Genomic DNA, 72,089 nt, shown 5'->3' on the forward strand with positions numbered 1-72,089 from the left:
TTGGCTACAACTTTTTACATTTTAATATGAATAAAGGCAGTTACCTTCTCTTATTACTCTTGATATTGTGACATGTGTGTTATGACCATGGTAAACCTCGCGCTACTCTGGTTTTGCAACGCATGGGCTGTAAGGATCTTGTCGAGGTCTTATCTCTCGTACGATGGTGGTTCCATATGTTGGTAATGTGGATTAAAATATGATGATATCAAATCATGTATAAATAACGTCATTAGATAGTTTAATTGAAAAATATTTTTTCGCTCACAAATGTAGGGGATTTAGGATTGTAATACCAATCTAATCTTGGTATTGTGACTTGAGGACAGTGGGATGCACGATCTAGTTTGTTTTATTTGAGTTGATATGTCCCACGTGTACAAAGCTTGAGTGCCTGCGTATCAAGTGTCATACGCAGCCAGAGTATCATATAACTCCTCGCCTTTATAGCTGCCTTCATTCCGATCTCCCGAGAGAGAGTGAGAGAGAGAGACATACCACCAACTGGATCTCTATGGCGCATTGTTCTAGAGAGAAGAAACCCTGCATTCGTTGGGTGGAGAGATATTTCAATGACTGCCTCTGCAATCTAAGCGATGAAATCTCTTTTGGGTTTGGGCTCACTAGCCTTCTGTGTTGGGCTGTGGCTGAAATCCCTCAAATCATCACCAACTTCCACTCCAAATCCAGCAATGGCGTCTCACTCGCTTTCTTGATGACTTGGGTTGTTGGGTCCGTACCATCTTCCTCCATAGTAGCTCTCACCACAGACCTCTCTGCCTTGCTTTCTCTATCATTTTTCATTTCCAGAACCTTCCCATTTTCATTTTTTTTTCTTCTGATTTTTAATTAATCGAGATTTCTGCTTCTTCATACGCAGTGACATTTTCAATCTAGTGGGTTGCCTGCTCGAACCAGTTACGGTAAGTTGATCCCACGGCACACGTTAGCAAAACCCTATGCCTTGTTGCTAACCTGCGCCTTGGAGTCTCTCGGAAATGCGCGCATTTTAGCTCGTGCCTCTCATCTCCGCGTAATTTCTTACCTTTTATGTGCATCTCCTTCGGGAGTGGATTAGGTGTTACCCACCTTAGGGTTCGTTTGGATGCTGTAATTTTTTTTAGGTGAAGTGTTCTGTTTGGCTTTTAAGTGGTAATATATTTACAGGTAAATAAATTGTGTGTTTGGTTAGCAGGTAAAGTATGTAAAGTATTTACAGTGAATAAAGTAGGTACGAACCCTAATAGAGCATTAAAGTATGCAATCTAAAATATTTTAATGGTGGACGTCTCATCCTTTCCTCACGTCGTCATTTGATAATGGATGGGCTGTTTTATATAGCTACATGAGAGCATCAAAGAAAATTATACATGACAGTAGACCCACAAATCATGAGTGCATATTATTCCATGTATTCTAACATGTATAATGCCTTTTTAGCTATAAAGACTCTACGTAGGTGCAGCCTGGAAAACCTTTGCGGGAAAATACATGCATCCAAACAACTCCTGTAATCAGATTACTTGTAATCCTTTTATAATAAGGACTTTGCAGGTACGCAAACAACAACGACATCCATACATTTCCTGAACTCATTTTAGGATGTGATTTCAAAACTTAGGCATATCCAAATCTCAAGCGGACCACGCCATTAGAAACAGCAGTCAATCACCCTTAAAAACTTTGAGGGCTGATTCTTGTTTTTTCCCTTCATCCTGGGATGTTTGACCCTATCAATAGGTTGGCTGGCAAATAAACATTGCGTTGGGCCCTAAAAAGATTTTAATGGTGGGCGTTCGATCACCGCGGTTTCCCATGGTGTGGTCCACCTGTGATTTGGGATGCTTAATTTTTTGACAGTCCTAAAATGGGCTGTAAAAACGGATGGATGGCGTGGATATACAACACATCGTCAAGGTGGTCCCCACGGTACTAACACGTAATCCACTCCCATCTCCTGCATCCCCCCTGGAGCCATCGGCGCACGTTAGCGAAACCGCATAATTGTCCGCTAAACTGCGCCGTGAAGTTTCGCAGAGCTGCGCATTTTACCACGAGCCTCTCATATTTACGCCGTTTTTCCTCTTTTATACTGATAATCTTTTGGCGGGTGGAATGGATGCAGCTGCCGACTCAGTTCTACACAGCTCTGGTAGACTCTTTCTTCTTTTATATATATATATATATTTTTTTTTTATTTATTTCTGCATCTTTTACCTTAAATTTATGGAATTACGTAAATGCCCCTCGATAAAATGAGCGGTCCTTCTTTTTCTTTTTTTTTTTGTTTTTATTTAAAGATAAAGTGAAGTCTGGCTGCACTAGAGTGGCAGGGATAGTTTGGTAATTTTGATTGATATTCATATTCGGTCCTTGTCCAGACTCTAAACAGAGAACTGTATATGCTGGTGTATTTTTCAGCTATATACCACTACGACAGTGGTGCTGATGCTGCAGACCGTATACTACGATCACTTCTGTAGATGGTGGAAATGCAGGAGCGGTGAAGTTAAGTCAGCGGTATGTTTTTTTTTTTTTTTTTTGTTGTACATTTTTCCAAGTAACTTCCTATCTTTTACACGTGCGGTTCATAATAGCCTTAGGACACATGAAAAGTTCAATCATCGATTTGGACCCTTCATTGGGTGGTTGCCGTTCTTCAAGAACCACCGTTAACAAAACGCATTTCTCAGGTGATTCTAACCAGCAAAATGTTGGCCTTAATATCTGTGTCCGTCAGTTTTGTTGGTTTGATGGGATGGCTATCACTTAGGCTGTCAATGGGCCGGGCGTAGAGTAGGTCATGGCCCGGATTTTTAACTGCTTTGTGCAGGTGAGGCAGAGGAGGACGTGAGGTCCAGCCCCGTCTTCTCGGGTCCGAATCCACGGAACTTCCCGGGACTCCTCGAATCCACGAGAAAAAGAACAAGAAAATATAAAATAAATTTTATAAAATTAAAAAACTTCATAATTTATTGATAAATGAAATAAACGACTTCAGGTACCTTTAAATGGAGATACCAAGCAATAAGAGAGAAATTAGAAGCAAACTATAACTAAAACTTCTAGAATTCGCAATTTACTATAAATAGTAAACTTATTATTTATAGAAGGTGGTGATATCTTTTAGTGCGCAAGGTTTTCGGCAAAAAATAGTGTCATATTTGGCTGCACAAGCTGTTCTCCTAATCTAAGCACATCTCGCTTTGGGCGCAACTCCTAAAATCCAATGGAAGAAGAGTTATAATTCAAACTAAAACTTATTATTTATAGTAAAAATGGAATTAAAATAGAGAAACGAAAATGAGCATTGATCTGGTGGTATTTCACAAATCCGGCTTGCGCAACCTGGGGTAGCAGAGTTGGGTGGCTAAAGTAGCTCGTTTTATCCCAAATCATATATTTTACACCCGATAACTTGTTCCGGATTGCAAGATACGCCCGATTTAAGGTCTGACGGTCCGGATCACTTTGGTCATTGACCGGGCCTTTTCTGATCCATCTTTTGCCCATGAAACTGTCCGCACCCGCTCTACATCAGCAGACCCTATTCAAAGTTCTGATTTTTGAGGCCTAAGCCTGGCCCATTGACACCCCTGGTTATCACCATGTGGAATGATTTTTTGAGTCATTAGCTAGTTTGGTATTGACAAATGAATGGTTATTGTTTGGCTCAAATTCAGTCATGTTTTTTGTGAGTGTTTGCTGAGCGTGTCAAAGTCAAATGTGCAGCTTAAATTGAACAGAAAGCTTATAACTCAGGTGCTGAAATAGATTGTGAAACTGAGTTCATTGTGAAACAACCAGCTCTCCAGCCACACCGATCTTAAAAGAGTAGATCTTACTTGCAGTCTAGTGGTGTGTGATCTTGGACGAAGGATAAAAGAATAACTAATCTAATTGCCCCATATTGCCTGTAACAGCAGTGTGTTGGCTAATCTAAAGGCCTACATATTGCAATCTAGATTGTGTTGTGTTGGCATGGCCTCTGGGCTTTTCACTCTTGGGCTTTATTTATAGAATTAATGGCTGCTGCAGAAATGCTTATATATAGTTGCTTCTGCCTTTTAAAGAACCGTGGCCTTTTATGTTTTGCTATGTGTATAAATGCTTGCTGCCAAATGGCTGATTGCGTGGGCTTTGTAGAGGGTGCGTTTGGCTGCACCAAAGATCATGATATTTGGGGCAACCAAACGCAACTTAAAGCCCGACATCAGACCTTGTGTAGGTTACTTAGGGGGTGTACCTACAGCCAACGTCCATAGGCGTAGAACCCCATTTTTGGCATTGATAACAAAAAACTGGAAGATGCAAACTTGGGTGGGCCAAACCATAGAGAATGGTGTAAAATCATAACTCAGAACTCCGAAGTCATCATGTTATGCCCCATCTGAGTTTTGAAATAGCCAAACTTTTAGTTAATCACTCATGTTGATGAGTTGCATCAGAAGAATGGTTTGGATGACATATAAAAACCACGGCGAGCCCACAAATAATTATCGTTGGGTGTCCTTGCCTCAACTCTTCCTTATGGTGTGGCCCACCCGAGTTTTTAATTGGCATGATTTTTTATTTCCACGGTGAATTTGAGGCAGTGAACCTGATGGACGGGGTGGATCTCATGCTTGCGTCACACAGGTGCTGACGGCTAACCCCCTTCTGGATGTAGGTTGCAGATACGACAAAATCTAACAAACCCAATCCACGGGATCCAAGCGTCCCCATACCAACTTCCAAGGCCAAAGTGGTTCATCGGAATGGCGTGTATTACACGTAAGTAAAGAACCATAGATTGGTGATCCAGGCCGTTGGTTTGATGGGCCCCATTTGAATGTGGACCATTACTGCATGGGAGGGTTGTAATCTACCAATGTGGAAGCTTTTCCATCCTTCCAATGTCCACAATGGTGCAATGAAATCAGCGGTTTACCACCAAGTTATGGACCCAACTGTTATCTCGGCCGTTCATCTGATGGGCCCCACAGTGCATGATGACGTGCTGAAAAATCCCACTGACTAGAGATTACCACCGTCCATACTCTAGTGGGATTCACTCTGTAGATGGCCCGCGGTTGAAAATAACACCGAGTGGGTAATCCTGGTTATTTGTATCTCCTTCTGAATCCTAGTCCATCGTATGTGATTTTCAATCCAGGGCCATCCACGTTACTGATAGACGGTCTGGATCCACCACGTGGTTTCTCATTAATGCAGTGACGATTGTACTTATGGTGTGTTGACAGGTCAGCAAGATCATTGGCCAGAAGTGGAACTCCACCAATTGGATCTTATCTAGCGATTCCGAGAAGTGGGCCCTCAGCTGTGGGCCTTCAAGACTCATCTTCCGACGAAGAGAGCTATCCAACTCGTTCAAAGCCTTCTAGCCAGCCCAACAGAATTCCACGTCTGGTAAGCACCCTTGTAATGGACCATGTGGCAACCATTTGAACCGTGCAACTAGCTGGGTTCGGGCTTCTCTTTGATGTGTTTGTATGGCATCTAACTCATTCAGAGTCTCCCCACCCTAAAAACAGGACACCCCAAAGATCAGGCTGATTCTACTATCAGGTGGTCCGCCACATGAATTTAGAGGTTTTTAGGTGGTGGTTTTATTTTTTAATTTGATGAGGCCCACCTGATGAGCTGATCGGCCTGATTTCAGGGCATCCCATTCTCATGGTGGGACAACTCTACTGGACGAGTTAGATTCCATACTTACACCAAGGCGGGCGGGTCCCAGTCTCAGCAGTCCCACTGTTTTCTAATCTATACAAATAGTCGAGCGTGGGACCTCTTTTACCATACCAATAACATATGATATATATATATATATATATATATATATATCCAGCCCTGTCATTGCACTGTTAGTTATGGTCCTGTTAGGTTGTCAGGAAATTTGGACAGCCTAATGTAAGTAATCTGAGTTGTCCATTGGGTCCAACATAGACTTCAAGGGCCAGTATACAAAAAAAGAGGAGAAAAAAAAAACACTTACTAGACGATTCAATTCTCACGGAAGTGGGCCTCTTCTTTTATATCCATCCGTTCTCCAAATCATGGATGGGATGATTAGGTTTGTATGTATGATGGTAATTCTCTGAACCCATAAGCAATCTATAATGCAATACATTCCAACAAATAGAGGAATGAAATAGAGCCATTTGACCTACTTCTATACAAATTATCTTGACTTTTTATAGGCCATCAATCAGATGGTTAGAATTGTCTGATCGAAGTGAAGTTTGGATGGTAACCATTGAAACGAATATTGGAACTAATCAACAGTCCAGATCAATCAATCACACTATCAAAATATCTACAGTACTCTGATACAATTGGATCATTGGTCCATATGAATATTGCTGATCCTGTGCTTTTGTTTTCACATTTTTATCATATAAAACATGCACTAAACAGGATTAAAACATGTTAACAGGCTGGTTATGGAACATTCATCGTTAGTTCTGCCAACTTGCCATTCCAAAGCAAAGCTCTGATGGAAGCATACATGGGATTATCTGGGAGGAGATTACTGCAAGTATGATTACTCTTAATAACAGTTATGGTGTTTCAAATTCATGATATTTTTTTAACTTTTCACTGCATGTTTTATTCAGGAGAACGGGATCAGGAGCAATGCATACGGTAGCTGGATGGGATGGATAATGGCTGCGATATACGTGGGTGGTCTTGTTCCTCAGATATGCTTAAATGTAAGTATTTTTTAGGACTACAATAATGAAATATTTAGTTTTAAGGCACTCATATGTGAGGATTGACAGCTTTATTAATTAACTATTATTATCGTTGTTGTTGTTATTGTTGTTGTTGTTGTTATTATTATTATTAGGTTTCTAACTAATTTGAGTGGTGTTTGTGGAGCAGATTAAAAGAGGGAGTGTGGAGGTAATACTCTTGTTCATAAAACATTTTTTTATTGTGGGATGACATACAACCATGGCATGCTAAGCTTACCATGCTACACCGTTTTTCCCACAAATGTGTCACACGCGTAAGACATTTGGGTGTGCAAAAGGTGATCACCTACTGTAGAGATCAGCTCAACAAGAATCAAGCCAATCCACTCAATAGGTGGACCAGAGTATCAAAATTAACGGCCGGTTGATTATTTGCCCAATGCACTAGTATGTCCCACCTGATGAGTGGATTTTCTTGCTAGGCGATCTTCACAATGGGGCCAACCTTTGCATGGCTCAGATGTTTGTGACACAGTTGCTATGGTTGTATGTGATGATTCCATTTTCTTATGAAGTGCATGTTTTAAAATTAAGGTTCCTGTCTTGATATTGTGTAGGGCTTGAATCCTTTCATGTTCATCTTCGGCCTCTTAGCTAATGCAACCTATGTGGGAAGGTTCTCTCTCTCTCTCTCTCTCTCTCTCTCTCTCTCTTCTCCCTTCTCCTCTCCTCTTCTCTTCTCTCTCTCTTAATACAGTAAGTTGATATTAATGCAGCATTGTTGTGAGAAGCATGGAATGGGAAAGGATAAAACCAAACATGCCATGGTTGCTGGATAGTATATTTTGTGTGGGTCTCGATTTATTTGTATCCTTTATTTCCATCATCTTCCTTTTGAATCCCCTTAAATACCTCACCCAAGCACACGTGTGGGATTCGAGCTTTCCATAAGGTGGTCACACAGTCGGCCCAAAAATCTGTCTGCTTCACTCAGGTGTGCTACAATGTAGAAACTGTACTGGCAGCTAAAACAAATCTTTCTAGCCATCCATTTGTTTTATAAAATGTGGCCCACCGAAGATCTTAAACAGCCTGATCTTTACCCCAGGAGGTCTAAATAGTGTGGCCCACCTGGGGAGTTAAACGGCTTGGTCTTTATGCTAGAATGTCCAAACAGTAAAGTACGTTAGAAGATTCAAGCAGTGTGGCCCACCTGATAGAAAGCTCTTATATTGCACGTGTGGAATATTATGATGGGTGCACACGTTCGTGTATTTAGCAAACGTCTCTTATGAATGTAGCATCTTAACAAAACTGTTTGTAGATCCTCGTACAGTTCATGTACTATAGATACAGGCAAAGGAGCAAAACAGGCAATGGAGAGGAGTATGAAGATTACGAGGAAGCCAAACAACCGCTTGTATCTTAAGATGTATAAGCTTGGAGTACTACACTCTAAAGCCCTTTTGAAGGTGGGTATTGTATCTGTTTATTACGTAATTAGTTTATATAAATGGGCCATCTTAGCATCGTCACCGTTGGATAATTAATCGGCTTCTAATGCAATTTTATGTGGAATTTGTAGCGATTGTTGCATCAGCTAAGTTTTTCACCATCTTTTAACATTAAGAGTCCGGTTCCTCTATATGCTAAGCATTTTCTATGATTTTTCTGTGGGCCCCACCAAGATTTAGGGATCACATCCACTCTGTCTATGAGGTTCGCCTCTTCGAGTTCACCCAATACAAAACACAATTTGGGTCAAGCCACCCGGAAAAGTAGGGATGGGGATGCTCACCCGCCCACCGTTAAAACCTTCTAGATTGCGTGTGGGGCCCACCATGTTTTATATATGCCATGCATCCAATCCATTCATAGGAATTCAGCCCACCAGGATGAATGATTAACAGACCCAAAATCAACCATTCCAAAACTAGGTGGGCTACAAGCCTACACCAACTCACCAAGTGATTTTTTTATTTCAGGTCTTAGGCGAAGTTTACATGGTGTGGCCCACCTGAGTTTTTTTTATCATGCACACATCATGGTGGGGCACTTCCACACATAATTAATTGTGGAATAAGCTTATTTAAGAAAAGGTGCAGAGGAAGCGAGCTAACAAACAAACCATTGTATTGGATTGATGGTCGCTTATTCGGATTGTATATGAATGGTTGATCATTCTCTTGTTTCTTCCGTCCATTTTAATATACTATATCCATTTGAATATACTATATCGAAGGGCTAGGAATGTAGCATGATATTTTTTCTGTGTAATGGTTCATCTACGTTTGGACCAGCTACATGGGACACCCGGACACCCCAGCTTTATAGTACATGTATAGGTATGATTGACGGATTAGGACTGCTACTTTGGTGGGTCATCAGGTCAGTCCATTCATCAGATGGTCCACAGTTTGTGAACAAGGCCGCCCATTTACACGACGAGCCAACATGGCATAAAGTGCTAAATCTAAAGAATCCATTTAGTAGTTCTTATTGTCCAGATGGCTGAGGACAAAAAATAATAATTCCGGTAAGTCTACTCATCAAACTGTCCACAGCTTGGGAAACAAATGGGTGCATGAGAAACTTAAACAAGTTCTTGTACCAGTGATGCCTGGAATCCCTCGGTTTCTTGGCCAGGGCAACCGTAAAGTCTATGCCGCTCGGGAAACATATCAGATCATCAGCAAATGTGACCTACTATTCAATATTACTTATCTTCAGGGGGTTTGGATGAATTATTCTAGGGAAGCTACTTATTCCTTTTGAGTTGCTTATTTTGGTTTCTACTTATTCAACATATGAATATATTTTATAAACAATATATTTATCAACCAAAAGTTAAAAGAGTATGGTTGGTTTCCAACATCAAATAAGTATTTATCCCTCGTCATGAGTACTTATCCCACATGTTTATTAGATTCACTCTTGATATTGAATGGGTGAGTTGATTGGTTTTCAACTAATCCCATGACCATCTTACACGCTCAAAATTCAATTTAGACCATTTAGCTGGTGGGTGCACATATAGTTAGCAAAGCTCTGGTTTAAAGTACTCTGTTTTTTTTTTTTTTTTTTTTTTTTAAAAAAAAAAACATTCTTGTATATCATTGCTGCTGATCCTGTAGATATTAATGGTACTCGTGAACCCGTTTATGGGTCTCTACTCTATGGAAACAGTATTATCTCCGATGTCATTATTCTAACTTCTGTAGCTGTAGGTTTGCATTTTTACTCAATATGGGAAGTAGCATCTGTTGATGAATGGTCATACAATGGTGGTCCTTATGAGCTAATTGTTCTACACTTGTTACTAGGTGTAGCTTGTTGCATGGGTCGTGAGTGGGAACTTAGTTTCCAATTGGGTATGCGCCCTTGGATTGCTGTTGACTAAATTTTAAAACTCCCAATGCTTAGGAAGATAGGCCCCAACCTCTTACATGTGCTCCGCCCCTTACATCATTAAATCCTGGCCGTTAAATATAAAAGATTATGCACATTTTTAGACATTTATTGCCCTTCATCGTGGTTATATGTTCTTGTGAGTTAAATGGTAAATTAATGTCTGAGGAAGACATTTAACATGTACGGATATAGCCATATAACGTTTGTCGTGGGTGGACAAAGACCCAAAATCATCACCTGGGAAAACAAGCATTTCTCACGCACACTTAATAACACATGTGGCATATGCACGGGATGAGGCTATTCATGGATATGAAACTTACTACCATCGTACGATGCCCAAAATTCAATCAAATCCCAGCCCTTGACTCTTTAAAGTCACCGTGTCTATGATATTTTGCTAGGCATTCTTGTTCAAAGGGTAGTTTTATAATTAGCAAAAGCTGATCTACCTAAATATAATAATCCTTGACAAAAATTGAAAATTCTTTTTGAAAAGATACCAAAATGTAATTATCATATTAAATGAGTAGTAGTTTATAAAAAGAAATTTTACAAAACAAACTACCGATTTAAAATAGAATTTACGTTTGAGTACCACGGTGACGTTTACGTAAAACACACCCTAGCACAAGGTGCCTCACTCCATGTTAGCTCAAGGACCAAAAATCAACTCGATTCATGATTTAAATTGATAACACAATGGTAAATGATGTACAGGACAATCCTCACCCTCCCATTGAATCATGGGTGAGCCTAGTATTTGAGCTTTTTATCAAAAATTTTGGTGTGGCTTCTAATGGTTGGAATGGATTTTATATAATCATCATGGTGGTTCCGTATAAACTCGATGTTGGATATCTCTTTCAACTGTTTCCTTTCATGTGGCTCGCATAAGACAAAGGTCAACTCGGTTTTTAATCCCTTGGCCTAATGTGGAATTATCCATTAAATGATTGGAGTGGATTTCACATACAAACCTAAGTCAACCCTAGAAAATTCAAATTGGCAAAACAAATGCAAGTTTACTATAAATGGAACTTTCCATCGCCGCACGTTTTCTTCTAATTATGCTTAGTGGATCCGGATTCATAGTTAAAACAGGTTGATTGGTTGGAATCAAGATATTTACAATTTAAGGATGGTTGTCATCCACAGGTTTCACGTCATATGCAATTTTCGTATAGTAGTAGGTGGAACTTTCATGAGATCAGCTCCATCCATCAGGTACGTTGCCTGGTTGTTACATTGTAACTCAAAAATCCTGACCATCCACAACTCAGGTAAGTCACAACCTAGGAAAAAGTGACGATGAGACACTCGCTGCTAATTTTGCATAGGTCCCACCGTCGTATTTCTATGTCATCCAGTCCATTGAACTGATGTTCCTCATCAGGGTGAAAGAATTACTTAAAATTCACAGTATTCTAAAATTAAGATGGTCCATACCACATGAATTTGAAGGTTTTTAGGTATAATTTTGTGGGTAGTCCTCCTGAGTATCGAACCATCCCATTTTAGGGGGGTCAAGGTTGAAGGGTGATGTACCTCATGAACGGTGTGGATTTCATGCATGTTAAGTCGTTTCCCCCGGGAAAGGGACCACGGTAGGTAGCCCATCTGCAAAGAATAATCATTCTACATTGCACTCATATTGCGTTGAAGGAATAAAGTCCCACTACTGATATTTTGAAAAGTTTCAGTGTTCTTTTTTCTTTCCTTCATCATATCAATAGCTTTTTATTTCATTAAGGACCGTATTAGAGTGTCCAACACCATCAAATGAACAGATCCGTTCGTCATTTCATGTACTTAAGACATCTGAGCCGTTAACAAGGTAGATATCACGACCTGACCATTGGATTCCCCACAAATTTGATACAAATTTTGGTTAATGCCAGGGGTTTAAGTTTTGTATTGTCCAAGTGCAAATTGATGAGTGGGTCCCACCAAAATGGTGAAGATCATAGTTCTTGAGTGAGATCCAATGGTTGGATTATCTTCAAATCTAATCTACGCTTTAGACACGGCATGATCTTTACCAGAACAATCTCTTTTAGCTTGTTTACCGACCATAGCAGTCTCTTTGAGCTGCTTGGCTTCTGTATTCTATATTATTTGTATAAGATTTAAGTTCATGCAATGGATGTATCTCATTTCAGGGGATGTTGAGTTATGTGCCCCCATTCAAGTTAAGCTACTGGGAGTCCACCTAGATTTCCGTGGGAAATTTACCACATGATCCTAAAAATGAGCCAGATTCAAAACTTAAGTGGACCATGCTACAAGAAACAGTGGGGATGAAAATACCCGGGTTGAAACCATCTCAGGACCACCATTATATTTATATGCCGTCCAAACAATTTATAAGGCCATTCTAACTTAAAACAAGTATATCAAGCTTATCCAAAACTTTTGTGGCCCTCAAAAGGTTTTGATGGTGGTGCTAATGTTTCCTCTATGGTGGCCCACTTGAGTTTTGAATGTAGCTTATATATATATATATATATATATATATATATATATATATATATATATATATAAAATCAAGTTCTAACATGAGCAAAAGAAAGTGATTTATCACGGGCTTGGATTTCTCACAGACATCATGGTGACTCCATGTGACTGCCCACAACAGGAACTTTATGGGGATTGCAACTATCAATTAGTTGCATTTGGACTCTGGGGATCACAAACCCCACCAATCTGCTTACCTTCATGAAAATAAATAGCCAAGATCAAGTCAAGAAAACTAAAATAATAAACTTGAATAATCCATTCGAAGTCATACACTCATACAAGGTGGACCACACCAAGACATACATTATAAGATTTCTTCGTAACAGCCTTCTTTTTGTATCTTGTCTTCATCCGGGTGAATTAGATAGACTTGACAACCGGTTTGATAGAAAGATAAAGATGATGTTGGCATCTTATCCCCATTAATTGTACCATGTGGTGTGACTGATTTCAGTTGTGGGTGTAGCAGATTTTGGTGAAAGAACCTGATAGACGGAATGGATTCTACATACACAATATGGTGGGGCCCATGGTCTTGGTACACGTGCCCCAGCTTGTATATATAGGATCATTTCTCTTGTGAGAGATGTGGCAGAGTACAGCTTCATGACCATGCACTCGTAAATGGCAGGTCTGTCACATTTTAACTCAAATGAATGAACTGTTGGACCCACTGTCACCAAAATCACAGACCACTGGACGCTTGTTGTTGAAAGAAGACCACTGGAATTTTCATTTTAACCGTCCAGTAATTTTACACGAGTCAGTGTTTTATCCACACCGTCTGTACATTTTCTCAGATCATTTTATGGTATGAGCCCAAACATAAATCATATCCAAAACTCAAGTGGACCACACCAACCTGCTCAAAAACACATACAACATGGTGGGCCCACAGAGTCCTGCCGGTGGTGGCACGGTCACCACGCAATCCGCAACCAATTTCGATTTTCGACAGATTAGTGTCGCATGCAAAAGTGCCCGTCTATCATCCCATCACGCTTTCCAGGTTTTTGTCGTCCAGAAACAATTTCCAGTGGTGACCTCTCAGTCTTACTCGCGCGAGTAGCCCTCCCCAAACGAACTACATCCGTTGGATATTGATCGTCGATACTACTAGATACATTGAATCCGGACGTATCCTCGTCTCTCCAATAGAAACGTCTAGATTCAACGCACTTCCATTTATGGGATGGGCATGTTTGTGACCGTCGGATCTCTCATCTATGTTCCTACGGTTCATTCTTTCATATAGATATAAAATCTCGTACGAGGATTGCATACTGACCCTGCCAGTACCTGGTCGGTGCTCCGTGGGCTCCACCCTGATGTATGTGTATTAGCCCAAAAACGAGGCAGATTTAGATCTCAGGTGGGCCATACAACAGTAAAACAGCAGTGATTGAGTACAACTACCGTTAAAAATTTCCTAGCGCCCACGTAATGTTTATTTTACATCCGACCAGTTGATTAAGCCCAAAATCCTGGATGAAGGAATAATACAAATATCAGCTTCATCCAAAACTTTAGTAGTCTTTAATGGTGGTCATTCAATCACCACTGTTTCCTGTGTTGTGGTCCACCTGAGATTTTGATCTTCCTCAATTAGGCTTATGAGCTATAATGATCCGGAAAATGGATGGACGGCGTGGATAAAACACATACATCATGGTTGGGCCCACAGCGCACGGACCAGTAGTGACGCGATACCGTCAGGGTCCGTATACAATCCGCGTCCGAAAATCTCAGCCATGTTGTCATCCTTATCACCACGTACAAGAACCGACAACGCGGTACTACTATGTGGCTGATTCTTCCAACACGTGGCACCCGCAGAACGGTTGATCTAAGGCGTGCCCAGTATTAAGGCTGGCCACAGCAGTGACGCAGACGCCGTTTTTGTCGTATCCTTGTGGGAGGTTGAGGTCGCCGCGTGCATCTCGTTCTCAAGCGAGCGGTCGACACGTGCCGATAAGGTGGCTTTCTACGGCAACGAGAAGCCACACACATTACATCTCGTGCCACGTCAACTACCGACCCGCAGGGGACGTCCAAGTGCCGGAATTAAGGAGAAGCGGACACTGATGGCTAAAAATATCTCCTCTTTGTTTTTATTAATAGCCGTTCTTTTTTGGGGTCATTTATTTGACTGTCCACACTAATTCAATCCCAGTGCTAGTTATGCTCTTAACTATACATGTGATGACCCACCAGAACAACGGTTTAGATCATCATATTCTGGCCACCTGTACTCTGAGAAGGGAAACGGATTGGCTACTCCCCCTGCCACCCGCCAATGGCTGCTGGTCGGTCCTCGGTGGGCCCCGCCATGATATATGTGTTTTATCCATGCCGTACATCTATTTTTATAGATCATTTTATAGCATGAGACCAAAAACTAGGTATATCCCAATCTCAATTGGACCGCATTAAAGGAAACAGTGTTGAATGAACATCAACCAGTAAAAACTTTTTGGGGGCCATAAAAGTTTTGGATCAAGCTGATCTTTGTTTTTTTCCCTTCATCTGGGTTTGTATGACCTAATCAACAGATTGGATGTCATATAAATAGTACAGTTGGCCTTAGGAGGATTTTAATGGTGGATATCCAATCACTATTGGTTTCCTGTGGTGTGGTCCACATGAGATTTATATTCCTCTCATTTTTGTTATCATGCCTTAAAATGATATGTAAAAATGTATAAAACACATGCATCATGGTGCAGCCCATAGGAAACCAACCACCAGCCACAGGGCTAGTGGAAGGGGGAGTAGCCAATCCGTTTCATGTGAGAAGAGTAGGTGTGTATACGAACCAAGCTAGCTCGACTCGACTCGAAAAAGCTCGATTCGACTCGGTTCGAAGCTGAGTTCGAGCCGAGTCGAGTTGATTTTTTGAGCTTAAAAATGAGTTCGAGCAGGCCCTAGCTTGACTCGACTCGAATCGAATCCAGCTCAAAGTGGGACCCAAACATCTTTTACAGCACCGGCATCGGTAGTGGAGCGATCACTCCCGAATCCGAGTCAAAGGTCACTACAGGTATGTAGGGGCCCGATGGTAAATAGATTGAAAGATAAGGTGTATTGTCGGTGGTGAAATTACCTGAAACCCCATAAGCTAATAAATAAAGGCAGAGAGATGCTGCAGTGGCCGCACCTGCCTTTTGTGAATTCTCTAGAGCCGCACTGCATTCTTCTACTCTCTCTCTTTCTCTCACTCTTTCTCTCACTCACTGCTGCTTGTTGTTAGGGGTATACATTGAACTGGTAGAACTGTGAAACTGGACCGGAACCAACCAAACAGTCCGGTTTTGTTCGGTTCTAGAGTGCACCGGTTCCGGTTCCGGTTCCGGTTCCAAAAATTAAAGAACTGTTTAGTTCGGTTTGGTTCCAGTTTGGGGGTATGTAGAATTGAACCGAACCGTGATCCAAACTTGGAACTGAACCGTGGAACCGAACCTAGAACCGTGAGTTTATAATATATTTTATTTGTATATTTGACTCATGATTTATGGTTTACAATGTACCATTTACTTGTTTTTGTAAATGTATTTTTTATACCATATACAATATCTAAACCATTCATCAAGTGGATCACAACACGAATGGATATGGGCTAAATTATAAAATAGAACATGTCATTGGGCCGGATTATAAAAAGCCCAGAACCGTGGAACCGTTCCGGAACCGAACCAGTTTTTATGGTCCGATTCTAGGGTGCTAACGGTCCGGTTCTGGTTCCAAAAATCCTAGAATCGAAAGGAACGGTTCGTTCCGGTTTCACCCCAGAACCGGACCAAACCGAACCGTGTGCACCCCTACTTGCTGTGGTAAAAGAAAAAAGAAAAAGATCCTTCTTCTAGTCTCTATTGCTTCATTCTAACTCGGATCAAACCAGTTTGGTGACTCGGTTACTTTGCCACTGATGTTGCTCACCAACAGTTTGATAAAATGACTCAACGAAATGTAGTTGTTTAATACCTTTTTTAAAAAAATTATTATTTTAGTTTTTATGTTACTTAGAAGATGTTTGATAAAACACTATAAAATCATTGCCTTTGTTTGTAAAACAGTGCTATTTTAAAGTTGCAGTTCATGAATTTATGGAAATGCCTCAATGGTGAACTCAGCCTGAGCTGACCCGAGCCGCTGATCGAACCGAGCTGAGCAGGCCAGCTAAGCTCGAGGACTGAGCCGAGCTGAGCCAAGCTTGAGCTGAGGTCAGCCACCGTTCGAGTCAAGTGGGAGCTTAGGCCAGCTCGACTCGACTGGATGTACACCCCTACAGAATAGCGATGCTTAGCGTTTTTATACAGTGCACGCTACGTATGGGCATTCCTCGTTCTTAAGGACGTGGATTGCGACCTACCCCAGGCAAGGCTCTGTGGGGCCCACTGTGTTGTAAGTGTTTTATCCACGCAGTTAAACGCTTTTTTCTAATAATTTTAATATTTGAACCGAAAAATGAGGCAGGCCCAAGTCTTCAGTGGACCACAAAGTGGGAATTGAACGTCCACCGTTAAAAACTTCTTGGGAGCTGGAGAAGTTTTGGATCAAGCTAATATTTGTGTTTTCACTTCATCCACGTCTACATGACCTTATGAATAGATTGTACGGTAAAAAAATCACGTTGGCCCTTAGAAAGGTTTCAACAGTGGTTGTCATTATCAGTGCAGCTTCCTTGGTGTGGCCACTTAAGCCTTAGACCTGCCTCGTTTTTTATCAAATATCCTTTGGTGTGGCCACTTAAGCCTTAGACCTGCCTCGTTTTTTATCAAATATATTAAAATTATCGAAAAAAAAGCATTTAACGGCATGGATAAAACACTTACAACACGGTGGGCCCCACAGAGCCCTGCCCGGACCGATTAGGTTCCCGGCGGGGGTAGGACGCAATCCGCGTCCCTCTTCTTAAAGAGGTTAGAGGTATGACGACATTTCGTACTGTGCGTGGGGTTATGACGACATTCCGTACAGTGGGAAGGGTAGATTTGTCATTTCGTCGACCAATTTATTTTTATGTCTGCCGCGACGAAGCTTACAGCGTTTATTGCCTTCCGCTAGGGCCGCATGCTGAGAAGGATGGAAGATTCGTACAGTCGAAATTCTTGTTAGTGCTACAAATAATCTATTTTTATTAGTGATCCTAACCTCCGATTTTATTGTTGGATTAGTGCCGTTGAAAATATTAATTACAACGTTTTATATTCACCTATAGGTATTGGTGGTCGAAATATACAATATGATTCTTATCTTAGCTTTTATGGAATATATTCCACAAAATAGACGGTTGTGATTATCAGAAAACTCATCATGTGGTCTCCAGTTGGCGAGGATACACTGGATTTTAATTGGCGACAGTGGGTAAAGGAACTCTTATCTTCCTTATTAAACCGGATTTTTACTACGATTGGCCCATGGTGCGACCTAATAATGGTTTTAGCCTCCCGTTAATAAACTTTATTTTTATTTTTGGCTGGAAGCACTTTTTGGCATTTCTTTCAAGACAGAAATACTCTTCTACATGCACCCCCGCTTCAAGTGCCAGGAGTCGAAAAGTCCTTTTCAAAATAAAAGTGCAGGCTGGCCCATTTCTTAGTTGATTTGATGTATTTATTTTAATCCGACAACCATGTGATGCAAAAGAGTATATTTTTTATTTTTCTTATGAAGCTCTCTATGACTCACAATGGCATTAACTTGTTAGTTAATTTTGAATCGTTTCTTCCAGTGTGGTCCATCTATAATTATTTTGTCTTTAACCTTAAATCAATAACATGAGATTAAAACTCATTTTGTTTTAATGGGTTGAATTTGCTTCATGACAAGTCAATAACCCCCCCATAAGATATTTAATGGGATCTTATAGTGTGGCCTGCTGCAAGAAGGCCATTAGGCCTTTTCTTTTCCTTTTTCTTTTTTTTTAAAGAAGGAGATCACCTAAGCATCAAAGGTTTCACGATGGTTGGTAGTTATATAGAGTTACACCACACTTTTTAGAAAACTACAATAATCTCGAGCAAAGCTCCAACTAAACTCAATATAGTCTTTAGGTAAAAAATTAGTTTAAAAAAAATAAAAAATTCATCCACTTTTCTACATATAAGCTATGACAATTAAAAGTAAGTTTAAGTTAGGATAATAGTAATTTTTTTTATTGATAATTATTAATGGTGAGAGTTTGTGAAAGGAATTGTGTGATAGTCTCTATTTAAAGTTTTTTGTTTTTTGGTTAAGTGTAAATGGTTGGAATTTGTGAAAGAGAATGGGCTATGATAGTTCCCTTTATAGTTTTATTTTTCATTGGGTATGAATGGTGGGAGTTTGTAAAGTTAATAAATTTTTTAATAAATGATTGTTGTAGTTAAAAAATATTAAAATAAAAAAAATATTGTAATGGATAAATGTTGAAATGAAAGAATGTTATAATGAAAGAATGTTATAATGAATGATTATTGTTGTACGGATTGTTCACATCACTATATGGATCGCTGATATTCACTTTGGACCATTGATACTTACAGTGGATCACTAATACTCACTGTATATCGTTGACATTTATCGTGGATCATCGATATTCATTGTGGGTCATCGGTAATCATTGTGGATCGTCAATATTCATTGTGGATTGACAACACTGATAATCACTACCTCGGAAAAATAATTCAAGTATATGGCTCTAAGAAGAAGGAATGAAGACATCACTGATAAACCAGACCAGAGGAAACAATTATAAGAGAAATGCCACCATTATCTCTATTTAGTGGGGTTATATAGATCTCAAATCAAGATGAAATTAACATATTTCAATGTTCTATGATGTCTTTAATAAAATTAATGGATCATATCTTTTAAGGAGTGAGTCCAATCATGATTTAATGAGAATCACAATCCCACATATAAAAAAAAAGCTTTTCAACTATGCTACAATATATATACTACCATACACATACACGGGAGCAGCTGACATACCAGCATATTTATCTTAAAATTAAAAAAATAAAATTTAAAGGAAGGCCAAAACTTTAATTACCCCGTGCCATGATGATATTGTCAGTAATTCAATTCTAGTAGGTGAGACATACAAATCATCAATCCATTCCATTGATCAGTTTCTTCCACGAACTGAACTGGTCAAACAAGCAATCAGATTATAGGATCTTTGATGCCAATCTTGTCTCGCTTCCCAAAATATGGACAGTTGCTATGTCTCTTTTCTTAATCGCTCATTTTCATTCTAAGAATATTGAGAAATCAGTATTGCATTATGAATGAGATTCTTAGTCTATAGTTCAATGGTCTAAATTACTAAACCATGGCCTCACCCATTCGATTTGGATGTCTGAGTACACCACTCACAGCCTTGAGTGGCAGATCTTCTATGCCAAGATCGTACCATCGACAGCGGATCCTACGAAACACATAAAGGCGTTAAAGACGCGGTCCATCCAGCGGCCACCTGATTTCATTTTGGATGTCTCGCAAGTCACACGCATTTTGGAGCTATCAAATAATCTAAACCATCCATTTTCTTAGCCCTATTATCAGTGTGAACATTTCAACAGAGCAAATTCAAATATAGGTTTCCAAAGAAAATACTGACGGTGAAAAGTCAACAAAGAAAGAAAGAAAGAAAGAAAAAAGAAAAAAAAGCAGCCAGATTTTTTGGTAACGGCCAATGCAATGGATATCCTAAAAGATTAACCATCTTGATTTTTCGTCCGGGGCGATGTGTTGTTTCGATCCAGTGATGCATAGCAAGCGTTTAAGATTCGAGCTTTTTACATCAGATGGTTTAGATCTTCTGGCCTAAAAATCAGGCCATCTCTCAGTTCATCACTGTCACATTCCATAAAACAATTGGACGGCTAAAATAAGTATATAATATCAAGGGCCACTCAACAACCCATCTTCATCGTTCATCCTCCTCCATTTATCACGAAAGACTTTTTATTATTATTATTATTTTTAACACATGCACCCACCACAAACCCATGCATGCCTTAGTGAGATTTCACTACCTATGGGTTTCAACAATAATAATAATAATAATAATAATAATAATTATTATTATTATTATTATAATAAAACAACAGTAGGTTTGATCTGAACCGTATTCTATCCGATTTGATTCGATTTTCTTGACTAATTCGGACTCAGTTCAGATAGCAAGGAATCAGATCGGATTAAGTTAGCTCTGCTGAACTCGGTCCCCAATCGGATAGACTTCGGGTCAAGTACTTAAAAAAATCATTGGTCCCCGATCGAATTGAGTTGGAGTCAAGTACTTGAGCAAAACACCGTCGCCGGACTAGATGCCCACCTCTAAATTGATAACCCATTTGAATGAAATGGACTGGAATTTGATGCAGACACGTGTTTCGTTTGGGCGCGTATGACTGCGAGTGGAATCAGCAAACCTCAGCATCATAACCTCTTTATTTTGGAGCTCTACTACCCAAACACACACCTCTCTACTCGCACTTCCACCCGGGCCCACTTAATAGACATCTCTAAAATACAGAACTTGCAAGGGACGGTTATCTGGTAGTTCACAGGTGCGCGGATTCTACAGTGAGGCGCTAATCGAGACCGGATTAGGTGAGACCTCGGAATCACCAAAGACGGTGGGTGCGGTCCTTACCATGGGGCCCACCTTGATGTATGTACTTTGTATCCACGCCATCCATCCATTTAAAAAAAATCATTTTATGGAATTATGGGAAAAATGAACTAGATCCAATTATCAGGTGGACCATATTGAAGGAAACATTGGTGATTAACGCCCTACAATTGAAAACATCTTAGGGTCTGTTTGGGCAGTGGGATTAGAAGGGATTAGGTGGGATTGAACAAAACACCGTCGCCGGACTAGATGCCCACCTCTAAATTGATAACCCATTTGAATGAAATGGACCGGAATTTGATGCAGACACGTGTTTCGTTAGGGCGCGTATGACTGCGAGTGGAATCAGCAAACCTCAGCATCATAACCTCTTTGTTTTGGAGCTCTACAACCCAAACACACACCTCTCTACTCGCACTTCCACCCGGGCCCACTTAATAGACATCTCTAAAATACAGAACTTGCAAGGGACGGTTATCTGGTAGTTCACAGGTGCGCGGATTCTACAGTGAGGCGCTAATCGAGAGCGGATTAGGTGAGACCCCGGAATCACCAAAGACGGTGGGTGCGGTCCTTACCATGGGGCCCACCTTGATGTATGTATTCTGTATCCACGCCATCCATCCATTTAAAAAAAATCATTTTATGGAATTATGGGAAAAATGAACTAGATCCAATTATCAGGTGGACCATATTGAAGGAAACATTGGTGATTAACGCCCTACAATTGAAAACATCTTAGGGAGCACATTAATGTTTCCGTAGTGTTTATTTTCATCCAATCCGTTGATAAAGTCACATAATCCTGGATGAAGTGTAAAAACAAATATAAGATTGATCCAAAACTTCTGTGGCCCATTAATGGTCAATCAACACTGTTTCTTATGGTATGATCCCTGATGATTGGATATTCTTAATTTTTAGGATAATTCCCTAAAATGATCTGAAGACTCGGATGGATGGAATGGATGTAGGATACATACATCAAGGAGGGCCCCACGGTAAGGGGCGTACCGTCTTGGTTGAGTCCGGGGTCTCATTTGATCTGCCCCGCGCTGATATCTGTGTTTTTCGATGATAAATAGAGTTTCAACGGTGGACTCATTATGCCTACTCTTTCTAGTGGTGTGGTCTACGTGGGCTTTGGATATTCTTTAATTTTAGACTCATATCTTAAAATGAGCTCTAAAAACGGATGTACCGTGTGGATAAAACACATACATTACAGTGGGCCCCACAGAGTCTTCACACCACCATAAAGGTAGTAAGCGCCTCACTACACAATACGCGTTCTTCCGCCAGATGATGTCCAAGGTAGGTCCCACCTGATACACAGTAGGATGATCTACATGCACGCTAAGTCAGCACGTGTCGTCGCGTGTGGAGTGGTGCGTGTGAAGTAGCAAACCTCGATTTTAAGAACTGAGTTGGAATATGGAGTTTTATCCGTTTACAATCTCATTAGTACCACGTAGAATATATCACCATGTAATCATGCCTCATTGATGATCCTGAACCTTGCTGTGGCGAGGTGCCACCGCACCCTCTCAAGAGTCCGGAATATACCCTACATTCCTTCATTTTATCGCTTCAGATTTTAAATTCTGGCATATTCTCCTGTCCTCATAATAAAATTCGTACAGCATCTCTGCTGTGATACTCTGTCAGTTTGCTATGGATGATACGCAAGCATTTGAAAATTGCTTAAAAATTACACAAGTGGCACACAAGTAATCAAATTAAAAAGTTCATATATATATATATATATATATATATATGGGAAGATTCGAATCCTTTATAGTTCCGAGGATCAACATCTTTTTAGTTTGATCAGACGCAAAAACACCCGAAATAATAAACACTACCGTAGAGAGCGACATCCGAGCCTCTGAGCCGAGGGAACGACATCTGAGTCGAGGGCTTGTCCTCGTCCTTATCTTCATTTGAGGAAGGACTTTCGAGCCGAGGGCTTAGACTCGTCCTCATCCTCATCTTTCTCCGAAGAGGTGATGTCCCGAGCTAAAGCCGAAGCGAGATGCGGACACAATATGCGCCAAACTAGGAAACTACCTTAAGGAGACACTATTGAGCGTCTCGCCCGCAGATACACACGATACCTTACACGATCTCCGGATTACGGGCCGTATCTCCACGATCATATAATCTCGATGATTGAGCAAATTGTGCCGAGATTAACGGGCCCAGATCATCTGACGGTCAGGTATAAATGCAATGAGACCTCATTGCTACAGGTAGGCAACATCTCACACCCTCCCTCTACAATTTACTTAGACCCAGATTTCCTTGACCTGACTTAGGCATCGGAGGGTTCCCCGGCTTAGTCAAGGTCTCCTTTACTTACTCTTTGTACAAAACGAGGGCTCGCTGTGAGTTCATTGTGCCGAGTGGAGGGTGGCCCAAACTTTGTCTTCAACTATATATATATATATATATATATATATATATATATCAGGAACCAAAAGTTAAGCTTAGTTGATTATCTGACCACGGGGTGTAGGAAATTTATTGGACGGTTAAAATGAAAAATACCTCTCCACTAACCAATCTAATCTCGGTATTGTGACTTGGGGACAATGGGATGGACGATCTAGTCTTTTTTATTTGAGTCGATATGTCCTACGTGTACAAAACCTGAGTGCCTGCGTATCAAGTGTCATACGCAGCCAGAGTATCATAGAACTCGTTGCCTTTAAAATCACCTTCATTCCGACCTCCGAACAGAGAGAGAGAGAGAGGGAGAGGGAGCCATAACGCCAACCAGATCTTTATGGCGCATTGTTCTAGAGAGAAGAAACCCTGTATCCGTTGGGTAGAGAGATATTTCAAGGATTGTCTATGCAATCTAAGCGATGAAATCTCTTTTGGGTTTGGGCTCATTAGCCTTGTCTGTTGGGGTGTGGCTGAAATCCCTCAAATTATCACTAACTTCCATTCCAAATCCGGCCATGGCGTCTCTCTCGCCTTCTTGATGACTTGGGTTGTTGGGTTCGTACCATCTTCCTCCATTGTAGCTCTCACCACAGAGCTCTCTGGCTTGCTTTCTCTAGCAGTTTTTTATTTTATTTTATTTCCAGAAGCTTGCCATTTTCATTTTATCTGGGTTTTGAATCGAGATTTCTGGTTCTTCATACGCAGTGACGTTTTCAATCTAATGGGCTGCCTACTCGAACCAGCTACGGTAAGCGTATGAGCTCCACGGCGCACGCTAGCAAAACCCTATGTATGGCTGCAAACGTGCGCCGTCGAGTCTTGTATTTTATCTCGTTCCTCTCATCTTTGCGTCATTTCTGAGCGGACTATAAGTATTACCCGGGTAACACCTACCCTTACTGTGGGGCCCATCTTGATAATAAGTTGTATATCTACGCCGTCCATTCAGTTTTCCATTCCATTTTAGGATGTATTCTCTAAAATTAAGCAAATAGAAATCTCAGGTGGACCACAACACAAGAAACAATGGTGATTGAACGTCCACCATTAAAAACTTCTGGGGTCCACTATATATATATATAATTTATTTATTTTCCACCCAACAGGTTGCTAAGGTAAAAAAGGCCTTGATGAAGGTAACATGCAAAGATAAGCTTGATCCAAAACTTTTGTGACCTAAAAAAGATTTTAATGACCGTTCACTAGTACTTTTTTCAATGGTATGGTCCACTAAAGATTTGGATCTACTTAAGTTTTTCAATAACATACTAAAATAAACTTAAAAAACGGATGGGTGGTGTGGATACACAATACATTCATCTGTGTGGGGTCCCACATGGTAAGGGTAACACTCACTAAGGTGCTACCCGGATAACACTTTAGCGGGTGTTACTAGAGCTAGGCATCAGACGAAGTCGGCTTGGATTTGGCCCAACTCGACTAGGTTTGGATTTTACATGGTCTAACCTGAACTTGGACCGATCCGGGACTGAGTCTGAGTCAGCTGACTCCGTCCGACCCGAACATGTATTGATCTAAACTGATTCAAGTCCGACTCGGTTAGGAAAACCGAGTCGGATCGGATTGTACAAGGTTGGGCATCCTACTTTCATAGTGGAAAACGTACACAAACTCAAAACTCATCACTCATTCGGAAGAAAGTAATAATAATAATACTAATAAATAAAAAGAGAGAACCTACGTCCATTCTTTTGATAGATACACCCATTTTCTACATCTGAAAATTCAGTTACTAAATTAGGTGACACTATCTTGCCGAATGTAGAAAAGGGTGCATATATCAAAAGGAAGGGTGTAAATATTTTTAAAAATAAAATAAAATAAAAGATCGCTCTCTTTATCGATCAAATGGTGGTGATTCATGCTCCCGCACGTGGCACTGATGTACGGTTATCAGACCATCCAAATTGTGGGTCTCATTTTGAATAGGGCATATTTCAAATTGATGGTTAAAAGTAAATAGTGAGTGGTCCATGTCGAACGAAGATATTAGACGGTTGATACTACTTTCACAGTTGAATTTTTCGGTTATGCTCCATCCACAACTGGGTCAGCAATTTGGATGGTCTGGATTGACGTAAAGACATGAAAAAATAACATAGTAGAAAAGGGGGGAAAGGGATGAAGAAGAAGAATCTAAAATAGAGTCGACGAATTCTCCATTGATGAAGAGTTGTGAACTTGATTTCTGGAAGTTTGAATCTATTTTCTCCTTCTCTGCATTTGGTCGCCATTCTCTCTCTCTCTCTCTCTCTCTCTCTCTCTCTGGCGGGAGAGTTTTGGGGAAAAAAAGAGCTAGGGTAAAAAGAGGGTTAGGTTTGAGTGAAAAAATGGTATTTATAGAATATCCAATGTCGCTCCGGGTCGAGTCTATTCGGGTCGGTTCGGACCCATTCGGTCTGGGTATTCGGATCGGATCTGTCTGAATACAGTACTATCCGAACCCGACTTGAAATAATATCAGATCTGGACAATCAAAATCGATCAGGCCCGATCTATACCATCGGTTCTATTCGAAATGGTACTGAGTTGGGTCTATTCAGGTCGGATCCACTGGATCAGGCCCAAGTTGCCCACTTCTAGGTGTTACCCCTACATTATGGTCCTTAATGAATGTGTTATATATCCATTCCGTTCATCTTTTTTTAAAGATCAATTTATGACGTGATACGAAAAATTATGCAGATCCAAATATCTAATGGACCACAACTAGAAACAGTGGTGAAAGATCACTATGAACTTTTTGTGGGCCACAAAAGTTATGAATCAAGCAGTTCTTTATATTTTCCCTCCATCTAGGTATTTTTAACCTTCTCAAGACTTTGATGGAAAATAAAAATTACGGTGGGCCTGCGAAGTTTTTAATGGTAGGCATTCAATCACCACTGTTTTGCTGTGGTATGGTCCACCTGTAATTTAGATCTGCTTAAGTTTTTGGACCACGTCCTAAAATGGGACAGGAAAACGGATAGACGGCGTGGATATATGAAAAATCATCAAGGTGGCCCCCACAAAGGTGTAAACCGGGTAACACCTAATCTGCTCTGGGTCATTAGCGCCCTTTAGCGAAATTGCATGCTGGTTGCTAAAACTACGCTGTGGAGATCCGCGGAGCTGCGCATTTTAGCACGAGCCTCTCATATTTACACCGTTTTTGCCCTTTTATACTGATAATCATTTGGTGGGTGGATTGGATGTAGCTGCCAACTCAGTTCTACACCGCTCTGGTATTACCCCTTTTCTTCTTATACTAATTGTATTTATTTATTTCAGCATCTTTATCTTGTATTTATGGAATTACGTAAATGCCCCTTGATAAACTACACTGGAGTGGTAAGGGGATATTTTGGTAATTTTGCTTGATATTATCCTCTTTTACTCTAAACAGCAAACTGTATGTGCTGGTGTATTTTCAGCTATACACCACTACGACAGTGGTGTTGGTGCTGCAGACCGTATACTACGATTACATCCGTCGATGGTGGAAATGCAGGCGTGTTGACGTTGAGTCAGTGGTATGTTATTTTTTTGACATTTTTCAGGACGACTGATATCTTTCGGTGCATATTTAAAAGCCACATAATATTAAAGTTCTTTAAAATAAACGGTTAGATTTTAAGCCAGGAATTCCACAAGGCAGGTGGATCCCGGCCGCAAGAAGGGGAATCCAGCCTGACACAATTTTCGGCGATTGGCCCAACACCTTCACATGCAGCAAACGTGTTAACCTTGCAAGCGTGGGATATCTGAGCAATGGATAAGGTGGCCTTCATGCCGGTCCACTCCTCAGGTCTGCCATCCCTTGTATGAAAAAATGGACCATTCCAGGAACTCGATAACGGTCCACTTATGCACACGTGTCCCACATTACAATGCACCAGCTTGATTTATGCGTGTGCCGGTGCACCTTATGCAGCTCTTGTAGGTCCCACGTTCTTGTCAAGTTGGCACGTGTGCCACGTATAGAGTTACCTGTTGAGATGGGCGGGCCATCTACGGTATCAACGAATTGGATCATTGAACCATGGGATCCACTTGCACATGGAGAAAACCTGGGCATTTGCATGGGGGTGCGTTTGGCTGCATCAAAGATCATGATATCTGGTGCAACCAAACGTAACCTAGAGCAGACAGCATACCTTATGTAGGTACTTAGGGGTTTACCTACAGAAAATGTAGGGGACTGCGATCCATCCCATCCACAGGCGTAGAGACCCAATTTTGTACATTCATCCCAGAAATCTGAAAGATGCAAAACTCAGGTGGGCCACACTATAGAGACTGACTGGTGTAAAATCATAGCTGAAAACTCTGAATTCATCATGTTAAGCCACTTTTGGTTTGATCATTCTTCTTGATGAGGTGCATCAGATGAATGGTTCGGATGGAATATACAAACGACGGTGATCCCACACAAGATTACCACGGGTGTCTATAGTTCAACGTTTTCCTATGGTGTGGCCCACCTGAGTCTTGAATTGGAGTGATTATTGGTCTACATGGTGAATATGAGGCAGTGAACCTGATGGACGGGGTGGATCTCATGCTTTCGTCCCACAAAGCTGACACCCAAATGATTTCGTCTAAAATGGTAATAACGTTGTGAAGTAAGGTTGCTTTTGTATGCAGGTTGCAGATACGACAAAATCTAACAAACCAAAGTCACGTGATCAAAGCATGCCCATACCAACCTCGGCTCGAGTATCTCATCGAAATGACGTGTATTACACGTAAGTAAGGAGAGACCATAAATCGGTGATCGAGGCGGTTGATTTGATGGGCCCCTTTTCGAATTGGGTATTCCCTGAAAATCAAGCCAGATTGAATGATTCCACCAGTTTGATTGTCGGGATGTTTTTCTTTGAATGTGGACCATTTATTAATGGGAGGGTTGTGATTGGAAGCGGATTGGCTGGTGTACCACACACCACCGATCTGGCTGATGTGTTGACGTCACCAAGTTCTGTGGGTCCCATCATTAGGTATGTGTTATATCCTAACCGTCCTTTCATTTGGCGACCTCGTCCTAAGGCTTTGACCTAAAAAATAAGACAGATACAAACATCAAGTGGACCACAATGCAAAAAGCTGTGGGGGATTGAACGTCTACCATTGAAACCCTCTCAGGGTCACAGAAGTTTTGGATTGATATGATATTTGTTTTTTCTCTTCATCTAGGTCTGTGTGACCTTATGAACAGATTGGATGGAAAATAAACACTATTGCGGGCCCTACGAATGTTTTAACGGTAAGAATCATTATCTCCACTGCTAATTCTGGTGTGGTCCACTTAAGCTTTGGATATGAATCGTTTTTGGTAACACGCTCTAAAATGATATCACAAAACGGATGAACGGTGTGGATATAATAAATACATCATTTTGAGGCCATGTAACTTTGATCTCCTTTGAACCGTTCGTACAACTCGGAGCTGCAACGCTCGTCTGCGCACGACACGTACCCACATCAGCCATATCGCTGGTGTGCGGTAGACCAGCCAATCCGCTTCCGTTGTGATCTACCTATGTGGAAACTTTTCCATCCTTCCGTTGTCTACAATGGTGCAATCAAATCAGCAGCGATTTACCACGAAATCTATGGACCCAACTGTTATCCAGTCCGTTCATATGATGGGCCCCACAGTAGATTGGAACATGATGAAAAATCCCACTAATTAGAAATTACCACCGTCCATCCACTAGTGGGGTCTTCTCTGTTGATGGTCCGCGGTTGAAAATAACAACAAGAGAGTAATCCTAGCCATTTGTTTCTCATTTTGAATCTAATCCATCATGTGTGATTTTCAATCGAGGGCCATCATGTTACTGATGGACGGTCTGGATCTACTACCCAACACCGCGTGTTAGGAAATGAGTAAAACCATCTAGTTAATGCTGTGATGATCGTGCTTCTGGTGTGTTGACAGGTCAGCAAGATCAATGGCCAACAGTGGAACTCCAACCGTTGGATCTTATCTTGTAATTCCGAGAAGTGGGCCCTCAGCTGTGGGCCTTCATGATTCATCTTCCGATGAAGAGAGCTTTCCAACTCATTCAAGACCTTCTAGCCATCCCATCAGAATTCCACGTCAGGTAAGCACACTTGCCAATGGTGCCACAAGGGTTCGCGGAGATTAAAGGCCCTGCGCACGCTGCGCACGTTAATGGCCCAAGTGATAAAATTGATAACGTGATCCGCTAAGGTCCACGTCTTCGTGAAAATGACACTTAGCGGGTCCAATGATCTAGTTTTGAAAAGTTTTACAATTATTAGGGAGAAAAAAAAACCTTGTAAAAATCTTTCTATAGGCATGTGTTTTTTGAAATTATAGGAAAAACATTCATATTTCACATGAATTTCAATTAATACCGATTTGCAAATCATCCTACATCAATGCAAATTACCCTCTACCAATGCATTTCAAATACACGCTGCAAAACACATTCATGTAAATCATGGATTCAAATGAATTATGAGCATATGCTATTAAATACAATTGATTATTTCGATTCACATGAATTTTATGATAATTGTCAATACATATCAAATTCATGCATCCAAATGACTATTAAGAATGAAAAATAAGATCATAAAAATGATTGAGGAACTACAAGCTTTAGAAAATGGTGCAACTAACTATGTCTGGGCCCACTATGAGTTGTTTGTGTGGAACCTAACCAATACAAGGTCTCTCCACGAAAATTTAGACACCCCAAATATCAATTTTGCTATAAGGTGGTCCACCTGAATTTATAAGTTTTTAGGTGGTTGTCCATTGTTTTATTTAACATGGCCCCATGGGTTGCACTCCATGCATACAACAAGGTAAGCCTCAAACACAGCTAGTCACACGGTTTCTAATCACCGACTAGTTGAGGGCGAGACCTGCCAAGTCCAGCGGGTCCATATGGTCCTGTCACGTCTTTAATGAGACCAATAACATAAAAATAAATAAATAAACCCAGCCCTCTTATTGCACTGTAAGTTATGGTCCTGTTAGTTGAGTCAGGAAATTTGGACAGCCTGATGTGTAAGCAATCTGAGCTGTCCATTAGGTCCATCACAGACTTGAAGGGCTAGGATACAAAAAAAAACACTCGTTGGATTATTCAATCCTCACGGAAGTGGGCCTTCTCTTTTATATCCATCCGTTCTCCAAACCATGGATGGGATGATTAGGTTTGCAAATGAAATAGCCATTTGACCTACTTCTATACAAATGATCTTGACCTTTTATAGGCAATCAATCAGATGGTTAGAATTATCTGATCGACACAAAGTTTGGATGGTAACCCTTGAAACGAATATTGGAACTAATCAACAATCCAGATCAATCAATCACACTATCAAAATATCTATAGTACTCTCATACAATTGGATCATTGGTCCATATGAATTTCTGATCCTGTGCCTTTTGTTTTCACATTTCAATAATCTAAAACATGCACTAAACAGGATTAAAACATGTTAACAGGCTGGTTATGGAACATTCATCGTTTGTTCTGCCAACTTGCCATTCCAAAGCAAAGCTCTGATGGAAGCATACATGGGATTATCTGGGAGGAGATTACTGCAAGTATGATTACTCTTAATAACGGTTATGGTGTTTCTGATTCATGGTATCTTGATTATTATTATTCTTATTATTATTATTATTATCAACTTTTCACTGCATTTTTTAAAAAAAAATAAATTTAGGAGCATGGGATCGAAAGTAATGCGTTCGGGATCTGGCTGGGATGGATGATGGCAGCGATATACATGGGCGGTCGTGTTCCTCAGATATGGTTAAATGTAAGCATGTTTTAAAGACTATAATAATGAAATATTTCGTTTAAGACAGTGATTAGGGTATTCACACCTCTACTTGACTCATCGGAGTTGACTTGAACTCAGTTGAGTCTGATACGGGTCAGCACTGTGAATGAGGCGGTCCGACTCACTGAGTCTTTAAAACCATGCTTATACTTGTAGAATATCACTATTATGGTGCAGACATGGTTTCCTTTTGTTTTCTAAGTTATCGTAATGAGAAATGTTCAAGTCCTCGCAGTTGACTATAAATTATAGTGCTCCAAGCTGCCTTGGGACACTTTACATAATCTAATCCTTGACCTAGACTTTTCAGTCCTTACAGCTCACATTTCATGGGCTAGCATGCAAGTATCGTCATGATTTGACAAATGTCAACCATTTGATCAATGGCTATTAATATGAACGGTGAAGACCATTTAAGGAAAATAGGCGATTCCAACCATTAAAAAAGGTCAAATCAAGGATGTATTGAATCATCAGACCAGTGTGATTTTTGCTGGTGAATCCATGAAATGTGCAGTGTGAGAAATGAATGGTCTAGATCAATGGATTGAACTAAGAGTCCCAGTGCAACTAGGAGCACGGTAGCATTTTTCTATTATTGTTGTTGTTGTTGTTGTGGTTGTGGTTTGGTCTCTAATTAATTTGATTGGTGTTTGTGGAGCAGATTAAAAGAGGGAATGTGGAGGTAATGCTCCTTATCCAAGCATGCTATGGTTGTATGTGATGATTCTAGTGCATTTATTTTTTATTTTTTATTTTATTTTTTGCTTTTTAGTTTAAGGTCCCTGTCTTGATATTTTGTAGGGCTTGAATCCTCTCATGTTCATCTTTGCTCTAATAGCTAATGTAACCTATGTGGGAAGGTTCTCTCTCTCTCTCTCTCTCTCTCTCTCTCTCTCTCTCTCTCTCTCTCTCTCTCTCTCTCATACAGTAAGTTGATATTAATGCAGCATTCTTGTGAGAAGCATGGAATGGGAAAGGATAAAACCAAACATGCCATGGTTGCTGGATGCCATAGTTTGTGTGGCTCTCGATTTATTTGTATCCTTTGATCTACATCTCTCTTTTGAATCCCACCTCACCCAAGCACACATGCAATATGGTGCATATGTGCGAGATCCAAGCTTTCCATCAGGGGGAGTTATACGGCCTGCTCTTTACGCTGGAATGTCGAAAACAGTGTGCCCCACCTCAGCAGTTAATGGGCATTGCCTTTACGTTAGAAGATCTGATCAGTGTGGCCCACCTGATGGAAAGTTGTTATATTTCACATGTGTGCAATTTTATGACGTGGGCTTAACAAACGTCTCTTATGAGAATGGAGAATCTTAACAAAACTCTTTGTAGATCATCGTACAGTTCATTTACTACAGATTCATGCAAAGGAGCAAAACAGCCCATGGAGAGGAGTACGGAGACTACATGGAAGTCAAACAATCGCTTGGATCTTAAGACGTATAAGATTAGAGTACAACCCTCAAAAGCCTCTTCTCAAGGTGTGTTGTATATGTATTATTACTTAGTTTATGTAATTGGGCCATCTTAGCATCGTCACCGTTGGATGATTAATCAGCTTTTAATTGTAAATTTATATTGAATTTGTAGCAATTGTTGCATAGCTAACTTGGTGTGTTTGGATGCACGATTTTCATCATATTGTATTGTATTGAGGCACTTAAAACATTGTCTGGTGGTATTGGATGGAAGTTGGCCATGATGAAGGTTTCGATGGGTAGCTGTTTAGATCGTCCATTTTAAGAGGTAATTGATGGCGCGTGGACTTCTTTGGATAGTCATGGATGGAATGTGACTGAATTTTATTGGCATATGTTTATGGGGGTCTCCAAAAAATTGACACAGATTTCCTGCAAAAGCTTGCACTGGGATTGTAAGTGGGGCCCACGGTGATGTTTGAGACAAATCCATCATGTCCGTCCATTTTGCGATATCATCTAACTATATAGGACATGCAATATAAAAACGAGCATCGTTGAAAACTCAAGTGGGCCACACAAGAGGTTCGATTTGGTCCGCCTTGATGTTTATATGCCATAGTAACAGTTTATAAGGTCATACCCACAGGGATGAAGAGTGAAAAAACAAGAAGGTTAGCCTGAAACAAAACTTTTTATAGCCATAGGAATGTTTCAATAGTGGTCATTGAAGCCCCACCGTTTCCTCTTGAGTGGCCCTCTTGAGTTTTAGATCCGCCTCATCTGTGAAAGGCTTTCATAGGAAATCTGTGTCTCGATAAATATGAGCTTGAGTAAACGCTGCAACTATAGTGCAAATGTGGATTGTCATACCAAAGTGGCTATAAGTGTGTTGTCCATGTGGTTCATCCATTTTAGCAGATCATTTTATGAGATAAACAATATGAACATGTGAGACTCAAGAGTGCATCGACGCGTGAAATCATGGAGCAATTTGACATTACAAACAGTCTGATGGTCGAATAAACATCATGGTAGACCCTACGAATGAAGCAACAATATTGGCGTCTTGATCACGGACATTCTTGGTTGCGTCCCACTTGAGCATTGGATCTGCCTACCATTTTGATTCCTCTCTTAAAAATATCAGTCATAATGGATGGAAGGTGTGGATATAACATATAGATCATGGAGTGAGGGGACCCTCAATGTAGGGCTTACCTTGATGCATGCAATGTATTATAACAAGTCATGAAAATACTAAATTTCCCTCCAGTGCAAGGGTGGCAATATGTATATGTATATGGCCCAAATGCCTTTGGTCGGTCAGCTAGCTAAATTTCCCAAGCGTTATATGCAATATCATATGTAATTGGCAGAGAAAACCCCCGTTTCGTTTAGGGTTATGTTCCTCCACTTCTTCTGCTGGTAGCAACCCAACCCCCTCAGTTGATTGAACAGCTTCTGACATTGCTGCTACAGAAGATTGGGGAATGAAACATAATACCGATGGATTTGTGCTTCAAGTTTTGGTCATATAAAAGGGTCTTTGGAAATGCATATCAAAGGTTGTGCACAATTCTCATGATGGTACCCTATTTCCGTCACTCGAGATTATGGCCATGTTTTCAAGTCCATACAACATTCTCCCATACAAGTTCATTTCATTCGAAGCTTATCGAACTTCCTTTTGTTTCATTTGAAGCTTATCCAAACACTTTAAAAAAAACCATCCTTTTTGCATAAGCTCGAGATCATGTATGTGGGCAAGAATTGAGTAATGACATATGTTCCATTAGTACAAGACTCTGATAAGAAGTTAGGGGCACTATACTTTGTAACTTTTAGTTCTGTTGTTCTTTACAGAATTGCATTTAGAAAGTTTTGTTGGTAGAAGCTTTGAAATTGAGTTTGGCAAACTAGATTATGACATCAGAAGTAAGGGGCACTTTACTTTGTAACTTTTACCTTCCTTTGTTGACCAGGATTTCACCCTACATTTGAATTTGAAAAAAAAAAAGAAAAAAAAAGAAAAGAAATGAAAAGTATTAATAAGGATGATTAGATTTTTTTTTTAAATACATGATAAGGTTTGTAAAATGTGGTAAAATGGTGAAAAACGGATGTCTAGATACGTTTGGTACCATGTGTATTCCCAGGGGAATGCTTCGTAGTGCATTTTTGATATAATACATTCCATTTTGATCTTCTGAATTGTAGGTTAAACAAGAGGCAGATGCAACTCTGAAAGTTTAGATACTACATGGTCTCAGAAGCTCACATCATCTAACATGAGAGATGGTGGAAGACCCCATGGCGAAAGATGACTGAGAGGTTGTTGGCACTACTTAGATAAGTGAATAGCGTATGGGTCATGGAAGGCTCGTGCTTGTTGTTATACATTCAAAAAGTTATTTTAGGAGAAAATACCTTACTAGTCGATGTGAGAAAACAGCCACACATGAAGATGAATAGTCTCATGGTACGACACCAAAATTCCTATTTAGGAACGGTTTAAAAGCGTTCCTAAACGGTTTTAAACCGTTCCTAAATTGACTAGTTCACATCGTCTAAAATTAGGGACTGTTGAAAGCCGTCGCAAATTTTCAATTTCAACTCCATTTTTATTTTTGGGAATGGTATTTAAACCATCCCTAATTTTTGCTAAATTATTTTAGAAATAGATGTTGCACATACAAATCCATTCTATTATCTAGATAATAAATACCTATGAATATCACAATGTAACTAGGGAAAAAAAAAAAAAAAAAACAGAAAAAAGTGATTGAATGCATACTCTTACCGAACAAATAGAATAAAGAGCAGAACATACTGCAAAATAGACAATGACTAATGCAAAAGTCCACCTGCAGATCAATTATCAATAAAGTAGGAGAAGATCCTTATCTACAAAGCATCTGACATTGAATTTAGTTCCATTTCATATAAAAATAAAAGAAATAAATACATATATAACCGTACCTAAACAAAAAATATGGCCGTTTCTAATTAGCGATTTTGGTATAGTGGTAATTAACTCGGTCTCCATTGAATTTTTGATTTTACAATCATCATCATCATCTCATCTCCGCTATTATGGGCTGGCTATTACAATAATACTTATATTTTAGGAAAAAGAAACATAGCAATTGAGAGCAAGAACCTACTATCAACTAATAATAGTGTTTTTGTTCAAAAACCTTAAATTAAATCTTGGAAGTTATAATATGTTTAATTGTCTCCTAATGCAAGAAAACAAAAGGGAACAAAGTATGTGCAGTCAACCTGGAATTGATGTTAATTTGGAATGCCTTTTTAGTAACAAAGATCAATGAGAATGAAGGAATAAAGCATGAATTGAATGTTCAAGTAATGTCACAAAACAAGAGAATAGAACAATGTGACTTACCCAAAAAATGATAACAGTGCAAACCCACAAGAATACTTTCTTTTGCAACACGATGAGAGAGAGAGAGAGGAGTTGCGAGATCTTGAGAGAGGAAAAGCAGATGGGAGCCGAAATAGAGAGAGAATATGATGGGTATTTTTTTATTATTTTTTTAAACATTTGGTATGGTGAAAGACTATTTCAGATCAGGAATGGTTTAGGCCGTTCCTGAACCAAAATCCTAACTGTTCCAAAATGAAGATTTTGGTGTAGTGCCTTGTGGATAAAACCTAGAAGATTTTAAGTTTATCAACGCAACCGGTTTGAAACAATGAACAAAATTTTAAGAATGTAGAAGTAAAATGACAATAATTGAAAATTTCAAGTTACATAAGAGATTTTAGAAAGAAATATGAAGAGAAAAAGATGAATTTTTGGATATAGCTGACTAAAAGGAATAGAACCTAGAAGGAAAGGATATTTTTGTTCATTTTTTTTTAAAAATAAATAAATTTAGAAATGGAAACTAACATTTTGAAATTGTAGTTAAACTGATGGGTTAAAAGTGAAGTCTACATGCATAAACTTCTCTTGGAAATTAACAAGGAAGATGTCCCCATGTGCCTTTTTCATCTGGACGTATTTTGTTTTGCACCATCTTTTAACATGAAGAGCCTGGTTCCTCCGTATGCTAAGGTTATTCTACGAATTTTCGTGTGGGTCCCACTATGATGTAGGGATCACATCCACTCTATTGACAATTGGGTCACGGCACTCTGAACGGTAGGATGGGGACACTCCATCCCCCACCATTAAAACCTTCTAAATTGTGTGTAGGGCCTGCCAAATTCTGTGTCATCCAATCCATTCATGAAATTCCATCCCCCGGGATGAATGGACCCAGCGAAAATCAGGCCATTTCAAAACTAAGGTGGGCTACAAACCTACACCATGTGATTTTTGGGCTCAATAGACATCATGAGGGTTTGCACAAGATGGGGTCTAACCTTATTCAACAAAAGGTGCAGAGGAACCGGCCTAACACAAACCAATCTATTGGATTGATATCGGTCGCTTTTTCCAATTGGATATGAATCGTTGATCATTTTATTTTTTCTTCTGTCCATTTTAATATGATGTATCAGAGGGCTAGGACTGTCCCATGATGTGTTTTCTGTGTAATGGCCCATATTCGTTTGGGCTCACACACCCCAACTTTATAGGAGATGTACTGGTATGATGCACGGTTTGGAACTGCTATCCTGGTGGTGTATCAGGTCAGTCCTACCTGATTTACACGACGTACTAGCATGGCATAAAGTGGAAAAGCATCCATCGAGTAAACTCATTTTGAAGATGTCTGGGAAAAATAAAAATAAAAAATCAGGTAGGTCCACTCATCAAACTGTCCACACACTGGGAAACGAACGGATGACGAGAAGCATAGTCAAATACTTGTACCAATGATGCGTGGAATGCCTCAGTTTCTTGTGCAGGGCGACTTTAAAGTGTGCCCCACTCAATAGACAGATGGGATCATCCACGTACAAATGTGACCCCCAATTGGATATCATCTGTCCTTTAACTGGCACCAATTTGATATTGATTATTGGTTGGATGGTCACCTTACTTTAGGGATCTGGTCAATCAACTGCAAAGCCGCCTGTGATCTTTATATATATATAATGGATGGTTTCCCACAATTGAAAATCTCTCCGTTAGAATCCAAAATGATTGTACTTGATAACTATCTATCATCTTACATGAAAATTGTTGGGGGAACCACGAAAGCATACTTAGATAAATCTAGGATAGCAATCCAAAAGCACCAAGTAAAAGGGAGAAGAAAACAGAGATTTAATGTGGAAAAACCATCGCAGGAAAAAACCACGGCACAAAGTGACAGATGAATGCTATAAAAGTAGAATTATAAAGTATAGAGCTTACATGATTTGAACAACCTCGAATCTCACCTTACTATAACCCTTTGCAACCCAATGACGATTTACAAACCCTTATAATACTTCAATACTGTCCCAATTTTGATTGCTCTCCAATATATAGCATTTGGAGGAAGCACAATCGAAATATGAAACAAAATCCTGCAAATATGCCACTCTGTGTAAATCTGCACGATCAGTTTGATGTCATCGAACATTCTTCAATGTCATCAAAATTTATTCTTCGATGTCATCGAACTAACATCTAACCTATCCAGATGAAAATTCTCGATTGCATTAAGCCATGTTCGATATCATTGAAGGTGCAATCAAACACCCTTCAATGACATCGAAAAAAAATGGCCAGATAGGTCAGTGGCTAATTGAAGAAAATTTGAAAAATTTCGATAGGATCAAGCACTGTTTAATGTCATCGAATGTGAAATCAAACAATCTGTCAATGGCATTGATAGGCCTAGAACGGACTCAATTTAAGACATTTATTACAACAATCTCCGCCATATCTTCAATCATCAAACTTTTAACTATTTGTCCTCTTCACTTATCTCTGCCTCGCATCATAGCTTTAGTATTGCTTCTCATGCACCCGTCTTCCTTTTACGCTATCACCAAGCGTAAAAGGAATCACTTTGGTGAGCATGTCCGCCAGATTCATGTTGGTGTGAATCTTATCCACAGTTACGCCTCCTTTCTCAAGCACCCGTCAGATAAAGTGGTGACGAACGTCAATGTGTTTAGTATGTGAGTAATAAACAGAATTTTTAATCAAATTGATAACGTTCTTGCTATCACAGTTAACCGGCACGGCCTCCTGTTGAAGCCCTGACTGATTTTTCATGCCTCTCAACCAAATACCTTCCTTAAACGCTTCTTTCACTGTCATATACTCAGTTTCTGTTGTGGAAAGAGTCACCACAGACTTAAGCTTTGATATCTAACTAATTGCTCCACTCACTAGTATAAATGAGTAACCTAAAGTAGACTTTCTAAAATTCACACTGCCTGCATAGTCTGAATCCACATACTGTACCAATTTTGCTAATGTCTTCTTAAAAGTTAAGACTTAGTGTCATGTACCTTGAATGTATTAAAGTAGTCATCTTACAACTTCCCAATGTTACTTGCTGTGGTTTGACATTTATCTACTCACAACACCGATTGCCTGTGAAATATCCGGTCTCATATAAACCATGTCATATATTAAACTGCTAAAGACATTCGAATAGGATACATGAGACAACCTGCTTTTTCTCATTTGTTTTGGGACATTATTATGAGGAAAGCTTCAAGTAAGTTGCACGGGGAACGCTCACTAGCTTTGTCTGGTCCATCCCATACTTGATCAACACCTTCTCAAGGTATTCTACCTGAGATAACCAAAGTATGCTTCTTTTCTTATCTCTATGAATATCTATGTCAAAAACCTTCTTTGCAGGCCCCAGATCTTTAATCTCGAATATCCCTGATAACTGAGTCTTCAATATGTCAATTTCAGACATATCATGACTGATGATCAACATATCATCAACATACAATATTAGAATGATGAATTTGTCATCTCTCAGTGTCTTATAATAGGCCAATGTTCTACAGACCGAGCTTAATCCTTGATCGTGGCTGAAGTCGATCTTCGAGGCTAAGACCCAGGTAAGTACCCATGGTCATTCCTTGATTGTAATAGTGAAATGTTAAATAAATAACTGAAATCATTGCTGATGGTTAGTGCTCGTGTCAGTTGCAAAAGTCGTGTTTGGTAATCGAGATTGAGCTCTTTACTCGACATTCTCTTCCAAGCTACCTGCTTTCTCTATCTTATTTCGGTTGTTTGGTCAGTCCAATTTTACCCATAATAGGTATGATCTCTCATCTAAGTGGGACACACATGATGAATGGGCTAGATGTCTAAATCACATCTATCTAAGCCCTATATACAATCATAAAAGTTTCAAAGGGTAGGCATCTACTCTCAACTATTTTCTACGACGTGGCGCACCTAAGTCATATATCAACCTAATATTAAAGCTTATGGTTCACCATAGAAAGGTGCTTCTGATTTATGGGATAGACATTTGTCACACGACACAGCGGTGCCTAAATGGCTCAACCTCATGGGGAGCTACCCTGTAGTTGAACCATAAGTGCCATTTTCCATATATATAAATCCATCACATTAGCAAATGGTAAGCTGACATTGACATCACTGTTGGAGAAATTAAACACTTCCACCAATTTTCTCATATAATGAATTAAAGTGCTTTCCTTTTGCGTTTTTTGTTCAATTTTATCATTTAACTATAAAATGACATGTTGGATGGAAAATTAGTTTCCAACCATATAAGCTTAAAAAAATAAAATAAAATAAAATAAGAGAAGATTTTCCTGACTTGCTGAAGAAAGCAAATCGGATTTTCTTTTTTATTTATGTAATTTAAATAAAGTAAATGTCATATCAAATAGAAAAAAAAATGGTTTGCCGACTTTTGGAGAACATCCAAATGAGTCCAAACAACCACTATTTAGATTGTGGGACGAACTAATTTATGGACGGAAAAAACTAAATAAAAAATAAAATAAAATATCTCTTTCTTCAAAAATCTTTTATATATTTGAGAAGGCCCCTTTGTCACCATCCAATTGGGCTAGCTCATCAGCAATGGACCCACAAGTTGGACGAACCACAGACTATACACGTTTAGGATAAAGAAGTCACCACCATTTAAAAAGTGGTAGTTAAATTATTTGTATAGGTCTGTCCTACGTGTAAAATCTAAGGCTAAGAAGAATCTAAGTTTAGTTTATTCATCTTAGTTATTTCCGTCTTTTGTTGAATGTCACAATGACTGTTTGTTAGGATTGTGTAACAAGAAAACGGTTTTCATTGGTAGACCGTATCTTACAACTGGACACAGCCGTGTGGAGCCCACCGCGATGTCCCTGTGAAATCTGCTCCGTCCATTTATGAGTGCCTAAAAATGAGGTAGATAGAAGCCCAAATGGGCCCCACCACAGGAAACAGCAAAGATGGAAACTCCCCACCTTTGAAACCTCCCAGGGGTTCACCGTGGTATTTATATGCCATCCAACCCGTTCATAAGATGATTCCCCCAGGATGAAGGGTTAAGAAAAAAACACACAAACAAACATCAGCCTGATCGAAAACTTGTGGGTTTCAATGGTGAGCATTTCTATCTCCATTGTTTCTTATGATGTGGACCACTTAGATCTTGTATCTACCTCATTTTTAGGATGATATTGTAACATGAGGTGATGACACTGATGAACGGAGTGGATTTTACACAGACGTCAAGCTGGGCCTCACAAGGCTTTGCGTTGCGGGCACTAGGTGCAACGCAGGAAAGTCGCGTCCGTTTTCCATTGTTTGGACTCCCGATTGTATTCGGGAGCATGGAATATGTGTATGATGATCCGAACCAGGCATCATGTGGGCACAGTCATTGATTGACCCTAACCAAATTTCCTAAGATTGAACTATCTTAAACGTCCAGTAAATGGGCCTTTACTCAATGGAAGCCGTTGCTGATTTTTGTCATTTTAGTGTTTACTTGTACGCCACCAGTTCAAAGGCTAGAATCGTTCAAAATATGTGATTTATTGAAACATGGCCCATTTTGGAAATACAGAGGTAAATGATTAGGTGGGTCACTTTTTCAAAACATCCCTACCGTCAGAACACTAACATCAGACCAGTCTGCTCACCTGATGGGCCACACTGTTGGAGTCGATGAGCACCTGAGGCCGGTAAGTGATCAGTCTTTCACTTTAAACCGTTCATTTAGACAGCTACCAATTAGATGGTTAGGATGTCTCTATCAGTGTATTTTCAGCTTATGCTTCACGTGGACGGACCGCATCATTTGAATGGTCTGGATTGGAATGTACACGCACCACGTGTACAATGCAGGAGACATTACAAAAAAGATGGTGGACCACCATTGTATCATGTTATAACGTCCCCGAAATATGGGAGCCGGTTGATACGTCGGGAGCGGATTAGTTGAGACTCCGGCCTTACCTAAGACGGTGCGGCCTTTACCGTGGGGCCCACCTTGATGTAGGTATTCTGTATCCATGACGTCCATCCGCTTTTTCAGATCATTTTAGGGCATTGTCCAAAAAATGAAGAAGATCCAAATCTAAGGTAGACCATACTCTAGGAAACAGTAGTGATTGAAAATCGTACCATTAAAAACTTCTCAGGGTGCACCTTAATGTTTCCATAGTGTTTATTTACCATCCTATCGGTTGACAAGGTCACATAAGCCTGGATGAAGGGGAAAAAATGTCAGCTTGATCCAGAACTTTTGTGGCCCATTAATGATCAACCACCACTGTTTCCTATGGTATGGTCCACCTGATAATTGGATCTGCTTCATTTTTTGGGAAATGCCCTAAAATGATCTCGAAAAACGGATGGATGGCGTGGATAAAGAATACATCCATCAAGGTGGGCCCCACGGTAAGGGCCACACCGTCTTGAGTGAGTCTGGTTCTCACCTAGCCGCTCTCAGATACGTCGGCAGTGTCAAATAACCAATGAGAAAATACCAAATCCCTTCCATTTGCATTATATAATAATAATAATAATAATACTAAAAGCGAGAGACTTTTTTATACTCTGGCACACAATGATACACAGGCATTTACAAATTACATATAAATAGTACAATTAAACCGTCCAATTGTGGTACTGGTGCACATGTACGGTGAACCAGATATTAAGCTTATTTAATTATTTTAATCTAGCCGGTTTTATTTGAGTGCCTGCGTATGAGATACGCAGCCTGAGTATATAAAAAATACAGCATAAAGCATCGGGAACAAGGGAACAAGAGGCCGGTTTCTCTGTGTCGGCCCATCGTGATGTAGGGCGAATGTCCATTTCGACCATAAGGTGCGCTCCAAAACACGGGTGGGTCACACCACAAGGAACAGTTGGTCTGGGACGGCGTTAAAAACTTCATAAATTGTGTGGGGCCACCATGATTTGTACATGCCATCCAATCCGTTCACAAAATGCATCCCACTGATTTTAAAAGGTGTGGCCCACCTGATTTTTAGAACGGCCTGCTTTTTGGGACCCACGGAGAGCATGACAGGGCTCACATGATGAACAGTACGGATGTGAGCGACAAGTCATGGTATGCCCCAAACACGTAGTTGTGGAATAGGCTTATTCCACAACTTTGGCCCAAAAACGAGAAAGGACAATGACATTACACCCCCTAATCTTGATACGTAGACCCCACAGCACACATTGTAATGTAGTACATTTTCCACCCCCAGAACAAAACAGCAAAATGTTACACGTGTCAAAACCAGAGGATGGCCAAAGCAGCAAAATGTAACACGTCAAAAACCCAAAAGAAGAGATCACCCAATGCACGAAAGCCACAGCCACAGTAGGGAGGGAGATGTAGTAGAGGTTGCATTGTTAGGAAATGCTCCAATGCTCTCAAAGACTTAATATTATAATGCTCCTAGTTGCATTGGCTCATTTGGACAGTCTAATTGATTAATCAGAATTGTCAATTCAGTCAAAAATCATTTCATGTACTACAATGCAAAAAAATCATAAACAATCCATGATGGTCCTGACAAATCCATGGATCAAATTATTGATTTTGGTCTTTTTTGCATAAACAATCTAACCATTAATTATTAAATGTACTGATCAGATGGTTAACACTGTTAGATCAGAAAAATGTTTGAATGGTAGACCATGAGACGAGTACTGAACCTAATGAACAGTATAGATCAATGGATTGGATTGTCTAAGTGTCCACAATGCAACTAGGAGCACTATAACTTACAGTGCTATGAGAGCACCAGAGCTTTTCTCTACTATATTTTTAACAGAGCATGAAGACTTTTCTCTATTATGATTTTAACAGAGCTTGTAGAGGGAGAGAGATAACAGAGCTTAGAGAGAGAGAGAGAGAGAGAGAGAGCTTGTAAGCAATGGCAGGAGATGATATGGAAAAAGGAGGTTTAGAGCCATTGAAAATGCAGAAGTTGGGTTATAGGAGCTGGGAAGAATCAAAGAAGATGTGGTCCATAGCTGGGCCAGCAATTCTAACATCAGTGCTGCAGTTCTCAATTGGGTTTGTGACAGCAGCCTTTGTTGGGCGCCTGGGACATGTTCAGCTTGCTGCTGTCTCAGTTGTTCAGACTGTCGTTGAAAGCTTTGCATATGGGATTCTGGTAAATCATATATATATTGAGATTATAAGATGTCATCAAATTTCATGATATTTGGTGCAACCAAACACAGCCTTTGCCATTTTCTTTATCTTTGTTTGTTTGTTTGTTTGTTTGTTTTTTTGGATTTTATCTCTATATTTGTACATGTGTCTGTTGAATAAGTTGTTTTATGCTCCAGTTCAACATAAGTTTTTTTTTTTTTCCTTCGTGGTTTTTGCATTAAGGGAGGATAGGATTTTCTTTCTTCTAGTTGTATGTGTTGTTGGGTTTTATCACTAGTTTTATGGGGATTGTTTGTTTCATATATCAAAATGTGGTTTGAGTTTTGCTTGTTGTATCATAGGGATTGTTTGTTTCATATATCAGAATGTGATTTGAGTTTTGCTTGTTGTATATGCTGCAATACCAAGATTTTCAAGATTTCTTCTGTAACTTTTCTTTTATTAGATTTTTATTGGGGATGGTATACATGAGTTTTCATTGTTTGTTAAATGGGTTTTCTTCCTATTTGTCTACAAGTGCTTGACTGGGCTTCTTCTTCTTCAACATCTAAATTTGGTTTTTGTGTGAAAACTTGTTCATAGAAAAATGATTGTTGAGTGTCATTCGAATCTGTCTGCTTGAGTTTTATCTAGCAAAAAGTTGTGTTTGGACGATCGGTCGAATTGAATTTCCATTGTAAGTCTAATGAAGTGAATGGTTTCAGTCAGAATTCATATGGAAATAGTTCATAGACAAACAATTGTCGAGTCTCATTTGAGTCTTTCTGTTTCAATCTCATGTAAAAGAAAAGGTGCATTTGCATGCGAACAAAAGTGCAAGTATTAGTGTAATAAAGCAGAAATAACAATTTCCTTAGCATTCATATGGACAGTCAAGACTCCAAACTGCAATTGTGTTTCTTCCAAGTTGGTCATGAACCTGTGTAACTGAATGTTTTTGTCATTTCCTCCTGATTAAACTGGCGCAATTCACTTCTCCTGCACATCCAAATGCATCCAAAACATATAAATAAAACTGAGTTTTCAATAGAGTTTGATCAGCCTGCTAATCCAGAGAAAGAAATAATAAATTCCTCCATTTGGTCGGAAGCTTATTACAGAAACACAATAAAACCAATGAAATTTCGCTTGCCAGAGTCGATAAGATGTTAGAAAATGTACCTCTCAACTGCAAGATCCTTCTCTTTATCTGAACGTTCGTCAATTTGTTGTCACTCCCATGTAGCTAGGAATGGGAAGTGCACTAGAGACACTTTGCGGCCAAGCTGTTGGCGCTGGACAGATGCATATGCTTGGAATTTATCTGCAAAGATCATGGATCATAACCGGAGTTACAGCATTAGTTCTGACACCCATTTATGTATTCACCTCACACATTCTAAAGCTCTTTCGCCAGTCCAATGAGATATCAGAAGTTGCAGGCAGGTACTGCATATGGGTGATACCACAGTTGTTCGCATATGCACTGAATTTCCCAATGCAAAAGTTCTTCCAATCTCAGAGTAGAGTCTGGGTCATGGCCATCATCTCGGGGGCTGTCTTGGCCTTTCATATTCTGCTGAATTGGGCTTTGGTAACCAAGCTGGGATATGGCCTGGGGGGAGCTGCCTTAGCTGGGAACATTTCATGGTGGTTAGTAAATCTGGCTCAGCTAGTCTATCTAGTAGCTGGGTATTTTCCAGATGCATGGACTGGCTTCTCTTTATCAGTATTTCAGTCTCTCTCTGCGTTCATTAAACTCTCGCTTGCATCAGCCGCGATGTTATGGTCAGTATACTGATCTCCCATATCTGTGAAATCCCATGTTAGATCCGTGTATCAGTTACCTTTTGCTTACATGTGGATGCTTTGGTTTCAGCTTGGAGCTGTGGTATTTTAGTGCAGTGATCCTACTAGTGGGAGGCTTGAAAAACCATACAGCAATCGCTATTGATGCTGTTTCCATATGGTGAGCTACCTCTTCATTTCGGTTCCGTCTCATTTGATGCAATCTGCTTCTGTTTAAAAGATCCTGAAATCAAAACCAGGTTCCCCTTTCCTAATCTCTCTCATTTTCTTCTCTTGCTGAACTTGATAGCATGAACTTGGAAGTGTGGGCATTGACGATTGCACTAGGTTTCAACGTTGCTGTCAGGTCAGTAATCTCTCTTTCCTTGTTTTGAGGTAGTTGTATCAATTAAGCCATTCTTATATGGTTACGATGTCCTTCTTCATATTTTCAATTTCTTGCAGTGTGCGGGTCTCGAATGAACTAGGAGCAGGCCATCCAAAAGCTGCAAAGTTTTCAGTAGCAGTGACTGCTGCTGCATCAGCATTGGTTGGAGTTCTTTTCATGGCTGCAGTGCTCATCGCCAAGAGTGACTTCCCAAAGCTTTTCACAGAAAAACCAGAGGTCATAAGAGAAACATCCAAACTCGGGCTTCTTCTGGCAGCTACGATTCTTCTAAACAGCATTCAGCCCGTTCTACAGGGTAACTCCTCTCATCTGACATTGTTCAGGACAAAAACCATATCACAGGAGAGCTACATCTATGAGATCAAGCATTAGAAGTTCCTTACCGCCATCTGGTGAGGTAACATTTCAGCTAAGAATCCTGGAATTTGCAGGTGTAGCAGTAGGTGCGGGTTGGCAATTCTCAGTTGCCTTCGTAAATATAGGATGCTACTACTTTATCGGGTTGCCTCTTGGTGGCTTACTTGGGTTTAAGTTCAAGCTCGGTGTTGTGGTAAGTACCCAATCTGATATTCACAGCTACAATCAACAAAACCGAAAGGAAACAACCTACCTTGTTTCTTCCTCATCATGCAGGGAATCTGGTCTGGAATGTTAGCGGGGACCCTGATGCAAACAGTTGTTTTGTTGTGGATCATGTACCGAACTAACTGGGAGAAGGAGGTAACTTCCTCTGTAAACTATGCTAGAAGAAGTAGAGATTATGTTTGAGAACTCTATACAGGTGGAATCATGAAACAAAAAATGATGAAAGTCTGCTGGAGAAATATATTAAAACAACCAACCTAACATCAACCTTTGCGAGTTGCAATGTTTATATCTTTACATACTTCTCAATGGTAATTGCAAAAATGCTAGGTGGGCTGCAATCGTACAATGACTGTGAATCATTTACAACTTCAATTGCCATATACCTGTTACACCATAATAGGAAAACCTTTGTATTACACTGGGATTTGGATATAGAGAGCATTAGGGATATACAATTATCATGTCCTATGTTATATACTCTTGCTTATATCCGAATGCAGGCTTTGCAAGCTGAGGAGAGGATCAAAACATGGGGCGGACCATCTGAGTCTCAAGAAGCCTCATGAAAGTACGAGGACACAGATGGATTACAAGAAAACAGAGAGTCAGTGCAGGGGCAACCTGCCATAGAAGTGTAAAATAGAAGAATGGAAGAAGAAATTCTGATTAGTTGAGGTACCTTGTGTATTTGTTAATACACAAGAAAGGCTAGGCCCTTCTGTGGATGGTGAATATGGGCCTAACCTTTCTTTTATCTCTCTATATTAAAGTCAAATTAGGGTTTTAGATTGATTCTTTATTTGTTTGATTAGAATTCCTGTTTAGGAAATAGGTGGAATTTTCACTTCTATTACCAATAATATTTGTCTTTTCAACACTTCATTAATATATGGGCTCCCTCCCTCCCTCCCTCCCTTGCTCTCGTGCTACAGTAACAAGTATATTGCTCTACATATTATCAGAGCAGTCTTGACCGCGTTCCATCTTTTCTTGATTCCTTTTCTTGCATTCCCCTCTCTCTTTTTATTTCTCATAAATCTTGTGCCAAAATTACTTTAAGAAACCTAGGGTTTCTTCGTGGGTAATGGCTCGTGCATGATGGGTGTTTAACATTTATGTGATACTCACCCCTCATGTGGCCTGAACACATGTGGGCTGATCTCTCTAAGGTGTGGTGTTCACTCTGTGGGAAGCGTGCAAGTAAAGTGTTTGTAACTTGTGCTAGGTCAGCCTGTATTTGTGCAGGGCATGTGGTACTCTATTTCCCTTGTTCTCAATGGAGATAAGAAGTGATTTGAGAAACTGGATTCCTAAATCCATCTGATTTTTTGGGGGGCCAAATAACCTCTATTAAATTGAACGGAACAAATTATCTCAATGGTCTAAGTCAATTCAAGTATTTTTTAACAGCCAAAGGCAAATTAAATTATTCCACCACGGAGAAGCCAGATGAGAGTGCTAGTACATATAATCAATGGACCTAGGATAATGCTCAAATTATGACGTAGTTGTTGAATATCTTGGAATCATTATTAAGTGCAAACGTAATGTTTTTGGATACTAGAAAAGAAATATAGGATGCATTATGGGAGATTAATTCGTCTAACAAAAGCATCTCTCTTACGTTCTAACTACATGAAGAGATATTTGGAATTCAATAGGGGGATAAAATTCTGGGTGAATATTACTCAAAACTTAAAAGGACGTGGGAGGATAATAAAAATGCTCAGGCCAAATGATTGTAGTTTTACAATGCAATTCGGATTCCCAATTTGCACGCAGGGCCCACAGTTTGGTAATCCAAACAGTTAATATTGTGGCGCCCACTCTGAATGGTCCATGAACCAAATGAACACCATAATTGAAGGAATTCTATCTTGTTAATGGGTAGTCAAAACATATACAGTTACAAGAGAGCACAGCAACAACAGTTCATATTTGACCAAGAGAAGGCCAAGAATCATACAGCAAACATCTTACAAGCTGAGAAAGCAAGCTATCATCAAAGGCCACTGAACGAATCTCATTTGGCACGATGAAAAAAGTTGATGGTAAGGAAGTATGCATTTCATTTTTGATGAAATCCACACTCTGCTCAATTAAATGTTTCATTGGATCATGTTAGAAGAGAGGCCGATGATATGGCTTCAAGTCCGAAGCTCAATGGTAGACAAGGTGTGTTTCAACATTGAGGTCTAAAGATGAAGCCTAGATTACCTATTTAAAAACATATGAAGGTTCGAGCCCGTAGCTCAATGGCAGACAGCAGTTTTCAACATTGGAAGAAGAAGAAGAAGAAGAAGAAGAAGAAAAGAATCTCGGGCATGTCAAATATCTCTCTTTATATTGGGGAATCATGGCCCTGACTTGAATTGTTCCTTTCTTTCTCCTTGAATAAAACATTCAATTATCCATAAAAAATAAAAATAAAAAAATCCCAATCAGGGATTTTGGACATATTCATCACCCGCAGGCAGGACCATCATATCAATGGTATGGATCAACGAACCATAGGTCCCACCAGGCCAAACTGAAAATCCTGTGCAACCTTCATCCAAGCATTATATTAGCAGTTAGAACCACCTTTTTTTGTTAAAATTTACAAGTATTCATCAAGGCAGAGTTTGCAACAAGTTTATTGTTAGCAATTTCCCAATGCGTAATGCACAACTCCAAGATCGCCAAAATAACAAGTTTGGAGTTCCCCTCAGTAACAAGGTTCAGGAATTTCCATTCTAACTGCCTGAACGAACCCCTTCCATAGACCCACAACCACACAGCCATCACCCAAATTCCAAGAACCATCAAATCATGTTTAGAATACCCCAAAGGGAGACAGGTCCAGTTGGATGGGGGAGGCAGTGTAGGCTGAAGGTTCTTGTGGTCTTATCAACCAATTGTAGGGAATGTAGTTCTTTTTCATTTGCTGCTTGGACAGCAAGGGCCAAATTTCTTTTGGTATCAAGGGTAACATTATTGAAGATGAGTTTGTTGCAAGCTACCCAAATGGACCCGCAGATATGAGGAAAGAAATTATATCTTGGCTCAGATTCATTATGCTTCCAGCTGGTAATCCAACTACTAAATGGTCTTCTACAACCAAATACCATATGGGCCTGTAATAAATAAAAAGAAAAGGAGAGAATTGGGTGTTCATCGCATGTTAGAATTTAGAAGAGCTGGCAGCCCCTGCCTCAAGCCTCAATATAAACACTGCATTTCTGATTTTAGTTACACTTTTCAATATTCATTCCCATCCAATAGTTTTTTAAGTTTCAATTAATTTCAACCAAAAGTTTTTTTTTCTTCCTTTTTTTTTTTTTTTTTTTTTTTTTTTTTTTGAAAGACCAAAAAATTATATATATTAGAAAAGAACTGACAAGAGAGATACATGGAGGGACCAAGAGCGAGTGACCCATCATCAATACCTTTTTGTAGATAGACATTGACAGAGATAGATGTAAGATGCATACTGCGTAATCTTCCAAGGCTCAATAGCATTTGGCAGCACATGGTAAATGGGAATTTAATCAGCTAACTAGCTATGAAATTGCATTATCACAAATATACAGATCTCAGACATTATTTTTAATGCATGGAAGATCACAAAAATATAAATAGCACTTTTTAAGGGAATGGATCTAATTCCACTAGTTGTACATATGCCTATATACAACTAGTTGCTTTGGACATGTGAACTGTCAATTTGCTACATCTCTATTGGCAGAACATGGTACAAAAATCACACGAACTGAATGATCCCAACCCTTCGGAATTCAGATGTTGGTTGTTTTGTTACAGCCCTCCATTTTACAAGCCATAGCTTGAATATTGGTTGTTTTGTTACGGCCATTGATATGGTATCCTTGGAGGTTGGAAGTTTATAATGCTGTGACATTTGGCCTCCAAATAAATGGATGAGAGAAGTTAAAGCTTTCCCACAAATCTTGTACATTGGAAGACCTAATGCTCTGAACTTTGCATTACAAATAAACGGTTTAAGAAAAGAATGCGGCAACAATCCACACACAATGGAAAGTAAGAAAGATTAAAAGGTTGAGCTCTTCTAAAGTGGGAAATTTTGTGGCCCATCAGATCAACAGTCTAGGCTACTGAACATAGGCTTCTACGTTTATGGCACTGTGCAACTTGGTGAATTGGCAGGTCGGTTGTCCTCATTGTTCATCAATTGTCCACCATTGTGTGTGTGTGTGTGTAAAATATCCATCAACAAGAAAAAATTTATATAATAAAGAAAAACAAGACATCTATTCACTTATTGAAAGATAAAAACCTCATGATGTGGAATCATGAAGTAGATGTTACCAAAACGAAAAATGAAAGCTACTTTGAGATTCATGAAATGGAGAAGCAATGAAAAGATCACTACCATACTCGTGAAATATGAATAAGGTGATGACTGTTGGTTTTGTGGACCATCGTGTGAATCAGTGACAGCCACTAAGTAATCGAGGTGAATAGATACTGATGGCCATCTCATAACAATAAGATGACTAGGTTGGAACATTTCCATGATTTTTGGCCCATATCTCATCTACATGATAGCCCACCAGACATATGGCTCTGATCTACGTACACTTTTAACACGTGTACAATTGGGACCCCAGATTATCATAACCAAAAGGCAGTGACGTTTTTTTAGGAAACAAGTTGGATCTAGACTACAACAATAGTTCACCACCATTTTAAAAATGGCAATGTCTCTTTGACTGTGCAATGGAATAGTTGCAAGGCCATTTAGACTGTCCGAAACGCAGACCAAATTGTGAAGGAGGTATAACCCAAAAATTACAGCAAGGAGATCATAGCAGCCATTTAATTTTTCCCTTGGAATTCATTCACTATTTCACTTTTAGCCATCAATGGTTGGTTTGGGTTACCTGTGTATTTTGAGAGAGAAGATTCATCTGCATTTTGCCTGACAACTTGGATGTTTCAAATGCCATACACCACTGTCAAACATGGGAGGATGAGTCAACACCACTTTCAGAATGGTTGTAAACTATCATAGGAGACCTAGCCAAGAATATGATTTCACAAAAGAAGATTTTTTTTTATTTTTTATTCTAGAAGACAAGAACCAAAGGGAAGGTGATGGTCCTTTCTGGCCTAACCAAACTAATAATGGGATCTTTCAAAGGTGGACACCTAGAAATCTACAATCCTTACACATGAAAAGATTGTGAACTTTAGAGAGAGAGAGAGAGAGAGAGAGAGAGAGAGTACTCTGGTTGGGTGTGGTGGATCATGCACATCCACACACAACCATACAGAGCATGCATCTACATCTATTCAGGTCGTCCTAATCATGTTCCATTTCGACGAGGATATCCCAAACTATACTTCTCCAATGACATTAAACATTCAATTCTGAAAGACATTAAGCAACTTTCCCAATGAGAGGTTCAAGAGGCAATTCGCAACAAACAAGCAAGGTTCAGGCTAGTTATCAGGTGGGTCTCACCTCAAACAAGCTAGGCTCAAAACCTAAAGAAGGTCCAGGCATCAAATGTCTGACAAGTGTACATTGGAAATAGACTGTCAGTCAATTTTTTTCTAGTGGACAATTTTTGTCGTATGCGTAACCTAGCAGATGTGCAGGTCAGCAAAAAATTCTATGCCAGATCATGTTTACACTGAGGCCCACCTGAGCTCAGATCTTAAACAGTGTAACTCATTTATCGAATGTCTTGCAGCCACATTTTTAGTGAGACCCACATAATGAGTGGCCCAGATATTGAACATGCGTGCCTCATTTATCTGGTGTTGTGCAAATTGCCTCTCTTCCCTCTCTTCTCCCTGGCACTTCTCTTCAAATTTTCCTGCTTGACTTTTGACTATTAACTGTTTCCTTTTCAATCATCTAGTGGACAGCTGATCAAACAAAAGTATAATCCAATTTATTGTAATTATCGGGGGCCAAGCACCATCTAGAACATTGCCCATGATTTAGACGGTATGGGTTGATGCATATCACCACATACACAGCAGGATCTGTGAATGTCTTTGATCTATCATAGTCCACCAGATTAAGGTGAAATTCCTTAAAAAATTGATAGGATTCATCAGAATAACAGAAACCCAGAGAATATCAACATATAGATAGAGGTTAAGAAGTATCACTCAAGATCAAAGGCCTTACCTATGAGCAATTGGTGATGACTGGAAATGATTACGACTACCGCCCTCCATGCATCCCTAAAAATCCAAGGATCTGCTTTTCCTCAAAATAACCTGGACCTCTATTTCCAGCGCATACCTATGTAGACCACACAAACTCCAAATTTTGGAAAAATAACAATATTTTTTGTCCTACATCTAAGATCCGAACCTGTTCACCTTGAAATTCATTTTCCGATGCAGTTTACAAAAAGGCATGTTTCGTAATGTTTTCTCTGCCTCCTTTTCTAAACATCCCACCAAATGATAATATCACACTAAATGGCTTTGTTGATGAAAATGAACTGAACATTGCTGCCCGACATTTTCTGTACCTCTTTTTTTGAAACATCCCACCATGAGCAGCAGTAAATATTTCATTTCCTAACTCTTTACATAAATTACTTGAATATCCTTAAGAAGTTTAGGGAGAATCACATTGAAGGGTAATTTTGTATTTTCTTAGAGGGCAATTTTGTAAGATAGAATGCTAACTAATTAACTTAAATACCCTTAATAAGTTGACCAAAAAGGACAGTTTTGTATTTTCATAGGTGCAATGTAAGATCACTTGAATGCCATCAATCTATGAAGTGTGAAGTTTGGCTATTTTTATAATTTCATAGGGGCGACGAAAGGAGGAAAGACTTGCCTTTAAGGAGTAACATAGATTTTGAATATCAATCAAAGTGTCTTAAGCCCCCTTTCTTTACCAGATTTGTTGATGAATTCTCATGTACAAATATGCTTTATTTAAAGTTTCTAAGAGTCCCACAGAGCCAAAAAATAAAAATCCATATCAGACTGCGCTTCCACTGCTTTGTTATAGCTTCTGCACCCATTTCAGCTTTTTGGACACAACGTACTCAAGGTCCATCAAGGTGCCATGTTTGCTCAAGAGTCACCCAAACTAGCCATACTGAACACTCATCAAGGTCTGTTAGGCTGCCATATTTGCTCATGATACACCATTACCAATTGTCCTTAGCACTTGCACAAGGCCGATCAGAGTGCCAAACTTGCTCAATACTCACCATTACTAGCCAACTTGAAGTGGAGGCCAATCAGTGTGCCATGTCTGCTCAAGACTACAACCATTTACCAACCAACTTGAAGTGGAGGTCCATCAGGGTGTCATGTTTGCACAAGACTACAACATTTACCAGCCAACCTGAAAAGGGTTGCCATTTGCGTAGAGAGAGCCAAAGATACTCTAGTATTTGCTTGTGCCCTGGACAAAATTTATGAAAGTGACTGTAAGGAGATCACCCTCTTCCTCTTAAGCATGTACTAAAAGGCTGAAAACAGAAATAAGAGGCCTACCTCCAATTTGGAGAATGGAAAAGTCAATGAACCAGTCATCAGAATCAAGCAGAATGCCTTGCTTCGCCTGCACACATCAATCCACATTATTGAGATTTACCCTCAGCTTAGTAGATAACAGAAAGTTCCCTTTGTCTGTTCTTACAAGTAGTGAGAACATCCTTGGTCCGACAACAACAAACAAGGCAGTACCACGATTTCAAAATGAACCCTATCTTAGGCTGTGTTTGGATGAACAGGTGAATTGAATTGAAGCCATTCATTTCAATCAAGAGAAATTACCAAATTATAGTGATGGTTCCAAGTACATACAACAAGGAAGTATCCCTCAAATTCCACTTACATTTCTTTCAAGTTCAACCTGAAAATAACGTAATTACAATCTTTCGAAGACAGGTCCCTCGAGATCATAACATAATCATAACTAGATCTTTTCACTTTATGGAGCAAATTGTTGCAATTCAATTCGATAGTGCATCCAAATGCACCCTTATTGATGCATCTGAAATTGTGAATGACTCGAGCAGTTTTGAAAAAGTAATACATACCTTCACTGTAAAGCGTTTGTCTTTCCATTCGTTCTCTGAATGGATGGACTGCACAATATTTCACCAGACAATTCAGCATGGAAGTATTTGGAAATTTAGATACCCAAACAGGCAGTGGTCAATTTCAACCATCAAACTACTTCCAGCTCCCAATATCACATGATCAGAATCAGTCATGATCTCGGAAACTACCTGTAGCAGCACCACAAATTCATGATTAACTAGTGTAATTGTTCTCTAAAATTAACTTCGGATACATGATATATGAATTTGAATGGAAAAACACCTTCAAACCTTTTGACAAATATGCTGAGTATGTATACAAGTCCGAAGAAAGCAGCAGATTCAACCTGCATCAAAAATGCAACTTGAGAAAAAGACTAGTAAAAAGAAAGCCAAATATTCTAGCATTAAGTAATGATACAATACCTTGCTTCATGAGACTTGCAAAGTAAACATGAACCTAGTTAGGAATCCTTCAAGCTCTTGGTGCAAATTTTCTCATTCTTCCAAGTAGTAAAGCATGGAGCTTTTAGCAGGACGAGCTTGGGTTGATTTGGTTTGGGTTTTGAACTGGTTGAGCTGGGCCTATCAGGCCAGGACTATTCAAATTTTAGATTCTCTTGGCCTGGGCTGGGTCTGTGCCGCCCTAGGAAAGCATGTGCAAACTAGCTCACTAGTTTATATCTTTCCATGGCCCTTCTCTGCAATCCTTGCTGATCTCAACATGAAAGTGCTCATATTGAAAGTAACAGGATTTCACCTCCCTCTGACCAAAACACCTTGCTGCCACCCCAGAGTGCTCAAAAGAGCATATTGCAATATGTGCAAGAACTCTCACATTGTCAATTCACACCACTTACATCAACATATAGCTTCAGACATGTTATAGGTGTCTCGTGTGTGTTCCTTCACATCTATGGGTTTCACTTGGCCCATTTTTCTATCAGACATAATGGCTGGAAGGAGACCCCTGACATGCATCTCGTCATAAAGCTTGGAAATCTGTTGTGTGTCCCCACATCTGATGTAACCTTGGACCAATGTACTAAATGTCACAAAATTAGGGTCAATGCCCTTCTCAACCATTTCATCCAGAAGCTTCTTCGAGGCTTCCATGTCCCCTTGTTTAGATAGACCGCTGATCAATGCAGAATAGGTGATAACAGAAGGAATAACCCCTCTTTCTACCATTTCGCATTTTAACTTGAAAGCTTCACTAATATTACCAGCCTTGCAATATCCATCAATCAATATATTAAATGTAACAACATCAGGAGCCAACCCTTTCAAGTGCAGCTTATGGAAAAGCCTGACTGCCCTATCTAAATTCTCGGACTTGCACAAGCCATTGATGAGGGCATTGTAAGTAGCAATATTTGGAACAAGACCCCTCTTCAACATCTCATCCCGTAGCACAAAAGCTTCATTCACATTACCGGCCGCCGAACTGCCATGGATAAGGGTACAATATGTGAAATTATCTGGAACAAAACCTTTCTGCAACAAGTCCGAGAAAAGTCTTCTTGCATCTACTACACGGTGAGATTTGCAAAGCCCACCAATAGCTATGTTGTATATGATGTTGTTGGGCACAAGACATCTCTTTGCAATTTCGTCAAGGGATTCTAAAATCTTCAATGTATCAAGATGTTTAACATCGCACTTAGCAAGCTCTTTAAAGCATTCATGACCTAGAAAGGCATCAAAATCCACCATTTTCTGCAACAACATATTTGCTTCATCGATCTTACCAAGCCTATATAGACTGCTTACAAGGGTGCTGATTATAACTACATTCGGAGCAAAATCCATCTCAATCATTTCAAAATAGACACTAAAAGCCTCATCCAACATCCCTTCTTTGCACCAACCAGCAATGAGAGTTCCATAAGTCACAATATTAGGGCTTAGTCCCTTTGCCTGCATCTCAACCAGAAGATCCTTTACTCCACTGCATCTCCTCGATTTAAAAAGCCCATTAAGAAGAGAATTAAACATTTCAATGGAAGGTGAAATCCCTTTCCTTTCCATCTCATCTCTAACTTTAAAAGCTTGTTCAACATCACCAACTTTACAGTACCCATCACACAGGGTTCTATATGTAATATTATCCGGGAAACAGCCCCAGTCTTTCATTCTATCAATGATCTCCTCTGCTTCAACCAATTTCCCCACCTTACATAACCCATTGATCATCGTATTGAAGGTGATTTTGCTCTTCGCAAACCCCTTTGCTAAAATATTGCTCCACAACTTCAAAGCTTGATCAAAATTCCCTGTCTTGAAAAACCCATCAAGCAGAGTGCTGCAACTGACCTCATCCGGTGCCACACCTCTTTTCTGCATCAAAAACCACAGCTGCAAAGCATCATCAATAGCACCCGCACGGCAAAAACCTTTGAAAAGTGTATTATAAGTCAAAATTGTCGGTTCAACTCCTTTCTGAAGCATTATATCACAAAGCTTGAATGCCTCACAAATCCAACCTTCCCTACAATACCCATCTACAAGAGTATTATAACTATAAGAATCCGGCTTCAAACCCCAAACTCCCATCTCCATTATCAGCCTTTCTGCTTCTCTGATTCTTCCCAGCTTGCAATAACCATTGATCAAAGCGTTGCAGATGTATAAATTCACCTTCAATCCATCGCTCAACATCCCGTCCCGAATTCTAATAGCATCATCCATTCTCCCAATCTGGCAATACCCATTTACCAATACACCATAAGCTACTTCATCTGCAGCCAAATAATCCACGTCCTTAATGTCCTGAATTACCTTCTCAGCTTTTTTCATCTCACCTTCTTTACAATAGGCTTTAATCAACGAAGTATAACTAACCACATTCGGCAAAATACCCTTCTCACCCATTAACCGCAAAATGTCCAATGCAGCTTCTGTCTTACCCAACTCACAATATCCATCAATCAATGAATTATAAGTCACCACATTTGGCTCAAACCCCTTGTTTTCCATATCTGCAACAAACTCAACTGCTCTATGCATCATCCCATCCTTAAAGCAAGCATTCACCATCACTGTAAAAGTGAAAACATCAGGCATGATCCCAACCCGAATCATCTGATCATACACATGAATCGCTACACGGGCTTCACGGCTCCTAACCAAATTACTCAAGAGACTGTTACAAGATCTCAAACTAGGCCTAAATCCAAACCTCCCCATATTATCAAACACGTAGAGTGCATTCTTTGACATGCCATTTTCCACATACACCTTCAACAGCATGTCGAAAACAGTCGGCGAGAATGAAAATTCGTTAAAAACTGAAACCAATTCATCAAAAACTGACGAAATAGGAGAATTGTGGAAATTACTAAGCACGACCAATTCTTTTAGATGGAATCTGGCTTCCTCGAACATTCGGCCTTTGGACAGAATGTGGATGATCTTGCAGTAAGATTTCGAGTTGGGTCTGAAATTCTTCTGCGTCGATGCGAGTCTGAAGAATTCAAGACATGGGTTTGGATTGGATTTGAGTCTTGTAAGGACGGCATGGAGGATTTCGTCAGAGAATTCAAAGGGGAGACGGCGGACAGCGTCAAAGCGATGGAGGGTCAGAATCCGAATGATGCGATCGATCAATTCAGCAGTGGGGAGTTTGGATTCTTGGTTGATTTTCCATTGGAGTGGTTGGGTGGTGTGGATTGACCTTTTGAAAGATATTTGGCGGAGAGTCAGGAGAAGGAAAGAGACTGAAGAAGGATAGCTGAGCATTGAGGGAGATGGGTTTTCCTTTTCAGGTCGATTTGGATAAGGGACGACCGTTGGATTTAGCAGAGTGATCAGCCATCACACGAGAGAGAGAGAGAGAGAGAGAGAGAGAGAGAGGTCCGAGGATTTGTCTGAAATTTGAACCTTGCCATGTCTGCACACGCCTCCTTGCTGGTGAGAGGCCATCCGAGCCGTTCATCCGGAATCAGAGAAGGTCCACCAGGCGTGTGATTGGATGCAAGAATCAGGTGATGGTGGGACTCGGCTTCGGCAGTGAGCAAGGGACTTTAACAGAGCCTGCCCTGACCTTGGCTGCTACCCAACTCACTGACAACTAGGGCTAAAAGTCGGGCCGGTTTTGTCGGGTTGGTGCTCAACCCTAGCCTAACCAAAGTTCCTGTACCTTAACCTTAACCCAGCTCAACCTAACTTGGGTTTGAAATTCTCAACCCAAGCTGGTTCGGCCGGGCTGGTCCGGTGGATACAGGCTAATATTTGTAATAATCTATTATATTTCAGTACATGTCTTATCTTTTACACCTATGATTTTATTAATTATATATATATATAACAATTCATCATTAAAAAAATTACTTTTTTTTCTAAATAAACAAGTTAAAATGCAGGACAATTACTCTTCAAAAGTCATGTTGTGTAGCACGCAATCTATTTGGGACAATGGAATCGAATTTCCTATGCCTTTAATACAAATGACCAGCACTCAATTATAATTTATAAACTTATATTGTTTGGGTTGGGTCGGGTTTGGTCGGGCAAATTGAGACCTCAACCCGAGCCTATCCCGAGTTTTATCGGGTTGGTGTTTGTATAGCCCTAGCACGAGACCAAACCCAATACATCCTGCCTGAGCCCAACCCAATGTCGGGTCGGTCAGGGTTGAACCCGCGCGACTTTTAGCTCTACTGACAACCATTGGGAGGGATTTTTGTATCCCTTTTCCTTCTATTATTCGTTCATGGGATTTGAATTCGTTTTGTGATCTGGGCCTTAATCGATTGTGAATATGTTTTTGTGATCTGGACCTTTCATCGAGTGTTTAAAACTAAAACAATCTACCAAATTGTACACGTCGGACCCATGAATCCGTGCTCCCCAAATTGATGGTCTATAAGTGTGAAATTTTGTTGTAATAGATGTCTTAAATTGAGTCTGTCCAGGGCCTGTCGATGCCATCGACTGACTGTTCGATGTCACCTTCGATGACATCGAACAGTGCTCGATCCCATCAAGATTTTCCAGATTTTCTCCATTTGGTCACTGACCTATCCGGGCATTTTTTCGATGTCATTGAAGGTGGATGACATTGAACATGGCTCGATGTAATTAAGAATTTTCAAAAAATCGAATTTTGTCTCTGGACAGGTTGGATGTTAGTTCGATACCATCGACCCGGCTTTGATGACATCGAATGATCAGTTTCGATGACATCGAAGGGTGTTTGATCGCGCAGATTTAAGCAAAGTTGCGTATTCGTGGGATTTTGTTTCCTATTTTGATTGTGCTTCCTCCAAAGGCTATATATTAGAGTGCAATTGAAATTGGGACGGTATTGAAGTATTATAAGAGTTTTTAAATCGTCTCTAGGGTTTTAAAGGTGTATAGCAATGGTGAGATTCAAGGTTGTTCGAATTGGGTAAGCTCTATACTTTGTAATTCTGCTTTCATAGTGTTCATCTGTCGCTTTGAGTCGTGGTTTTTTTCCATAAGGGTTTTTTTTTACGTTAAATCTCTATGTTCTTCTCCCTTTTTACTTGATGCTTTTGGATTGCTATTCTAGATTCATCTCTGCGTGCTTTCGCAGTTCCCCCAACAAGTGGTATCAGAGCTAAGGTTTGGGGCGCAGGCTTGAATCTGTAGGATTAATATCAATTGGAAACACTAAGTATGATATTGAGAAGTACTCAGGCAAAAATAATTTTGAGTTATGGAAGGTTAAGATGATTAACCTATTAATTAAGCAAGGCAAAAATGGGGCTCTTGAGGAGCGACGATCGTCTATGAGTGACGAAGACTGGAATAGTACTCTTGATAAGAATGCCTTATCCTCTATTTGATTATGTCTCACGGATGAGGTTCTCTACAATGTCTTAATGGAGAAAACCGTAGTGAGTTTATGGGCAAAGTTAGAGGACATTTATGGAAAAAGGTTCCTTGAGAATCGCCTACACTTGAAACTGCAGTTGTTCAACTTCAGGATGGCGGAGGGTGTAGATGTGGAGGCCCACATCAGTAGTTTTAATAAGCTGATTTGCAAATTGCTAAACATGGTGGAAGTGGTCAAAGATGAAGATCGGGCATGTATTTTGTTGAATTCTCTTCTGGCTTCATATGAGTTATTCAGGGACTCATTGTGCACTGGTAATAAGTCCCTGAGTGTAGACGTTATTATCTTATCGTTTCAGAGAAGACTATGAAAAAGATAAACTGTAGCGTAGGGACCTTTTTTGATGCACTGATTACAAGAAGTAGGAATACTGAGCGAGATATAGGAACTTCAAGACCTAAATACAAATCCAAGGGCAAGGGCAAAGGCAAATTAAAGTGCTTAAATTGGGGGATGATTTGACACATGAAGAAGGATTGCAGAAACCCTAAGTCGAAGAAAGAAAACTCAGAGGCTTCTTCTAGGGAGGCTAATATTATCACATCTGATGAAGAGACAAGCACATGTGATGTTTTGTTTGTGTCTATGATCGGACATAGGAGCGTCATATCACATGATTCTTCATCGAAGTTGGTTCGCCAGTTATAGAGAGTGCGATGGTGGACAGGTCTTTATGGGCAATGACAATGCTTGTAATGTTATAGCTATTGGTACGGTGTGCATTAAGATGTTTGATGGGATGGAGTATACCTTAACTGATGCCAGGCACGTTCCTGATACGAAGAGGAGATTGATTTCTCTCGGTGCACTCGAGGCTATAGGGTGCAAGTTCACCAGTCGTAATGGTGTCCTTAAAGTTTCAAAAGGAGCACTCATGGTTATGAGAGCATAAATGCACGAAAACTTTTACAGGTTGATTAGAAGCACTTCAGTAGATAAAGTAGCAGTGACTTTTGCGGATTCCACGTCTGCATGTATGTGGCATACTCGTCTGGGCCACATGAGTGAGCAAAGTATAGAGGTACTTTCTGATTAATGTTTAATTCTAGCTTTTAAGAATTATGATTTAGATATATGTGAGCATTGTATATATGATAAACAGTCTAGATTATCTTTTAATTTTGGAAAACATGTATGCAAGGGAGTGCTTGATCATGTGTACTTTGACATATGGGGGCCATCGCCAGAGGTTTCCGTTGGAGGGTTGTCATGTTTTGTCTCGTTCATTGACGACTACTTCCGGAAAGTTTGGGTTTAAGGACTGACAATGGAGGTGAATTTACTTCCACTAAATTCAATAAATTTTGTAAAGATAAAGGGATCATCAGCCATAACACAGTGCACCACATGCCCGAACAAAATGGTGTGGCTGAACGGATGAATTGGACTTTCTTTGAAAAGATCCGATACATGTTAAGTAATATTGTGTTGGGTAAGGACCTATGGACCAAGGCTGTTAACACGGCTTGCTATTTGGTGAACCGATCTCCTTCTACGACAATTGATTGTAAAATTCTAAAGAAAGTATGGAGTGGTCGTAAGATGAACTACTCAGATTTGTGCATATTTGGTTATGAGGCTTACTCTCATGTACCGTCAACTGAGAGAGATAAGCTAGACCATAGAACCAAAAAGTACATCTTTGTTAACTATAGTGTTGGTATAAAAGTTTACAAGTCATTCGACAAGGTCACACATAAGGTTATCATTAGTCGTGACATTAGATTCGATGAAAGCTCCTTATTCCACAAGAATGATCAAGAGGAGCAAGAGGAACCAGAAATGTTTATCGTAAACGTCCAAATTGACACAGATGATACTCAGGCAGATATAGATGCACAGACAAAGGTACAGGAGCAGGTAGAGTAACCACTTGTGAGAAGAAACTCATTACGAGATTGTAGGTTACTAGCGAGATACAAGGACAACTCTAATATCACGTATGCCTTCATTACAGATGAGGAGGACCTGTCTACTATTCAAGAGCACATTGATGAACCTGTGCAGAAAAGTGGAAGACGGCTATGGATGATGAGATGAAATCTTTGTACAAGAACCACACATGAGAGCTACTGGAGTTTCCAATGGACTGAAAAGCAATCGGATGCAAGTGATTTGTTCAAAAGGATCAGGATAGATACAAAGCGAGACTGGTAACGAAGGGTTATGCTCAAATAGAATAAATCAACTTCACAGAGATATTCACGTCGGTGGTTAAGCAAGTGTTTATTGGATTCGTGTTGGCGTTGGTTTCTCAATACGTTTTCGAGTTGGAACAAATGGATGTCAAGACTGCATTCTTGCACAAGAAGTTGTAAGAGCATATGTATATAAAGCAAGCAGAGGGCTACGAAGTTAAAGGGGTAGAGAACAAAGTTTATACATTAATGAGGTCGTCGTATGGCCTGAAACAGTTAGCTAGGCAGTTGTATAAAAATTTTGATTCTTTCACGTTGAGTTAGAAATTTACTCGGAGTGAATACGAACACAACTTAAAGGTCAACATCAACTATCGACCACCGAGAGATCTCCTTCCTATATGAGGGGGATTGCCTCCCAAAATCCTCGACGAGAATCGCGCCAAGGATAACGCCATGTATCTCGAGAAAGCTCCCTTGCACAATACGCGAGCACATGGTAGACTCATTGCCATATACTTAAAGAATACCAAGAGACTATAAATAAGGACCCTATCTATAATAGAAAGTATGCACAAAAAATCCTAATTTGACTAGACCTGAAGTGCTTGTTTTAACTTAGGCATTGAAGGGTCCCCTGTGACAACTAAGGTCCCCATTATTAGTTGGTTTTGTAAGTACACATCAATCTAGTAGGGATGACCAGATTTCAACATCAACAATACCAAATTTTAGGCCATTCAAAAAGCCCAATAAAGCCCCACCAAGTGCTTATGTTTTAATCATAGTTTCCTATTATTTCAAATGGTACAACTCACTAAGTTTCGAATACAACTGGTTTATGGCATATCCCACAACTTAAAGAAACTAGACAAATGTGGAATGTGGTTGTCCATCACACATCATGGTGGGGCCCACCAAGCTTTCCCATGAGATCAACCTCATAGTATTGTTTGTGCGTATGTCAAATTTTTTGTGCCCCACCGTGATGTGCGTTGGACATCCACACCATACATTTGGTGGATCCCCTATAGGTTATGGGATATCTTGAAAATCAGTTGTATCAGGAACTTATATGGGCAACACTATCTAAAATCATGATTAAAACATCTAAAAGCATTTGAAGGGGCTCACGCAAGCTTTAAAATTGCCTGAAATTTGGTGTGACCCTCAACTGAGTGTGAGCTCATCCAATTGATGGTGTGGATGTCCAACGCATATTATATATATAGAGACAAGAGAGGGAGAGAGGATCACGTGTGCGTCTGCTTTGCGCGCCACGATATCAGCCTTTGGATTCCAAAAACAGATGATATATGCCTACGGGATTTTGCGTCGTATAGACCCAACGTACTACTTGCCTTTTTTCATTGGACCTAAAAAGCACCAAAGTAGACCTCTATGTGTACGGATGAATCTAAAAAGACGAAAAAACCTCTGCTTTTTTCATGTGCTTACCCTAACAGGTAGGGTATTTTCTTCAAATAATGAAAGTCCATACCTAAAAGTCGTGTTTGGTGAGATAGGTTTCCAAGTAGCAAAAAAAAAAAAAAAAAGGAAAAAAGAAAAGCATCGTACGAACTCGTCTACAGTGCTATTTTTTAAAGAAATTTGCGACTGTGGACCCCACCTTTTATCTAGCTATTTTTATGAAACAATACAAACTTTGTTTGGGAACTTAGACCTGCTTGTACGAACAACGAATTTGAGGACAAAAATACCCCTCGCTTCCTTTCGAAGACGAGCGTTGATGCTCCTCCAACCGAGAGTTGTACGAACGGCTCAAAAGAGATCAAAGTTAGATGGCCCCACAGCTATGTATCTATTATATCCACAACGTTCATCCATATTTCGAGATCATTTCGGAGCATTATCCAAAAAAAATCATATCCAAAGATCAACTGGACCACACCACAAAGAGCAGTGGGAAAACTGATTTTCACCGTTAAAAATGTAGGACCCACCATAACATTTATTTTCCATCCAATCTATTCATAAGGTCACAAGTGCTTGGATGAAGAGGAAAAAAAATAATTCATAATGATCCAGAACTTCTGTAACCCCTAAAAGGGTTTCAATGGTAGACGTTCAATTCCCCACTGGCTTTTACAGTGTGGTCCACTTGATAGTTAGATCTGTCTTATTTTACGACTCAAGCTTAATATGAGCTCACCAAATAGATGGACGATTTGGATATAACACAGACCTTATGATGGGACCCACAAAAGCCGGTGCGGATTACAACAGCAAAAAATTAAAAAAAAAAAAAAAAAAGGAACTTATGGCTACAGTTTTCTATAGCTACGGATTATAACCGTAGCCATAGCCGTAGCCCCTACTTTTTCAATACGTATTGAAGGTCATTTGATATATCAACAAGCATATCTCCTAAACTAGAATGATTTACTTAACGTGCCACATATGATTTTGGGGTAGGAGAAGCTAATTTAGCCAATAAACCTAGTTATTTTCCAAGATTCCATCGGGTCAATGGTCGAAAATCCATTTCATTTACTTCATGGTTAATTTCAATCACTTCGCGATTAAACTAGAAATTCAACGGGGCAAAAATGAAATTGAGCGGGGCAAGCTAGAAATTGAGCGGGACAAACATGAAATTCAGCGGGGCAAACTAGAAATTGAGCGGGGCAAACTAGAAATTCAGCGGGGCAAACTTGAATTTCAGCGGGGCAAACATGAAATTGAGCGCGGCTAACTAGAAATTGAGCGGGGCAAACTAGAATTTCAGCGGGGCAAACATGAATTTCAGTGGGGCAGACATGAAATTAAGTGGGGCAAACTAGAAATTCAATGGGGCAAACATGAAATTGAGCGGGGCAAACATGAAATTGAGTGGAACAAACAGGAAATTGAGTGGGGTAAACATGAAATTGAGCGGGGCAAGCATGAAATTTAGTGGGGCAAACTAGAAATTCAGCAGAGCAAACTAGAAATTCAGCGGAGTAAACATGAAATTGAGCGGGGCAAACTAGAAATTCAGCAGGGCAGACATGAAATTGAGCGGGGCAAACATGAAATTGAGAGGGGCAAACTAGAAATTCAGCGGGGCAAACATGAATTTCAGCAGAGCAAACATGAAATTGAGCAGGGCAAACATGAAATTGAGCGAGGTAAACATGAAATTGAGCGGGGCGTACATGAAATTGAGTGGGGCAAACTAGAAATTGAGCTGGATAAACATGAAATTGAGCAGGCAAACTAGAAATTAAGCGGGGCAAACATGAAATTGAGCGGGGCAAACTAGAAATTGAGTGGGGCAAACATGAAATTGAGCGGGGAAAACTAGAAATTGAGTGGGGTAAACACGAAATTGAGCGGGTTAAACTAGAAATTGAGTGGGGCAAACATGAAATTGAGCGGGGCAAACTAGAAATTAAGCGGGGCAAACATGAAATTCAATGGGGCAAACTAGAAATTCAGCGGGGCAAACATGAGGTCTGTGTAAGGGACCGAATGCATTTTATATAGGGAAGTGGCTATGGGAGAGAGTCCACCCATTGTAGAACTCTTTCACTTACGTCTTCTCAATCTCTCACGTACAAGGAGAGAAGTCATTCTTTAATACAATTCTATCTTGAGTTGTCTATAGCACTTCATGCCTATAAAATCGTATATATCCCAATGTGATTAATTTAAACTAATCATTGCATTACCGGATGAAAACATGCCATACATGGCCAATGATTCCAACATTCTCTAACTTGGGTAATCATGATATTCTTCAATATACAATGTATTATATGGTAATTCATTAATGATCGAGATTCTACTAGATATTTAATGGATCATATAAAGTATCTTGAATTATTTGGTCGATTGGAATTATCGACACTAGACCACGGTAATCATCACCTCATTTATCAAAGTAGGATTAGGCGTGATCACAATGTCAGCGTTTCCAGCGACATAAATACTGAGAACATTAGTGTAAAACATGAAAATCTCATACTAGGTGTAACTGGCATTCACACTTCTAAGTGGTCCAATCATCTCTATCAAGAGATGCCTTAGCTTCAATCATAGCCATTCATAACTGTTCATTTCACCTTATGCATGTATAATAAGTATATATTAATAAACAAAAATCAAAACTTGAATTAGCGGTTAAATCTTAATTTATTAAAATGCGTATGCCAACTTAATATTTGTACTCGCACTGAACATGAGCATCCTACGATACGATTATCAAATAGGGTTTATAAATAATATTTGACGATTACAGATCATCTTTCTTTAAAAGAACCTTAGTGTATGTTCATTTGCACTACATTACCGATTCGAAGACCCATGAGAAAAATCCTATCTTTTTTCTTTCTTTAAAAATCCTTTCAAACCCTCCTTTTTTTTGGGAGGGGGGGAGAGTTAGCTTTTTAGTACAATCCACTGTCAGTGCACACTCCACTATTAGCCACCCCCACTAGGGAATCAATGCCAAGACCTCAATGTTGAAACGAAGTATCTTCACTTAGTCTACCACTTAAGATATGGTCCATGGTGTAATCCTTTCAAACCCTTAAGCATGGCTAGCAGTAACCCTAATATCAATTACACCAGTATATATAATCAAAACTAGAAATATAAACAAATTGCATAAAAACACTTAAGATTGTGTAACCTATCTATCCATCGAGTCAACCGGTCGAAACACTTTGATTGGTCGGGTCAATATGAAATTATCTGTTAAGTTTACTGATTTTCTAGTTTGCCCCACTGAATTTCATGTTTCCCCCGCTCAATTTTATGTTTGCCTCGCTGATTTTGTAGTTTGCCCCACTAAAATTTAAGTTTCCCCCGCTGAATTTCTTGTTTGCCCCACTAAAATTCAAGTTTGCCCTGCTGAATTTCTAGTTTGCCTTGCTCAAATTCAAGTTTCCCCCACTGAATTTTATGTTTTTCCCGTTGAATTTCTAGTTCGCCCCGCTCAAATTAAAGTTTCCCCTGCTGAAATTCTAGTTTGCCCCACTGAATTTCTAGTTTGCCCCACTCAAATTGAAGTTTCCCCCGCTGAATTTCATGTTTGTCCCGATGAATTTTCAGTTCACCCCAGTTAATTTCATGTTTGCCTTGCTGAATTTCATGTTTGTCCTGAGAAGGATTTGTTTTTTGAAGAGAAGAAAAAGTTAGTGAAGGAGAGAGAGGAGTTTAATAAGGAGAGGAAAGATTGTATGATGAAGGAGGAGGGTGAGGAGTTGAAGAGAGGGGAAGAAAATGATATTAAAGAGAAAGAATGCTTCATGCATGGGGAATTCGAGGTGCACTCGTTTGATATTGTAAAGGGTAATGTATTGGATGCATCCACTTCTCATCCCGTCTATCAGAGGAGACCCAAAAGGGTACTGAGGCCATCAATTTATAAGGTTTCTCCGTACTTATCCCTGTCTGCATTTGATACAACCCTTAGTTTGGTTCCCAAACCCAAGGTTGCAAAAACTTTTGCCATTACTTCGATACCATTTCCTCTACAAATGGATCCATTCATGATACTATACGCACAGCAATTGAAAGAGCTAGAGGACTGATATGAAGCGAACAAGGCCACGACAGGGGGATTATGGTTTGGTACGATATGGGTGAATGATGCATAGGTTGATAGCGTGGTAGGCATTACTAATTTATTCTATATATACATTGATTGACATGTAATTATTTGTTATATTAATATATGGATAAATCATACTATCCTATTGATTAGGCTATCAACAAATACATCGATTTCCTTGAGAAGAGATGGACCGACATGACAATAGCGTATCCTCAGGATTGCAAGTTCTGTCCAACATTTTTTATGGTGACTGTTTAATTCAAAAAATACTTAATATGTTTTACTTTTTTAGCTTCTTACATGTATTGATCTTTGATCATGTCTGTCTGTAACAGCCAATGCTTGAGAGGTGTTTGCCGGTTTTGATCGCATATCGGGCATAAAAATCAGCGTCAGAACAGGCCGAGCTAATAGCCGAGCTAAACTCCGCCTATGCAATTGCTAAGCAGCGAGATAAACCATACACCAAAGTGATTTGGTGTTATGAACGAGTAATGCACTCGTCCCAGAACTTCATCTATGACTGTTATGTGATCTATTCATTTTTTACTAATATATTATTTTTTGAATCATGGACAGGGGTATGCACCCATAAACCATGAAAATTCACATTGGTTTTTGTTGGTCATATATCCAAGAGAAAGAAAAATGGTTATTGTGGATAACTTAAGCACAAATCCATTAATAAAGTACAAGCATACGATGAAAAAATGACTGATGCACTCCTCATTTTCTTCCATGTCACTGGAGACAACACTAGCTTGAAAGGAAGAAATGGACCGTTAGAGTCGATGAATCAGCGCCGAAGCAGGACAATGGTTATGACTGCGGCATATTCGTAATGAAATACATCGACATTTTGTATAGCGGTCTCACCTTGGCGGGAACAGACATGCAAAAATTCACCGCTGATTGGAGGAAGTCAATAGCATATGATTGCTTGTCTCTAGTCTGTAGATGATATTTGTCAAGGGCATGGGAGTAATTTTGTTGAAATGTTGTACTATATACATTGTATTTTATAGATTGTTGAATATACACTGTACATTGTTGTCCCACTCATGTACCATTTCCTATTGTATACATTGTTGAATATACATTGTACATTTGCTATTTTTCTATCTTCGGTAGGGTGATGTGAAATGTCACATACGGGTTGCATCTGTAATCCTCGAAAAGGCTCAAAATTTTCCCTCCCTCATAGATTCAGTTTGCCTCGGTGAATATCACGCTTGCCCTACTCAATTTCTAGTTTGCCCCGCTCAAATTCAAGTTTCCCCTGCTGAATTTCATGTTTGCCCCGCTCAATTTCATGTTTCCCCCGCTTAATTTCTAGTTTGCACCACTCAAATTCAAGTTTGCCCCGCTGAATTTCATGTTTGCCTCGCTAAATTTCTAGTTTGCCCTGCTCAATTTCATGTTTCCCCCGCTGAAATCTATTTTGCCTCGCTGAATTTCTAGTTGTCCCCACTCAAATTCAAGTTTCCCCCGCTGAATTTCATGTTTGCCCTGCTGAATTTCTAGTTTGCCCCTCTCAATTTCATGTTTCCCCTGCTGAATTTCTAGTTTGCCTCACTCAATTTCATGTTTCCCCCGTTGAATTTCTATTTTTCCCCACTGAATTTTTAGTTTGCCCTGCTCAAATTCAAGTTTCCCCCTCTGAATTTCATGTTTGCCCGCTGAATTTCTACTTTGCCCCGCTCAATTTTATGTTTCCCCGCTGAATTCCTAGTTTACCCCACTCAATTTCATGTTTCCCCCGCTGAATTTCTAGTTTGCCCTGCTCAATTTCATGTTTCCCCTGCTGAATTTTTCTTCTTTCCTCTCCCTGCTCCTTCATCCTAGCCGACCGAATAATGATTCTCTGATTACTTCTCCCCCTCCGTGACTGTCCACCTTCCAGTAAAACCCTTCATTTTCTTCATTTTGTATTTCCCCTTTATCTGGTCGAGAATACAGACCTCACGCACGTCATTTTTTACTTTTGTAAACCCAAGAAAGGACAAAAATGGTCCCCACGAAAATGGTCCCCCCATCTATGAAGCTTCGAACGGTAGGTATATTCAAATCCCTCACTTTTTGTGGACCCCACTATATATTATACTATATATGCGCACAGTCATTTTCATGCATTTCACGGTCATTCCCAGCGATTTTGTGTTAATTCATGGTCATTTCCACACATTTCACGGTCAATTCCCTTCACTTCACGGTCATTTCAACGCATTTCACGGTCAATTCGCTTTACTTCGTGATTATTTTCATGCATTTCACGGTCATTCCCGGCAATTTCGTGTTGATTCACGGTCATTTCCATGCATTTCACGGTCAATTCCCTTCACTTCACGGTCATTCCCGGCGATTTCATGTTGATTCACCACATATGATTTTGGGGTAAGAGAATCTACTTTAGCCAACCAACCTGGTTATTTTCCACTGTTTTCCATCAAGTCGATGGTCAAAAATCCATTTCATTCACTTCACGGTCAATTTCAATAAGTTCGCGGTCAACTCAATTCATTTCACGGTCAATTCCCTTCACTTCACGATGAATTCCATGCATTTCATGATCAATTCCCTTCACTTCACGATTAATTTCATGATCAATTCCCTTCACTTCACGGTCAATTTCATGCATTTCATGGTCAATTCCGGCGATTCCCCTTCACTTTACAGTCAAATCCATGCATTTCACGGCCAATTACGGCAATTCCCCTTCACTTCACGGTCATTTCCAGGCATTTCACTGTCAATTCCCTTCACTTCACAGTCAATTCCATGCATTTCACGGTCTATTCGCTTTACTTCATGGTCATTACCATGCATTTCACGGTCAATTTCGGTGATTTCGTTTCATTTCACGGTCATTTCCATGCATTTCATATAAATATGTGTTAGAGAAAAATGTAGGTAGAATAAAATTCTCCATGTAAAAAGAAAAAGAAAAAAAGTGCATAAGGATACGGTTATAGCTACGGTTATAATCCGTAGCGATAGATCGGAGGTGGAATCGCGAAATTTGTGATTAATCGCCGATCGGGACAGCGACTTGCGGTGGAATCATGGGAGCCGCGATTGATCACGGAATTACAAATTATCTATGGCTACGGATTATAACCATAGCTATAGCCGTAGCTAGACTATGCGGCTGGC

At 39.8% G+C, this 72,089-nt stretch overlaps 3 protein-coding genes and 1 long non-coding RNA gene across 7 annotated transcripts; 2 read left to right on the forward strand and 2 right to left on the reverse strand.

The window, feature by feature from the left end:
- The first annotated feature begins 466 nt into the window (after positions 1–466).
- LOC131228932 (uncharacterized) lies at positions 467–33,156 on the forward strand. The gene is made up of 24 exons (XM_058224767.1): positions 467–732; positions 881–923; positions 2,126–2,152; positions 2,422–2,520; positions 4,670–4,773; positions 5,244–5,409; positions 6,440–6,541; positions 6,621–6,716; positions 6,889–6,909; positions 7,319–7,377; positions 7,478–7,568; positions 8,026–8,121; positions 23,957–24,264; positions 24,415–24,457; positions 26,931–26,957; positions 27,147–27,245; positions 28,360–28,460; positions 29,657–29,822; positions 31,205–31,306; positions 31,429–31,524; positions 32,213–32,233; positions 32,353–32,411; positions 32,499–32,589; positions 32,896–33,156. The coding sequence occupies exons 1-24, from the start codon at positions 515–517 to the stop codon at positions 32,998–33,000; spliced, it is 2,340 nt and encodes a 779-aa protein (XP_058080750.1). The 5' UTR covers positions 467–514; the 3' UTR covers positions 33,001–33,156.
- Positions 33,157–44,158: 11,002 nt separating this feature from the next.
- Positions 44,159–48,358, forward strand: LOC131229429 (protein DETOXIFICATION 33-like). The gene is made up of 8 exons (XM_058225391.1): positions 44,159–44,552; positions 45,780–46,321; positions 46,413–46,502; positions 46,632–46,688; positions 46,787–47,025; positions 47,162–47,280; positions 47,364–47,450; positions 47,819–48,358. Exons 1-8 carry the CDS (start codon positions 44,310–44,312, stop codon positions 47,882–47,884), a joined length of 1,443 nt encoding a protein of 480 aa, XP_058081374.1. The 5' UTR covers positions 44,159–44,309; the 3' UTR covers positions 47,885–48,358.
- Positions 45,243–45,855, reverse strand: LOC131229430 (uncharacterized). The gene is made up of 2 exons (XR_009163321.1): positions 45,716–45,855; positions 45,243–45,532 (listed from the first exon to the last, which is right to left on the reverse strand). It is a non-coding gene; the product is annotated as an uncharacterized LOC131229430 (long non-coding RNA).
- Positions 48,359–54,074: 5,716 nt separating the features above from the next.
- On the reverse strand, positions 54,075–59,454 carry LOC131229209 (putative pentatricopeptide repeat-containing protein At1g19290). Of its 4 annotated transcripts, XM_058225097.1 has the most exons (5): positions 55,799–59,454; positions 55,664–55,719; positions 55,370–55,417; positions 54,822–54,888; positions 54,075–54,729 (listed from the first exon to the last, which is right to left on the reverse strand). In XM_058225097.1, the coding sequence occupies exon 1, from the start codon at positions 59,111–59,113 to the stop codon at positions 56,234–56,236; it is 2,880 nt and encodes a 959-aa protein (XP_058081080.1). In that variant the 5' UTR covers positions 59,114–59,454; the 3' UTR covers positions 54,075–54,729; positions 54,822–54,888; positions 55,370–55,417; positions 55,664–55,719; positions 55,799–56,233. The 4 variants fall into 4 exon arrangements, with proteins under 4 accessions (XP_058081080.1, XP_058081079.1, XP_058081078.1 ...); XM_058225096.1 differs by lacking the exon at positions 55,370–55,417; XM_058225095.1 differs by having other exon boundaries at positions 54,822–55,417.
- Positions 59,455–72,089: the final 12,635 nt, after the last annotated feature.

Source organism: Magnolia sinica, chromosome 16, assembly GCF_029962835.1.
Source record: "Magnolia sinica isolate HGM2019 chromosome 16, MsV1, whole genome shotgun sequence".
NCBI classification, from domain to species: Eukaryota; Viridiplantae; Streptophyta; class Magnoliopsida; order Magnoliales; family Magnoliaceae; genus Magnolia; species Magnolia sinica.

Coding starts and splice junctions, on each gene's coding strand:
- LOC131228932 (XM_058224767.1), top strand. CDS start 515: ATGGCGCATTGTTCTAGAGAGAAGAAACCCTGCATTCGTTGGGTGGAG. Junction 6,542..6,620: donor CTGGGAGGAGATTACTGCAA/GTATGATTACTC, acceptor TGTTTTATTCAG/GAGAACGGGATCAGGAGCAA. Junction 24,458..26,930: donor GCCTACTCGAACCAGCTACG/GTAAGCGTATGA, acceptor GATTGGATGTAG/CTGCCAACTCAGTTCTACAC.
- LOC131229429 (XM_058225391.1), top strand. CDS start 44,310: ATGGCAGGAGATGATATGGAAAAAGGAGGTTTAGAGCCATTGAAAATG. Junction 47,026..47,161: donor CATTCAGCCCGTTCTACAGG/GTAACTCCTCTC, acceptor TGGAATTTGCAG/GTGTAGCAGTAGGTGCGGGT. Junction 47,281..47,363: donor AGTTCAAGCTCGGTGTTGTG/GTAAGTACCCAA, acceptor CTCATCATGCAG/GGAATCTGGTCTGGAATGTT.
- LOC131229209 (XM_058225096.1), bottom strand. CDS start 59,113: ATGCTCAGCTATCCTTCTTCAGTCTCTTTCCTTCTCCTGACTCTCCGC.